General features: G+C 37.1%; 4 protein-coding genes and 1 pseudogene across 8 annotated transcripts; 1 reads left to right on the forward strand and 4 right to left on the reverse strand.

Annotated features, from left to right (window-relative positions):
• Window positions 1-2,446: 2,446 nt before the first annotated feature.
• ATG13 (Autophagy-related protein 13) lies at window positions 2,447-15,067 on the reverse strand. Of its 4 annotated transcripts, XM_088901728.1 has the most exons (5): window positions 14,880-15,031; window positions 14,189-14,351; window positions 12,734-14,103; window positions 12,469-12,650; window positions 2,447-2,978 (listed from the first exon to the last, which is right to left on the reverse strand). In XM_088901728.1, exons 3-5 carry the CDS (start codon window positions 14,099-14,101, stop codon window positions 2,648-2,650), a joined length of 1,881 nt encoding a protein of 626 aa, XP_088757854.1. In that variant the 5' UTR covers window positions 14,102-14,103; window positions 14,189-14,351; window positions 14,880-15,031; the 3' UTR covers window positions 2,447-2,647. The 4 variants fall into 4 exon arrangements, with proteins under 4 accessions (XP_088757854.1, XP_010251025.1, XP_010251034.1 ...); XM_010252723.3 differs by having other exon boundaries at window positions 14,189-15,062; XM_010252732.3 differs by having other exon boundaries at window positions 12,734-14,351.
• A 2,317-nt stretch (window positions 15,068-17,384) lies between these two features.
• LOC104595052 (auxin efflux carrier component 2 pseudogene) lies at window positions 17,385-19,008 on the reverse strand (annotated as a pseudogene).
• Window positions 19,009-30,831: 11,823 nt separating this feature from the next.
• LOC104593066 (actin-3) lies at window positions 30,832-36,468 on the reverse strand. Its single transcript, XM_010252745.3, has 5 exons — window positions 36,218-36,468; window positions 32,944-33,017; window positions 32,444-32,837; window positions 31,687-32,300; window positions 30,832-31,119 (listed from the first exon to the last, which is right to left on the reverse strand). The coding sequence occupies exons 2-5, from the start codon at window positions 33,001-33,003 to the stop codon at window positions 31,054-31,056; spliced, it is 1,134 nt and encodes a 377-aa protein (XP_010251047.1). The 5' UTR covers window positions 33,004-33,017; window positions 36,218-36,468; the 3' UTR covers window positions 30,832-31,053.
• Window positions 36,469-49,612: 13,144 nt separating this feature from the next.
• Window positions 49,613-53,143, reverse strand: LOC104593076 (uncharacterized). 2 transcript variants are annotated; one of them, XR_016084009.1, is made up of 3 exons: window positions 52,985-53,143; window positions 50,293-52,132; window positions 49,613-50,170 (listed from the first exon to the last, which is right to left on the reverse strand). XR_016084009.1 is itself a non-coding variant. In XM_010252757.3 (2 exons), exon 2 carries the CDS (start codon window positions 52,044-52,046, stop codon window positions 51,576-51,578), a length of 471 nt encoding a protein of 156 aa, XP_010251059.1. In that variant the 5' UTR covers window positions 52,047-52,132; window positions 52,985-53,143; the 3' UTR covers window positions 49,613-51,575. The 2 variants fall into 2 exon arrangements, 1 of the variants encoding a protein (XP_010251059.1); XM_010252757.3 differs by having other exon boundaries at window positions 49,613-52,132.
• A 3,442-nt stretch (window positions 53,144-56,585) lies between these two features.
• LOC148801115 (uncharacterized) lies at window positions 56,586-57,056 on the forward strand. The gene has a single exon (XM_088900321.1). The coding sequence runs from the start codon at window positions 56,586-56,588 to the stop codon at window positions 57,054-57,056; it is 471 nt and encodes a 156-aa protein (XP_088756447.1).
• Window positions 57,057-66,470: the final 9,414 nt, after the last annotated feature.

Consider the following 66,470-nt stretch of genomic DNA (forward strand, 5'->3'; position numbering starts at 1 on the left):
TTTTAAATCCAATTCTGTACATCACACGGGAAGTCCACTTGTTAGAATTATAGAAGGTCCATTTTAAAATTGATTTCTATTTCTATTTGCTACGATACAAGGTGGTGTTAGGAATCCAATGGCTCCCTTATTTGGGTCCCATTATGTGGGATTTCTTAAATCTTTGCATGAGGTTTTAGATTAATAGAGGAGATATTACATTACATGGGATTCACTACTCCAATTGGACGCTATCGAAGTTGCACACCCATGGTAGGCTTCTCTTATACCATCGGATTTATAGGAAATCATTACCAACCAATTTTGAGGACGTCTTTGGAGAACCATGTGGTTTGCCTCATAGGCACATACTCAGGCCCACAATTAATCACAAAATCAATGTACTGTCAAACAAAGGTCCTATATGTGTTTGACCCTACCGTTCAATGCCTGATAATAAACAAGGGGCCTTCTCTTGCTACTTTGATTTCTTTTGGTGTAGCTTGAAGAGAAAAAATTTCCATAAGTGTCATTCCCCCCTCTAGCATCTCCCAATTTTCCACCCCATGTACCTCGTTTCCAACATTGTCCCCTCTCCACCAGCTAGAGAAGAAAACTTTGATCTACCACTCTTTTGTCAATCCTTTCCGTTTGTCGAGAATAGGGATGACAATTTTCTCCATCCCTTCCAGGTACCCGACCTTCCCGACAGGGGTTGGAGTCAGGGGTAAGGATTATTTAAAATATTATTTATATTTTAAAAGTTTTTTTTTTTATTTTAAGTAAATTTATTTTTCAAAAATATTATTAATTAAAAAAATCCACAGAAATTCAGGTCTTCGTGGGGAACCCATCTCCGTTGAGGATCAGGGACAGAGGATAACTTTTATCCCTGGTGGGGATTGGTGTCGAGATGGGTAATATGATCCCACCCTGAACTGGCCCTGTTACCATTCCTCACTCAGAGGCACTCGTTTGGGTAGGTCAATAGAATAATTTTTCACATACACAATTGAATGCTTAGCATCTCATTTTTATCAATTAACATATTGCTAAAAACTAGTTTTTGCCACTGAGAAGCAAAAATACTATGTACAACATTACCAAACAGGGCCTTGATACGTATCACATTGCATCGTGTATCATAAAGGTATCCAGATTACTGGATGCCAAAAATAATTAAAATGTTAATGCCCAACTGCCCATCCTCACTTATCCATCTGCAAATTATTTTCAAAAATCCATCCGTGAATTATCATCCTGCAAAAAAAAACAGATTACTGGATGCCAAAAATAATTAAAATGTTAATGCCCAACTGCCCATCCTCACTTATCCATCTGCAAATTATTTTCAAAAATCCATCCGTGAATTATCATCCTGCGAAAAAAAAAGAACATCGCATCTTGGAAAAGCAACTTTTGAGTATGATATCTTAAACCTTTTTCATAAGATGAAAGAGGTGTTTTTTTTGTTTTTTTCATTGTTGAATGTAAAATAACATATACATAACAAAGCATTGGAGCACTGAATAATGGGTACCAGTGCTGAGAACAGATTTGGAGCTAGGAATGGCAACGGGTGGGTTCGGGGCGGGGATTGCATTCCCCATCCCCGACCCCAACCCCCAAATCACCCTCCATCCCCATCCCCAATCCCCGGTGGGAAAAGGAATCCCCCTTTCCATCCCCGACCCCAACGGGGATAAATTCCCCATCGGAGACCCGAATCCCCGATGGACTGAGAGGTTGAGACAGAGAGAATGAGAGAGAGAAAGAGAGAGGACCGTTGGGAGAGTTAAGATCAGCGACGAGAGAGAGTCCGACGAGCAACGGTGATGACGACGACAGGCGAAGGTTAGAAGGACTTACAAATAAAACTCTTCTTTATCTATTCTCTATCACTCGAGAAGGCACAAAGCTAGCGGTCGGCGAATTGGCGACGAAGAGTCGAAGATGAAGGAAGGGCTGGAAGGCGAATCAACGAAGCTGTTCCAAAGACAGACGAATTGAGAGTTGAGAGTTCTCGACTTCTCTCTGTCGAGGGTTTTAGACTTCTTTAGTATTTTACACTTTTAATTATTTTTCAAGTTTTAATAATTAATATTTTAAAAATGAATAATATTATATATATAAATTTATAATATATATAATATATTATATATAATTATATATATATATATATTAATTGGGGATGGGTCAGGGCGGGGATTGCAGTCCCCGCCCCCGATCGGGGGATTCAGGGGTAGCCCCATCCCTGACCCCAACCCCACCAAGGTACCCCCCCATCCCCGACCCCATCAGGTTGGGGAGCCTGGATACCCGTCGGGGACGGGGAAAATTGCCACCCCTATCTATTGCCCCAGGAAATATCCTACCTGGCAGCAACGTTTCCAAAAAAAAAAAACAGAGACATCGCTTTCTGCTTCCAATCCACACATATACATATGCAGCATCGATGCCAAACACATACAAAATTAGCCAAACATTTTCATTTAACTCCCAATTTCACTATAATGTGATACAGTTAACTTTCAGTCATGTATATACAAAGCTTTGTGCTCTAACACTCCTATGACATGGCAAAGTGTTGTGCTAAATAAATGTCAAGAATTAAGCCCTTCAGTCTCTTCCCCAGTTAGGAGCACATCATTTATCATGAATCGGATATTTACCCCACAAAGGCAGTTGGTTTAGCTTCTTCCTTCTTTATAACCCGAGTTCCACTCTGAGAGAGTAACAAGTCTTTCATTTCTCTGTAACTCTTAAGCTCCTCCAGTGCATCTGTTGTCTTTCGAGGCACACAGAATCCAGATCCAGAACCAACCTCTCCCTCGAATTCACTCTTGGAAGTCTGGGATGAGTAACAACTGTAGTCTTGTCGCAGTGGGGGTGCAGTTCTTAACATGTGGACAAGGACCCCAACAGCGGCATCTTGAGATTTTCTAGCCGAGGGAAATGCTTGGGAAGTAGATTCTGAAGCTTCTTTCCCTTCAGGAGTCCTGCTAGACACAAAGAAGGGTCGTTGAATCCATGGTAAAACCCAAACAAATACCAACAAAATACCATTACTGGCCTATAGACAAATACTAACAAAATATCATAACTCTCAAACAGGACTTGCTGCAGGGAAAAAAGAAAAAAAAAACAAATGATAATTTTGTTTTCCAAAGGAAAAGACATTTGGGTTCAATTGGATAATCTGATAATCATTTCAAGCCCCCTATGCTTCAACCTCTAATCATTCCCTGAAACTTATGTGCATGCCTTTCTAACAAGGGACCCAAAAAATAGTCTATGTAACAGGGGAAGGATTAGACATTCAAAGTGCCTACAAAACAAGTTGATGATTACATATTACATACTAATAAAAATGGAAATGAACACATGATGGGATGTATATAAGATGATACAAAGCAGAAGACAAGTAGTGGTGGTGTTGGTGTTTATTGGAAATGTCATGTGCTGGAAATACAAGGGCGACAGCTGAAAAGCTTCCTCCAGCAAAACAATATCTTTTACGGGAAACAAAATTTTTAAGAAAAAAATAGGATCTCTAAATTGAAATAAAACCCTTTTATGAGAGTTCCCTGTTACAATGTGTTTGTCTATTTCGTATACATCTCAAAAACCATGTCAAAAATGTTGCCTATTTCTCAGCAAAAGCAAACTTGTAGACATGGATAAGAAATCATAACAAAAAAAGCCTTGTAAGGCACTGTCTTAGGCAAACAACGTAAATGAAAGATCCAATGTGTTATGATGTCTGACATAAAATATCGTAACCTATGGCGGACCCAAAACTGAAAATGTATGGAGGTGAGGAGACAGATATCCATTTAAGATCAGAGTGGTGGTTTCATGGGTTGGAGTACCTTTCTAAAGCTGCTGGAAGCATGGTTTCAAAGGAATGAAAATCAGGTGATCTTGTAATAGTGAGAAAATTCAAAGGCAGGTCTGTACCTCTTCATGTTCCAGGGTAAAGAAGAGGATGAAGAAGTAATAGAGTTTGAAGAAATCAGTTAAGAGTAATGGTGGATGGGGAAGATCAGACATGTATCAGCATCTGATATTAATTCAAGGGAATTATCTTTGTTTGATAGAGATAGCTTGCTTGATATGCAGGATGACTCAGGCTCAACAATTTCAGGCAAGCAAATGAAGGTGACAGGGTGACAGGTTTAGGAATATGACGAGCAGGCAGATAAAAGGATGTTGATGGGGTTTTGGTTGGGAATGGGTGGAGAAACATGTGGCATAGAACAAGGGAAGACTTGGTATGAGAGTATGAGAGGAAGTAAAGAAGTTTGGCTCCACTCACTTTAGACATTGGAAGCTTTAAGAAATTGGGGTGGGTCAAGGAGAATGGTTATTTCAAACTGTTAAAGAAGGGTGAGAGGGTAATTACATCTAAGAAACCTATGAAGCAACATTGGTCCCTTGGAATAGGTTAGAGGGTAAGAAAAACTGAAATAGGAAGGAGAACAGAGAAGAAAGGCATTTGGATGGAGGCAATTTGATTTGGCTTGTAATTAGATACAATCAGACAGATGGAAAGAAAGAGAGGGTATGTAAGGTGAAAAGGAAGTCCAATGCAAAAAGGTTAAAGCAGTGGAAGCACTTTGCAGGGTTCTAATATCTATGCTCAGTATGAAGAGGTTTTCTTTTTTGATAAATAAAGTATGAAGAGGAATATATACGTATTTGTAAGGGGGTACATGACTAGGCGTATTTGGGTCTTTTAATTGTAAGTGGGAGAGGCGACATCTCTCCCTCACTGTTCTTCCCCAATTGCATTTCACTTTTCTCTATTTTGCTCACTTCTCTCTCTTCTTCTATCACTTCAAATTATTATTCAGCTGAATTAATTAAACATGTCTGTTAAAGGAAAATTGGTTTTGAACTGAAATGGTTCATCTACAGTTGCTCAATTTGGATGCATTTCATGCATTCATGTTTGTCTTTGGTGGTGAAAGTGATTGTAATTCAAATCGGGTTGATCTATCTGTTTCTGGAAGACAATTGTGATTTTTCTGGTTCTTGATTTTGGTGAACTCTAAAGTCTAGCTTGGATGACTACATAGTGCTTTACATGATGGACTGATCTTGTTTTGGTTTTGAGGTTAGAGTTTTAATTAATTATGTAATGGGAGCATGCTGAGGTAAACTATAAATTCCTCTAGAAAGGTTATTCAGCCAATGACAAAGCAAATTAGAGAGCTTTAATGGATATAAGATCAGATCCAAAAATCCATTTAATCCAACCAACTTTGAATTTGATCTGACATGTCCTAGGTCCTATTGGACTTCAAGCCAAATACAATAGATGCATAATTAAACCAAATTAAGATGAAGGCAGATCTAACCTGAATCCAATTCATTTACAGCCCTAACGTCAAACAGGTGTGTCCCACAGACTACGCTGTTCTCATTGCAACTTGATGAGCTGAAGGCTTCAGCCTTTTCTCTTTTTTTCGGAAAAGGTAATTGTATTTCTGTAGGGGGCCAAAACCTCAGAAGAAAGCTTTACAACCCTCCAAGTAGGAGGACATGATCAATAGCCTCCACATCGGTTTGCATTGAAAATGGAACTGTGGCGAAGCTCATGCAGGGTGTTGAGGTGATTTTTTTTTCTTTGAAGAATAGAAACAGGATTTTGAAGATTCTAGAGAGAGGGCGAACAGAGGTATGCTCTAATGAAAATGAAACAGATTGATTCAAAGATTTCATAGGAGGGGCAGTGTACTTTCACAGGTCCAGGGTCTGGACTCTGGAGAGAAGAGTTTGAAGGAGGTAACGAAAGATTTTTAGCAGAGAAGAAGGAGAACAGGAAAGAGAGGTTCCTGAGAGTTACAGAGTTTAGAGAAGTGTGTAAACCTAGGACCATATGTATCCTTGAAGGCTGCAGATCATCTGGGTGGTTATGCTTCTTGGTTTTGATGCAGCAGTTTTCAAATTTGAAATTTTAAGATCTAAGAAAAGGTTCTGGTTGGGCTTGAAGGAGGGATTGGTTAAGAAGGAAGGTGAAGCCTGTGAGACAATGGTAATTTCAAAAGAGAAGATTTCATTAAGTTGGAAGGAAGTAAAGAGAACCTTAGCAAAAGAGTTGAACAGAGAAGTCAACTTGAAACCATTTGAAGCACAGGTAGTTTTCTCATCTCTGCTGGAGGAACAACTTACCACTGTTAACTCAGAAGTAGGTACCTTTCTGTTAACAGGTTGGTGTTCAACAGTGAATATGGTTCAGATTCATCACCCACCGAAAGTCATTGAAGTAGGTTTGCCCTTCAACCTCTGGACGCAAAGTTGCTTCAGGATGATTGGGGAGATATGTTGTGGATTTGTTATGGTGAGCCAGGAAGCCTTGCAGCTAAAAATAAAAATTGAGATATGCAGTGATTGGAGTGGTTGGAGGCATTTTTGAGAGGATTCCATGAGCGATGGACGTTCTTGTAGTAAAACAGTGGACCAGACCTAATATTTTCTTGTGGTCCCCTTCATGATGTTATTCTGTAATTTATTCTGTTATAGGTGGCAGGGTATTTTTGTCTTTTTACATTATGTTATGTTGGCACGTATAAATAACAATGTTAGTGCGGCAGGAACATTATTATTCTGGCCTCTTTCTTTCAATTCTCCTTCCCTCCTCTCCTTCTCCTCTCTTCTCCTTTCTTTTCTGAGTTGTTTTTCATCCTAAACCTGTTTTGTTAACAGCTGTACATTCAAGTGTTCTGCACGATGGGTGTTGCTTCAAAGTCTGGGTTCTGTCGACAGTAGAGCTGCAGCTGTGGAATGAATGTTTCAAGGAGGAAGATGAAGATGTGGCTAGCTCACTGCCACATCAACTGAAATCTTTGGATAATTTCAAATACACTGCTATCTTTATCTCTAAGGAAGCTGACGAAAATTGAAAGGTGGCTTGACAGAGTGTTTTGGTGTGGAAGACAAAAGGCCAAACTGGGACCTGGTTTCCTTGATTAAAAGGGATAAAGTTGTGGACTATTTAGGATCGTCAAATGCAATAAGAAGAGTTTATGTTAACGTTAAAGGGGGGATATATCTCAATTGCTTGCAATGGTGGGTTAGAAGGAGAGAAGTCACATGGTGAGTTAAGTAACCACATGACAGTTGAGGCTTATCGGGCACGAGTAGACAGTAGCCACGATATATCATCTTCTTCATCTTTTATGCGTGAGAGGTCTGGTACATCTCAGAAAAAAAGGGGTTGGGTAAAAGCTGGAGAAAACATAGGAGTTGGTTTAAAGTGAATGTTACAAGGGGGAGAAAGGGAGCAAGCTTTAAAAGGCATTACAAAAGGAAACTTCAAGTGAGTGAAAAGGAGAAACTTGACAAATGGGAATGGGTTGTTACAAGATTCATTCGAGATGAGGCTTCAAAGTTGTCCAGCCTCAAATAAGAAGGCAGGTGTTCCAAGAGGTGAAACGTCCTTAGAGGTTATGGCATCTGATATCTCAGGCAGCAGGGAGGTGTGGGAGAAAGGTTGTAATGAGTTTGATGAGGTTCAGTAGTCTATTCCGAAGATCAGTTGAGGGTGGTGGTTCATGAGGCAAAGGGAGATTAAATGGTTGTTGAAAGAGAATAGTTTTCAGCAGAAAGGGTTAGCGGTCAATCAAGATGGAGATTGAAAGACAAATCAATGAACAGGTTGCAGCTGAGGCCAGTGTTAGACAAACCAATAAGGTGCACACCACAGACCACAGAAACTTGCCTCCCATGCTAAGGCCAGTGTTAGACAATGAAGGCTTCAGCCATCATGGTGCCATTTTATAGAGTTTTTTTTCCCTTTTTCATTGTGCTGGAATGCTTGGAAAGAAAACAATAGATGCATTTTACAAAAGGAAAAGCTCCTCAGTTGAAGCAATATTGGAGATTTTCAGAGACAGATGGTTTGCTGGTCTTCAATTCTAAATGATCTTGGCTGCTGACGTTTGATTATTTTAGAAACAAGTGGGAGTAGATTATTCTTCATTGTTCTTTTATGATCAATCATCACATATAGGAAACATGATGGGAATGTCAGAAGGAAATATTGTAAAAGCTACAGACATGGTGGAAACATTGTGAAACAAGTAAATTATAGAATGATATTTTATGAAACGGCAAAAGAAGCACAAGTACACCCTTTTAAATTATTTTCTTGTTCCAAACCATCAAAAAGTTAAGAAACTAAGGTTGAAAGACAAAATAACTTGCTGGGAAGTTGTCCCGTAAATTTTTAAGAGTCAATACTACATAATAGAGTGAGTACAAGCAAAATTTAAACTCATGAAATGTGCAAGTGGCTCCAATAGATAAAAGAAGCATAAATACACCCTTTTAAACTATTTTCTTGTTCCGAACCATCAAAAAAGGTTAAGAAACTAAGGTTGAAAGAAAAAATAGTTGGCTGGGAAGTTGTCCTGTAAATTTTTAAGAGCCAAAACTAAATAATAGAATGAGTACAAGCAAAACTTAAACTCATGGGAAGTGCAAATGACTCTAATAGATCAACTAAATAATCAATTACACAAGTAAAAACTAAGATTTCACTTCAGTTTTGAAAAGAATTTCAAGCTGGCTCAAAGTGGTAATCATGTCCATCAGACAGGCAATAAGACTGCTATTCCACATATCTACAATATTGTTGCCAACTAATGTTATAATATGATTTCATGTACTCTGCACAGCACAAGTAGCTTTTATTTTTCGATCAGCAGAAAAAAATATTTTATTGTAATTGATTATAGATGAGATTAGTACAATTTGATGACAAGAAAGTCATCCCCATCAATTAAAATTACAAGGAAGCCCAAAACAGTTGCTGCCACATTACCTCTTGTTTGGCAAGGGAGTCAGCTAACCCATTTTCACTCCTTACCCACTTGAATTCAACATTTGTGTCCCTTGCAATCCTTTCCACTTCCCTTAAAACATGTTTGAGAGTCCATGGGGTATGTCTATTGCAATTTTCCGATGAAATTACTACTTTTGAATCCCCTTCTACCTCTACCTGTCTATAACCCAGTTGCTTTGCTAATCGAAAACCTTGCAGCAGTGCCAATGGTTCAGCCTTCAGGGAGTTTCCCATACCAATTGTCCCTGAAAATAGATCCAATATCCTACTCTCAGAGTTTCTGATTACCCCTCCTATTCTTGCCATATCTGGGTTACCAAAGGAGCTCCCATGACCCATCAAAGTTCACTTTTACTTTGTTACCTTCTAGGGGTTTCAACTCCATTCTAATTTTATCTTTCTCTCTCGACGACTATGCTACCTCAGTCCAAGCTCTTAAGATGTTAATGACTAAGAAATTTTGGAAGCTATCCAAGGTCTTTACCCAAATTGCTACCTTCAATTTTATGCTGTCTATTACCTCCAAAGTTATTCCTTTCTGCTTTTTTGAATAAAAATTTTGTAATTCCTTTCTTCCCAAACTACCCAACTAATTGCCACCTTAGTTTTCACCGAGGATATGTCAGTTCCAGTATATTTTGTGTCAATACCCATGGAAAATGGAAATGCTAGGAAAATATGTGGACATTTTAAACCACGGTTTTTTTTTGATAAATATATTTTAAACCATGGTTATTGTAACATCTGTAAAAAAAGGACAACCAATGGTCTTCAATCGTCGTCATTTTAGAGTGGATGCCTCCCTGATTATATTGGAGAAAATTTTGACTCAAGATCAAGGATATAAATTTTATGCCCAAATCAAGTATACTCTATGAAGCAGTTGTGACCTGCAATGACCTTCTGATCCCAAACAGATGTAGGATTTGTGGCTTTCATACCAATTTTATGTAGGATTGGAATGACACAAGGATTCTATAAAACATTTGTAAGGCCAACCATGTTGTATGGTGCACAGTGTTGGGAGTATAAAAACAGCATATCCAAAAAATGACTTTGGCAGAAACATGAATGTTTAGATGGATGAATGATAAAATAAAAGGCCAGGGTTAAAAATGAAGTCATACAAAGGAACCTGGGAGTAGCTCAAATAGGTGATAAATGAGAGAAAGTAGATTTAGATGCTTTGGTCAAATGCATAGAAGACCATCTATAACATCTATTAGGAAAAGTGGTTTGTTACAAGTTGAAGGGGCTAGAAAAGCTAGGGGCAGACCAGAAAGGAATTGGATGGAAGCAATAAGAAATGATTTTATAGCCCATAATTTCATGATAGATATAGAACTGAACAGAACGGAATGGAAAAGCAGGATTCGTGTAGCCGATCCCATATAGTTGGGACAAGGCTTAGATGATGATAATTGGAATGACAAAAGGGTGACATAGAAAGGAATTAATTAGCTAGAATATGACCTATGGGTGATTTTAGGACTAAAGGTAGAGATTGGTTAGGTTATGAAAGGCCTCAAGGCTTAACTACAATAATGGAAAATTTGTCCCAAAATTGTTAAAAGTTTCAAATTGTGGAAATTAAATCTAGAGTTGATTTTGCATGTAGATTTGTCCAAGATAGATGTAATGGGTGAGAAAGTTTGGCATAGTATATAGTACTGCATAGTTGTCAAGGTGATGCCTAGGCGACAAGGCACCCTTTGAGGCTCGATTACTACTTTTTCTTTTCTTCTTTTCCTATGCAAAAATAAGGGTTCAGCTCCTATATTTTTTGAATTTTGTTTTCCTTCTTCTTTTTCTTCTCATGAATATGTTGATTTTCTATACTTTAACATGAACTCTATACTTTTCTTATGAAAATTATGAATAATTATTAAGGAAATATGGTTATGGTACCAAGGGAACTACCCTAGGATCTATGTTTTCTACATAAAAAAATCCATCACCTAGCGACACCTAGGCGACTACTGCCTTGTCACCTAGCCTCGTCTTGGCACCTTGAAAACTATGATAATACATCTTGTAGAAAGGATGAAAATTCAAGGATGTGAAGAAAACTTGAAAAATTATATAATTTAGGGGTTTAGGTGGAAATCTGGGACAAGATTTGGTGGAATTGAAGGATAAAAATTGCTGAAATGATTTTTTATTTTTTTTTATTTCAACACATAAACTTGAAGGAAACATACATAAATCAATGACAATCCTTTAGAGATGTTGATTAACTTCTTCAATGAAGATCTATGAGCATTTGATGTCTGCAAATGCTTTTTGTAGAATTAGTGGGGAGACAAAGAGTCTAGAATGAATCACTTTAAGGCATGGGAATCACACTTATATAGACACTATACGGTGGGGTGGCTGATAAACTAGGAAAAAACGGAAAATAATAAATTGCCACTATCATAAGATGTTATGTTTGTGCCTTGAATTCTTTGTGGTGACCCACTTCATGAATCCACTCTGAATTAATTTGAGAAAACCCGATCCATATTCAGCTTATAGGTCTGAACCGAATACGAAGAGTTATGTATTTTGGTGGTTTTCTCTCTTGTATACTTAGTCTTTGTCTTGTGAGAGAAGAGCGAGACATTGGGTGTATTTGGGGTTTAGGGTTTTTTGTGAGTGAGGTTGTGAGTGCACAACTCTATATTTCTTCTCCATTGCTGACTACATAGTGGATTTCTGCTCCTCCTTCACCCATGGATGTAGGCTATAAGCCGAACCACGTAAATCTGTGTGTTCTGTTTGCTTGCTTCTCTTTATCTCTGTTTTTCTTTCATTTTGGGTGCCATTTGAATCTGTTTTTCTTGGGTTTTCCACAACATAAGAAAACATAACTCCTAAATGACTTAACGAATGACTGAAATTACACAAATTAATTATGACCAAAGCAACCCCACTGTCTAAAATTATAATAATATAAAAAAATCAGAAATTTCCTACTATGGTTTTAGCTCCTGCATCAGAAAGGCTTTGAGAACTCTTGTTTTATCTTTGATGTGGAATGGAATATAGGTGTCATTCATGAGCTTTTCTAAAATTGGTCAACAATCCTGTTTAAACCTGAGAGCGCCACTTCGTGCAAAAGATGTTAAAGGTTAGGCCCAAATTTGCTCCACACCTCCCAATATCGAGGAGCAACATTGGGTAATGGCTCTTAATCCCATTTGAATCTAAGGCCAAGTACCATGGAGAATTACCCATTTGCAATCTATGGAAAGAAAAAGTCAATGTTGTAATTTGATAGTCAACGGGAGAATATTATAAGACGTGTGTTTTTCAAAGGTATTTTGGCATCATCTACGTATAGAGTCATACGTTTAGTTGGGGCAAGGCTTAGACAAGGGTGGTGATGTATAGAGCCCTACTTTGTAAAGATGCTAGATTGACCTCTCAATTTTTGTAAAGGATACATATTTATTGTATGAAATCTTTCCCCACTATCCAAAAAATCCTTTTCTTAATATATTAATGAAATTTACTTTTACATCAAAAAACAAATCCAAATGAAAAGCACACTAAGGCATGGGGTTGCACCTACAACAGTCAAAAGGTAACATCTACTTAAATAAGTAAGGTTATCCTTTTAATTAGAAATATACCAACCAAGATGACATATTTACCTTGTTTGAGAATCTGATGTGTCAACATCATCTACAACAAAGGGATATGAGAAGTCACAATCATCTAAATCATCCTGGAAGGATAGCCTGCTTGAACTCCTTGAAAATCCAACCCGTGGTGAACCACTGGAAGAAACAATTCCTGAGAACCGCCCCGAATCATCTTTGCTGTCCTTGAAGATCTATAATGCAAATAAGATGTTAGATCTCATTAGCAATAGAAAAAATATCCAACCTAGAATAATAGATCTCAGGCCAGGAATACCTTCTGCCCCGAATAAAGTTGCGCAAACCCAGAAAGCTCTCCAGATCTTAATGCATCTGTCTTTCGAAAAGACCTGCTCCCTGATGATGGAGACTCCTGAGATGAAAGATCAAGCCTTGTGCTTCTAGGGGACATGGGTGGAAGAGAATGTCTATTTGGATCAGAGGAATTAGGAATAGTATATCGACTATTCCTGCCCATATTGGGCAGTGGAATACTAACAGGAGCAGTTTCTGTGCCTTGAGCAGTCCGGAAAGGGTTACCACTAGAGAAGTATGTTGGGGGTGATGGGGATGGTGATGGTAGGAAAGGAGGAGAAAGCTGGTGTTCATCAAAACTAATACCCTTCTTATGAGAAGGCGGCCTATAACCTTGAATTCTATAACCATATATATCAGGGGGAGAAGATGAATGACAAGGGACAGGAGGAGTATGATGAGCAGGGGGTGAACCACAAAGGGGATGATTTTGTTTAAAAGGAGCTACTCTGTGGATACCACTGCTCCAGCTATGTGGACGTTGAAATGGCACAGATGTTGGTGAATGTATCCTTCTGAATGAAAATGATGTTGCCGGTATACCCTTGTCTGTACAAGGGAAGACCTTCAGAGGGTCAGCAGCAGGGCTTCCAACATAGTCAGTAATTATATTTGGTGGCACTGGAGTTGAAGGTGCAAGGTTAAAACCAGATAAAGTTGGTTGATATGTCAAAGATATAGAAAGGCGACCTGAAGGGGCCTCTACAGGGGCAAAACTGTATTGTTTCATGACTTTCTCTTCTGCCCTTGAAAGCAGCTCACCAAATGACGAAACCTTGTAAATGAGATCAAAGTTGTACGTCTGATTCAATGAACTTAGCTGCTTAAATATCCGATAAGCAGGCAGAAGCCTCATTATTGAATAAAGGGAACGCAGAAGGACAATCGCTTTCTGATACATCTTCTTGTAAGAGGCAGGAGCCTCTACCTGTTGAGGAGGCACTGTCCCTGAAGGCTCATATTGCACAACCCACCTCTCTATAACTGTCTCAACAGGCACTCCCACTCCTGAAGTCGTATATAAATCATCAGTTGCAGATGAACTAGGTCCTTCATGGACAAGTATCACATCAATTATCATTGGATCCATAACATTTCTGTGCCAAAAGTTCAAATCCTCCAAAGATGCAGGGCGCTCTCCTAGGACTAAGTTGAACCATTTGTCGCTCTTTCTCACCCGAGAAACTGGTGTCAGCTCACCGCTAAGATCATGTCGACTCAGAGATGGAATTCTTGAATCCAAAATAATGTGTAAGCTCTTTAATAGAAATTGGGAAATAATCTGTTCGTGTCGCCCAGATTCAGACTGTGAGCTACCCTGAAGAGCCATATCTGTGTAATCAAATTCAACCAGATCTCAATTCAACAGATCCTTAATCCCAACTAGGCACAGGAAATAAAACACCAAAAAACTCACTATATCAAATTCGGATCCATCTTTTCAAAGCACTCAGCAATCAAATCCAGCAACCCAGACATTGACTAAATCAAGTCTTGATTCTTCTTTTTCAGTCCGCTCTAATCATTGCTCAATGCCACTATAAATCCCATGTCTCCGGTGTGCTGTGTTAAACCACTTACTAAGAGGCATAGCAACATATTTGACGTGAATTCAGTTGGTATCATATCAAAGCTTAATGAAAATGAAGATTCAGTCATGGCTTGCTAGCCAGGTTAAATAGAGAGAGAGCTTAAAGGGCCGAATGGGTCAAAACATTTTCTTTAGCAGAACTGACAAACAAACTAAACTGGGAAAAGCGGGGATGATTCAATGTTTAAATTCGAGCACCGCGACTAACAACGACAAATAGAATTTACAGAACTCATCCAGTTCTTCGGATTGAAAGGACCAAACAAGTAAAAGATTGTGGGTCATACTCATAACAAAACATCAACAAGCCTCCATGGTATTGCCACATAAATACATAAATGATAAATCTGGGTACGAACCCTAGAATTCAAAACTAAAACAGATGCTCCAGAAAAACAGAATAGAAGAGAGAGCAACAAGTACATATCTGATCTTTTTCCTTTTTTTGGTAACCAAGTACCAAAAATGATATTCCATACGATCAAGAAAAGAAATTCCATACGAACACCCAACTCACCTCGAAGAGGCGTGATATTTTCTCAGACACAACGTAACATTGCGTGAATGAATGCGTATCGAAGAGAACATTGAGGATATATAATATATTATTAGTTGATTAACATCTCCTAGATGGAGAAACAACGGATCATCTCAAACCTCCAATCAGAGAAAGCGCGCTCAGACAATGATGATGATGTATGATCTGATCTAATCTCAATTAACAAAAAATAATATATAGTATACATAACCTACAAAATTTTTATTCAAGCAATTTACTATTAATAATTAGGGTAAATTACACAAAGACCCCTGTATTTTGTTTTGCGACAAAGACCCCCTGTATTATGACTATGAGATAAAACTCCCTTTCGTTAGATTTCCGTTGAAATCTACCGTATATTTTTAATCCTCATATTTACCCTTATAGACAATTAAAAGAAAAACACTACTCATCTTCCTCAACCTCACGATAGCCCGTTTCTCCAATTGTGAATAAACAGCCACCCCCTATTCCAGATCAATCTATAATTTCCCCAAGTCCCATAAAACCCCAAAAGGTTGTGAATGAAGAGAAGAAGATTGCACAGGTCAATGAAACAGCGAAACCCATCTCCCTAGTTCTGAATAAAAAGCCATCACCTGTTGCAGACCACTCCCTAATTACTCATAAATTTGCAAAACTGAAAAGAGCCATGGATGACGAAAGCAAGCTTCAACAGGGCCATGATATGTGTCACTACTCATAAATTCAGTCGATTTAATCATGTGGAGAGACGTATCGAGATCAGCATTTGTGTTTGGAATCGGGACATTTTTCTTGCTTTCATCCTCCACTAAAGACCTTAATTTCAGGTAATGGGTGCCAGTCTAATAAAATGAGAAGTGACATTTCTCCCCCATTAATCCCCATCAAAACTGAATTTTCTTGTTTTTTCACTTTCGACAGCTTAATTTCTACAACGTCTTATATGGGTCTCATCTATCTTGCTTTAATTTTTGTCTACAAATCAATTCTCTGCAGGTAAATCTCCCAAACCCACTAAATTTACTTAAATAAAGAAGTTAGATATGTTTCTTAATTCTCACTTAATTCCTTTCTCAAAAATTACAAGGGAGCTAAGATATATAGATATAGATGATTCAAACCAGACACATGTAGTGGGGGAAGAAGAGGTAATTTGGTTAATAAAACTAATTCTTCCTTACTTAAACGAGTTTCTGTTAAAGCTTAGAAGCTTGTTCTCTGGAGATCCTTCTATCACCATGAAGGTAATTCTCTCTCTCTCCATTAAATTACTAAGAAACAGGAATTGTGAGAATGGCAGTTGGCAATTTTGCTGCTTGTTTTATCCCTGTGTGGAAGCTCCATATAGCCGGAAGAGCAACCGGATCACTGGTCACATGTCAGGAGCAACCAGTGATTCTCTTCCGGAGACTCGACAACGAAGCGTACACCAATGCCAAGAGGAAAACCTTCTTAGGTTAGAGTAGAAAGGGTACCTACAAAGGTTAGCTCCGTTATTGTCCGAGAAATTTCAGCTGGAGATGGCTTTTTCTGCAAATCCTTCTGGATGGGCTCTGAAACTACAGAAATCGAGCATTTCAGAGGCTGATACGAGGATTTGAGAAATGGATTTTTCTCTGTAAGACTCAAAGTGGACCTCCTAATGGGTTCAATTGAAGAGAAAGTAGAAAAGAAAGAGATACTTCTGCAGAGGGAGAAGTAGGGAAGATGGAGGGAAGTGAATTTAGTGTGAAAGGTTGCGTGTGAAGCACCATCTGGCGACACTGAAACGAAATGAGTTTCACTAGACTTTTTTTAATTGCTTACAAATATTTGAAGAACTGAATGTGATTAGATCAGACTGGAAGGAGAGCGGAGAAGAACCAGAGCTTAGCCTTCTGACAGAAAATAAATTTAGAATCAGATAATAATTAGAAGCTGGATCTCGAATATGTTCATCATCATGAAGCAATTCCCACCGGTGGTTCTCAAGGAGATCATGAAGCAGAACTTCTTCCAGGATGTGTTGAAGAGAAGAAAATGAAAGCGGCTCAAAGACTTGCAGAGGATTGTCCTGTACGTCAACCCGGTGGAATCCCATTTCCAGAGGTAGAGAACAGTAGCGGCGGTAATCCCCGATCCCCTTTCTCTTCCCTTATTGCTGCTGTTGTTCGAGGTCGAGGAGATGAACAGTGTTTTTCATAATATGGGGATTTAAAAATATTATAACAGCGGATTTCAACAAAAAGTTAACGAAAGAGGGTTTTTGTCTCATGGTCATAGTACAGGGGGTCTTTGTCACAAAACAAAGTACAGGAGGTCTTTGTCCCAGACCCCATAGTACAAGGGTCTTTATAATTTATCCTAATTATTATTAAGATAAATTTTTTAAACTATCCTTATAGTTTAATTAATTGATTAAGTATACTCTTACTGTTTGAAATTTCACTAACACTACCCTTACTGTTTTTACTGTTTTTGACAATTGACTAATATTTGCCTTATGCTGAACTCAGTGGCTCTTATGTGATCTCAAGGAGACTTGCTCTTGTACAATGGAAGGTGAGACTGCCGGCACTTACTCAGATCCATCCAGCAAGCGGAGGTGCAAGAGTAGGCTGAAAAGCAGCAAGCGAAGCGTATGATTCATAGTGGTAAGTAAACCTAAGCTATCACATCTTGGAACGGCAACGGGAAGGCCTTCTTTGTCACTTTCTTTGTTAAGTTCTCTAAAATCTACGCAGATCAAACTCTTTTCGTTTTTATTAAGAGCAGCTATTGGGGATACCAAATAGCTCGTGCTAACTCTGAATATGATAGATAGATAGCGGCGTCAAGCATTCGTTGAATCTCCTTTTCCCCTTCAGCATCTTTGGTCTGTAAATGGAAAAGGAATAGGCTCTGACTTCGGTCACGGACCTGGATTAGGAATAGGCTTTGGATCATAGGCCCATGCTTCCTGTCATCTCCAATCTCAGCGGCCTGCAATGGCTCCCGACCATTCATTGAAACGACATCAGAGTCAACCCTGAATGAAGTGATGGAGCCAGCAGTCTCTGGGAACTGCTGTCCGATGAGGAGCTTTGCACCTCTGTATTCAAACATGAAGAGCATAAGAGTGTACCAGATCACACTGCAACACCACAATTTGCACAATGAGACTCCCAGAGAACTCTCCATACATGGCGGCCTTAAGGAGGGAAATGCCCATGACAAGAGTGTTGGGGAGAGTGGAAAGGGAGAAGAAGGTGATCATCCATTCCAGACTTCCATTCTTGCTCAAGGCCTGCCAGAGGAGTAGAGCAGAGAGGATGACAATCTTTTGCAGAGAGTCGACAGCGGTGAAGCGGTAGTTCATGGCATAAGGATTGTTACTGGAGATGAAATGGAAGGAAAGGAGGGGGACGGCAAAGATTGCCACAAAGCGATTGATGTCGGAGCATTGATCAGGGGTGAAAATCTTCCACCACCAAACTGAACCATAGGCAAGGATCATAGCAACATAGAGTGGTACAATTGCTGCTAGCACATCGTAGATGTCCTTGCCGGTGATCATGGTTGCTACCGGAGGGACATGCACAGTTGTGCAGTATTACTCTTGCAGCTTATAAAGTTATAATGTCAAAACAGAGTAGCTAGTCCACGTGATAAACCGTTCCAAAATGAAGGAAAGAAGAAAGCTTAATGGAGAGGAACCCAGATACAAGAACGGGAGAGAGAGAGAGAGAGAGAGAGAGGTAGGTTACAGTCAAATTTTTCCGGTATGGAGGTGGAGAAAACACCACTGTCAGGTACTCGTTCGTCTCGCACGCGAATTTTGAGTTCTTGAAGTGGTAGTTCATGGCATAAGGAGTGGGGGTTCAAGCCTAATGGGACGATGGTAATATTGGGTTTTCAAAAAATTTTATAGGTCAGGTGGGGTTACATGTGCACAAATTGTAACAAGCATTAATGGACGTTAACGATAAGGGTAGAGTTAGTCAATTGTTAGAAACAGTAGGGGTAGTGTTAGTCAATTTTCAAACAGTAAGGATACACTTAGTCAATTAGCTAAACCATAAGGGTAATTTAAGAAATTTACCCTTATTATTATCAGCGTTGGCTGTTCCATGGACTATTACAGCGGAAAGAAAAGGATAAATTGCAGATTAATACCTTCTATTTTGGGTTAATATTATTTTGATATCCGAATTTCAAAATGTGTTAATTCTGTATTTGAATTTTCATATCTCTTAAGAGGAATATTTTAACTTTAATAGAAAAATGGTTGTTCGTTTCCTATTATCTCTTAAAATATAATCATACAATTTTTTGTTTTCCAATGATATTCCTAAAAGACAAAAAAAAAAACCTATCATATATGAGGTCAAAATGGATATTTGATCATTTTTAGAATTTAGAATAACATTCTCACTGCATTCAGAGTTCAGGAAAGAAAAGTTCACCAATACAAATGTACATCTTAATGTAATTATTGCACTTTTAGATTTCAAACTTCAGAGCAAATGAACAGGCCCTTAGTCTCGTTAGGGGTCCATCAATTATTATCACATGATGACATTTGGGATTTAAAACTTTTAAAAATACCAAAATTATCCTTAAAAATAAGACCTTGTTAATCATCTCCTTCCTCAAGAGTTAATATTGAACCAAAGCAATGATGAACAAGATAAAAGGCATTTGGAGTTGGGCATTTTGATGGTTGATAAAAAAAATTAGATGACACCTTAAGGGCATCGTTACATCTTTTCACATGCCACTTAACGGTGATTAACAATTTTGGACTAAACTGAAACATTTTGGGAGTTTAGGTACTGGATTGGCACGTTTTGAAACTCGGGTACCAAAGTTAGACTAGGCCCAAAGTATATGGTACTAATATGTAATTTACCAAAAAAAATCGAAAAGCTTCGAGCCGTGAATAAATGGGCTCCCCATAGAGTGCATTCCATCCCACAACACATCTATCCCGTACATTGGGAACTTCTCACTAAGGTGCCGTTTGATTACACTTTTTAGAGATCTGAATCTAAAAATGCTACTTTTCAGACCTCACCCTTTGTCAGATCTGAAAATCATAGACCTTGGGCCGGCTCTTAGCGTGCTCAGACACGTTTCAGAGCCATCCCAATGTCCAAAATATCCTAACAATTTTTTGTAAATGACCCGAGTTACCCCTGATACCCCCAAACCCAGAAAACCTAAACATTCGACCTCTCTCTCTCTCTCACTCACACTCGCTCTCTCTCTCTCTCTTCACCTTGTATTCCCGCCACCGCCGCAAGTTGCAGCGGTGGCTCTATCTCCCCACTGTCTTTTCTCTCTCTCTCTCTCCCTGTCTTCCAACCACTGCCGCTACCGCTATCTTTTCTCTCCCCCCAGTAGTGGCTCTCTCTCTCTCTCCCTCCCTTGTCTTCCCACCACCGCCACCACTGCTACAACAAGCAACAATGGTGGTTCAGTGAATAATAATAATTCTTTTATTAATTATTAATTATTAATTATTTTAATTTTTTATTAAATTTACTTGTGTTATTTATTAATTATTAATTATTTTTATTAACTAGTAATTTTTAATTATTTCATTAATTTTTAAAAATTATTTTAATTTTTATTTGTGTAAATTATTAATTAGTAATTATTTTAATATTTTTATAATCATTAATTATTTTTTTATTTTAATCATTTTATTTATTAATTATTGATTATTAATTTATTATTTTTATTTGTATTATTTTAATATTATTTTGAGGTTGAGAATTATTTTTTATGAGATCATGTAAATTGAATTCAACATTTCCAAATTGTATGTTTTAGGGGTAAAATAGTAAAATCAGTAAAATTTAGATGCTAAAGAGTTGATCCAACACAAACAAACTTATGGATTCAGATCCTCTAAAAAGTAGAAAAGCAACTATGACTCTTTTCAGATTTCAGACACATTTAATATCTTTTTAACTTTTCAGATCCGAATTCAGATTTATCAAACGCCACCTAAGACACATGGGGAGAAATTTCCAACGCTCCAGGTGGATGTATTATGGGGTGCCCTTTGTGTAACTAATCCGAATTCATTTTTAAAGTGCAAATGAGGTACAATTTTTTGAAATTTTTATTGGACAAAATTTGCCATTTTAACTCAAGTGTGGAGATAAGCTTGTATTTTAATAAAACCATAATTAAGATGGCTGAAATTACATTAATGATCATAATAAAAGTAACATAAATATGCCACCTCATCCTCCCATCAAAGCCCATCTATACTACTTTAAAAAGTATGAATAGCCTCAAGAATATTTTGAGGTCAAAACTTACCCTTCTATATTTAAATTTATTGATAAAAAATGAGGGCAAATAGGGTAGTTGGTTATTGATATTAAATGAGTTGAAAAGAAGTAATTTTAAGATATTCAATGCATTCAATTCTCTCTCATTAAATCCAACATTTAAGGTATTAATTTGCATTCACCTTCATTGAATCATATATTTAAAATTTTTTTGTTTTTTCTCATCATTAAAATCTATAATTAAATCCATACATAATAAATTAATAATTTCAATAACATAAAAACTTGTACTTTTAATATCTACCTAGAAAAAAATAGTGTTTTCATCTAGGTGGTTGTAAGAAATTAAACCATTTGGGTCAAATTGGCCAATCCATGTTGCCACAATTAAATAATAAAATTCAAAAATATATATAATGCAAAAAATATAGAAATTAAAAAATGGAAACATTTTTAACATCATATATTTGACATATTAAACAATAATTAGTATGATAAATAATGTTTTAAAAACCAACCGGGAGGCCGAGCCACTTTTGCCTTCGGGTCCGATACACGCCGATACGGAGGTGTATGCGTGTTTAGTTTGACAAAATTATACATTGAGTACTTTTGGATTATTTTTCATCTTTAATACAAGTAAAAAAATAGTATTATGAAAACTGAAATAAATAATTTCAGATTTAATTTTTCCAAAAAAATAATAAAAACTAAAATTTGTAAAAGTAATATATTTTATCTACCTTAGATGATTTATATATTTTATTTTACACATAATTATATGTTAAAAATGAAAACATAGTTATTATTTGAAAAAATAGTTATTATATAAAAATACTAAATAAATAAAGTTTTCCAACAGAATTAATGGAAAACAGAAAATTATAATTATAAAAATTGAAACGAATAATTTAAGATTGAATTTCCCAAAAGATTTAATAAAAACTGAAAATTAAATATAATTTATTTTATCTACCTTTAATGATTTATTTATTTTATTTTACAATTATGTGTAAAATAAAAACATTATATGTTAAAAATGAAAACGTATTTATTATTTAAAAAATAGTTGTTATTTAAATAAAATACGAAATTAATAAAATTTCCCAAAAATTAATAAAATTGAAAATTATAATTATTAAATTGAATGAATGATAATTATTGTTCAATGTTTGAATGCTCTAGAGTCCCGGTATTGTTTATTGTAATATTTATCTTCATATAACCTATTGAAGTATGCATTTCTCATGTCTTTATATCTTATTCATAGATAAGATCAGCTTTTGGTTTTGTATTATTAATGTATTTATGTGATTTGCATGCATTTCACTAGCGTATCCAAGCATTTCTATATCTTTCGTTTGTATCCATGTGTTTCCAAAATGTATCAGTATCCGTATCTGGCTTATTTGATACAATACTCGATACCGATACTTTGATCTTTGCATGTAACCTGGTTATTGGGTCGAATGGGACAATGATTGAACCACTTGGGTTAGATGGTTTTTTAACTAAAAGGAGGAGTTTCAACAGAACCAAACCCAGAATCAAGGCTGAGTGACGGTTCAAATGGTTCAATCGGCCAGGTCAACAACAAGTTGAAAACATTGATGATAAAAAAGAAATGTTTTTTATTAATGAGGGAAATGGAATATAAAATTTAAAACCAAATGGAAGTAAAACTATTTTTCTATTATCTATCATTAAATCTCATATCTAAGGTATATTCTCTTATTAAATCCTATATTTAAGATATATTTTTCTTATTATTAAATTCTAATAATTAAATCCACAATATTAATTTTTATAATATAAAAATAAATATTTTGAAAAACAATTTGAAAACAAAACTATTTTCTTCCCTCTCGGTGGTGGATAAGCAATTCAACCATTTAAGGTCAAATGCGTTAATAAATAATACCATAATTTAAAAAATAAAAAGTAAATAAAACATATAATACAAAAAATAAAAAGAATTGGGCACATCAATAATATTGTATATCAATTATACTGAACAAAAATAAGCATGAAATGTAAGAAGTATTTTTATAAATGATGAAAATGGAATTTCAAAATTAAAATCAACATAGAAATGAAATGATGTCATAGTTAAATAATAAAATTCTTAAAAATAGAAAATACATAGAATCACAAAATTAAATATTATACATAAGATATAATAGTATATGTTTATAAAAAAATAAAATAGTGGGTACATCTATAATGTTATACATTCATTATATTGAACATAAATAAATATTATAGATCAGATATAATTTTATCAATAATGGAAATGCAATACAAAATTTAGTGTCAACCTAGAAATCGAACTTTTTTTTAGACGTAGGTTAGTGGTTTAGATCAAATGGATTAATCAATGATATGATAATTGAATACTAAATATTTTAACAGTAATAAAAAATACAAGTAATCAAAAGAATATATAAAAAATTATATATTATTTATGTCAAACAAAAATTAAATGTGATAAGTAAAAATTATTTATATAATGTAGATGGAATATATCATTTAAAATTGATTTGGAAGCTAAGCTATTTCCTTATCTAAATGATGGGTCAATGATCCAACTTTTCAAAGAAATTCATGATGTCATAATTGAATAATAAATATTTAAAAGAAGATCGAGCACAAAAAATAAAAAAGTACAGAGTTTTGTCAATGACATTTCGAAGCATTTCTAATGTTATATAATCATCATATTAAATAAAAATAATTTTTAAAATAAAAATTATTTTTATTTAAGACAGAAATGGAACACAAAATTTAGTAGTGTATAATAATAATAATAATAATAATAATAATTGTAATTTAAATTTTTTGCATGTATATATTTAGTACAAGTATTTAAGTTTATTTTTAATCATATTGTTATTAATTTTTAATTTATATCATAACTATGATATATCTAAAATTTAAATAATTAATATGAAAAAAAATTTATACGTGCAACATAGTACTTAATAATAGTGCAACAAAATAGGAAAAAAAGTGTAGTTTTACCTTTGCATGCACCATAATATTAAAAAGCAAATCAAGTAACGTATGCGGTTTTCCCCTACATGCCTACATCTTGATGTCTCAAAAAGGCATTTGGTGGATTTCTCACTAATTATTAATTAACACTGATGGAAGAATGAATATAGATGGATTTCGGTTTCAACAGTGACTCTTTGGTTTGGCAAAGAAAATGAGAGGGCAAAGATGTAACTTCTCGCTACTGCTCTGTTTCATCATCGAGCAAGGAGAAAATAAAGATTGGCAGGAAAAAGAAGAAGGAGAAATTAAAGATTATAAAAGAAAGGCAGTGAGAAAAGCATCCAGTTGCCCATCACTTGCATATTTATCTTAAAATAAAAGATTTCTTCATTTTATTTTATTACTTTAATTGCTTTTTTGTTTGATACTTTTAGGATTCGTATTTGTCTCCTTTGATACTACAGTCCGATTTTTTTACATTGTTCCTTCTTCTTGTTGCCTTCCACTATTTTCCATTACCATTGCTGTCAAGCTTACTACCATTATTGTCTTCCACTATGGTAGTGTCTGTATGATTTATAGTAGTGTCAAGCTCAGTACTGGCTTCTGGAGTTATTTTGGGATTTGTGCTTTTAAGCAAAAAGTTTTAATTTACTTAGTGTTTGGAAGTGTGGGTGTTTTTTGGGACCGATTTTTAAGAAAAAATATTCATACTTCCAAAACTCGTTTTTCATAAAAAACCGCTTCTGTCACATAGGCAGTGAGCAACACTATACTGTTTGGTAAGGTGATTTTCATCACCGTTTTTCATGTATGTGCTGACAGATAAGCACTATATAGGATACACATCAGTCAACCGTTGGGGGAAACGGTTCACCAATAATTTGGCATTTCATGCATTGGTGGGGTCCCGATTTTTTAGACATACCCGATTTTTAGTAATCGGATGAACCAAACAATGAGATACACGGATGTTTGTTGAAATGCCTATGTGGATCCGATGTGGCACCGTTTTTTTGAAAAGCGGCCACGGTTCCAAACATCCCCTTGGTATTTGTCTTTTAGGTTAAGAAGTGTTGTTTTGGCATTAGAATATGGTGTTTTCAAATGTAACTCTTGTCAAATACTCACAATAATTTTTTGTTCCAATTTGATACTACTAATGTGAGAGAGGTGTCGCCTCATATGCCTAGGGACATTAGATGTAGGGATGCAAACGGATCAGATAGGATTTGAATCATGGTATACCTGAATTCAACCTGACGAGAACAATTCGATCAGATCTCACAAATGTGGATTTAAATTCGAATTCGATGAAGAAATCAGGTATTCAGATCTAATCTGATCCAATTTAATTAAAAAATAATAAATTATTAAAAAAATAAAATATAACAATTTAAATAAAAAAAAAAACAAGAAATACAAGTTAATCCAAATCAGGTCCATTGACACCTTACCCTGAAAGGCGTTATCGGCATGGGTTGGTTCATAATGATCAGGCATTTGCTTTGCAATTGGACTTGTGCTATTGAAGTTGCTCCATATATAATATATAATTAGGACATACAAAGATTTTTTTGCTGATTCTCCAAATACTTGGAGTGACTTTACAATTTTTACACTGCCATATATTCAGTTTGATCATCCTGCTCCATATCAAAGATTGTAACATGCTTTGAATTGACAGTATTAGGTTGATTATATATGTTGTAGTAGAATGGTGACAGGTGACTGGTGTGGCATCCTCCTTCATCTTCGTGTACTCTATCGATGGAGGAGACATACACCTTAATGTGGCTGTCATATCATGAAGTGAGAGATCAATGTTAGTTGAATGCAGCTGAGTGATCTGAGGTCTGAGGTTGATTGTGAATGGAAGACACCTATACATATTTCATGTGCATCAAATCATCAGACGATTTGCCTTTGATGACTTTGTTGTGTTAAAAGAACAAGTTAATTTTGAATAAGTTCTTCATGTGCTCAAGGTTTGTTTGGTTTGCAATTGAAATCGAAATCAGAATGGTTTATTTCCTCTACTATTTGGTTAAGACGGGAATCAAAATTAGAATCAGAATCAGTTGGAATAGATTCTCATTCCCAAGAGATGAAATGGGAATGGGCATTTCCTCAAATGGGGGTGTGTGTTAACATAAGACGGGGAGTAGTATGCCCCTAAACATCATAAAAATAAATGAAAGCAAGAGACCATGGGAGATTGAGAGCATCAAGAACAACGTTATCAAAGGCTGCATGAGTCAATCAATCTGCCACCTGGTTAACTTCATGAAAGACATGTCAATATATAGTTCATACCATGATCCAAAAGCACATTCAGCTATAGACATTCTTCAATGGTTGTCTTGATCCTCCATGGAGGATCCATCACCTTCTTAAGGCAATCGATGACTAGCTTGGAATCTCCGCCGATGAAGGCCTTGAACTCCCCAAAATTCAATGTAACATTATAGGCTTCCCAAGCTGCCTAAGCAGCCAAGCTTAAGCATGCAAGATTAATAGAAGTCATGCCAATGTAAATAATATTTCACCTCTAACACCCTTCCAAGATGATCCCTCACAATACATGCAATGGATCAGTGACCAACCGCATTACATGATGTGTTAGAGTTGATTTAAATTTTTCCCTGAAAACATTTCCATCGGCTGGTTTTGAGGTTCATGAAATAATTAGTAGCTCTTTCAATTAATATGGTAGGAGGAATAATGATATTGCTAAACATCTTTCCATTTCTATTTTTCCAAATAAACCATTAAATATTTACACTCTTTTATTTAATCCATTGGTCCCCATTCTCCCCGTTAGAATTAGGATTAGAAATCCCCATCCACTAGTCTTGAATTGAGTATCGTTATCATTTGATCGTCGAGATTTGACCCAATTACAAGCCACACTTGTTTGGCAAACAAGCAATTTATAAATATGTGGTTAAGATCTTTATCTTCTCCACAAACTGCACAAGCACCATCAATGTTACAAGCTATGCTGATAAAGTGATTAGGTAATTTAAAGCTCAATGCCAAAAAGAGGAAAACTTTTAATTTGGGAGCATTGGATTTTCCAAATACTTTTTAGACTCCAACTGGGAGAAAAAAGAATTGGGGTTTGCCAAACATTCCCCATCATAGGCTGATTTAACTCAAAATTTACCATTTGATGTAAGTCTTCAAATTTCCCTCTTCTATCCCCCCCCAAAAAAAAGATTAGTCTCCAAACCATCATATCTTTTTGCCAAGAAGAAAGGATAAGGATAGGTTGGATTTCTTTTAGCCAAGAAGAAGAGGCACAAGGAACCTGATGAGGTTCATATTCCATGTTCTCCTCTCATTGTCAATAATCTCACTGACCTTGATATCCTTATTTTCGCCAATTCTTCACCCAACCCCCTACCTAATCACTTCATGAGAAGCAAGGATATACCCCCTCCAAGCCCACGAAATAAAATCTCCTTTTTTGCTTTAGTACCCCAGAAATTTGATTATTTAAACATTTTTTAGGAAACAACTTTAACCCACAAATTTTTAGGGATAATTAAAATTCGACTGCCCAACTTAGCAAGGCAATCAATATTTACCTATCTGTACTCTAAAATGGTGTGAATAGATCCGAACTCCTTTGAGCCAAGGAAGAAAGCCTTGTCTATATGCTAAAATGGAGTCCACATCTGCTCCTCTCACCAACTTCATAGTACATACTAGCCATGTATTGAAAACATTTCCCTGTGAATGATATCATATAGTACCAAGGTTTTTAAAACCAACCTGGATAATGAACCGGTCAGGGTCAAAACCGGTAAAAAAAATTAAAAAGGGTCAAAACCTGACCGGTTCCTAGTTTTTTCAATCCGATCATCCGGTCCAGTCTGATTTTAAAAACCATGTACAGTACAAGAGATGTTCCCAACTCACAGCTGCAATATGTGTGAGGTTGGTGTTAGGAGCAAATCCAGATTTACTAAAATGAGTCTTCTTAGCTATTAAATCTTCGTTCTACCCCTCTCCTAAACCCCTATTGCCTTGGTTAGTTTTTGAAATTACTAAAATGTCCTAGGAATGTGGAATGGCATATTAGTATCTATGCTATGGGTTCATTTGCAGCTAGGATTGGAATTGGAATCAAAATCAAAATCCCCTAAAATTTGGTCCCACCTCTGGTAAAGGTTAGGCCGAATTCACTGCTCAGGGGTAGTGAACCCCTGACTCAATTAGTTTGGGCTCAGTTTGGGCCTAACATTTACACATAAATGGTCCTTAACCACCCTGTGAAGACACAAGGACAATGGATTTATGTAAGATGAAGCCCATTAGGTAATCAACCATGTAATGGTCTCTTACATCTAACATCTTGGCCCATAATCATCAAAATGTTGCCCATAGGGTGGGACTTCTTCTTTGACTGCAAAATATAGTGTCACACTTTCTGCTCAAATGGATCCCAAAATTAAAACCTCTTGTAAATCTTTTTCATAAAATAGTATTATAAATATATAAATATATTTTGCAATTCATATTTCAAATATAGTTGATATCCATTACTGATAGTTTAGGTTTCCATAAAAAAGAGTGTAAACCCTAATATACACTTTGTCCGACAAATGGATTGATTCTATCACTATGATCACCCACCCAAGTAATTTCCCAAACTACCCCAACATGCCTAGGTATTTGACTCTTGATGGATCTCACTGTTTGGCATATCAAAGACAACTCAATGTAAAACCTAGTGCAATATCATAATCAAGTTTGGGGTTAAGTGCAACTTTCTAGTTTTGCCTATCTATTTCCAAGGTCTAGGGCATAACTGGAAATTGGTATGGGTATAGTGTTTTTTTTTCTAAACACCTACTGACTGTGCTTGGGATTTAATCCTAACAGCTGAGACAAGCTGCTCCATCGGTTCTACCTTGTTAGAACAAACTTTCCAAATCTATCCAATGGCTGAGAACATTTTAAACTAACACAAGTCTCATAAGTGTTCAATTTAAGAAAATACTAATAAAAACATGAAATAACAATGCATTTTATTCAATTCCTTCTACCCGTTTGATTCAAATGGGAATTGGAATTGAAATCGGAATTCATTAGAATTCCCAAGAAAGAGGGAGAGAATGATCATTCTTTCAAATTGGGGGGATTGGTGGAATGAGAATGGGATTCCGATTTTATCCAACCAAATGGTTGGAATCGAAATGGATTAATTCTAATTCCAGACCCCTATTCTTACAAATCAAATGGACCCTCTATTTTTACCTTGCTCATCCTCCTAGAATGTAATGTCACCACAACTCATTATTAAAGTTGTATTTGGTGCTATTGCCATTTCATATTCAAACGTTGAGAGAGACAAATGGCATTTCATGACATTTGGCGTTTTGACCCCACACTTGTTTAATTGATAGTTATGCTGTATTGAACCAGTATTTTGACAAAATGTTTATATTCAATGTGACACCACCCCCAACTCTCAAATTTAAAGATGGATATTTTTTAATGATTGACTTATTATTACACATAAATTAACCTAGATGTAGATTTGACGGTTGTAAAAGCATAAAACTAAAAGAAAATAAATTTATTTTGGGAGGTAGGGTTTGCAGTATTTGATAGTGTATACCCTCATAGGATGCCAACTAAAAACAGGGTCGTTGAATTGTTCCCCTTCCCCATACGAATGGTTGATGGAGGAAACGTAAATTTTACTTTTACTCCAACACCCTCTGGTTTATGTTTCTAAGTTTCCACTTGGGAGGACTTTTGGGACACGTCTTCTGACATTTCAAGCTGGGCCACGCAAGAAGCTATTCGGTGAAATCTAAACGCGTGCCATTAAGTTCTGAACGCAAAAAATGCAACCGTAATAAGTTGCTCTGAAACACGTTTGCTCAACCACCGCAGCTCATCATCGCAACTCATCTTTGATACAGAAACCATACCAAACGGGCTTTAAAAGACTAAAATTAACCCGAAAAATCTATGATACGAAAAAGATTTGAAACCGGCTTTAAAAGACTAAAATTAACTCAAAAAATCTATGATATAAAAAGAGTTTGAAACAAACAAAACTCATCCATGAATTTTGATTTACAACACCTGATTCGCTACCACGTTTATGATTCCAGTTTACTGTCTCGACCAACCTGAAATTTGACATTTAACCTCAAAATGCCTAAATGACACTGATGTAGCAGCATTGCAAATATAAAACGGCCACGATACTGAACAATCATCTAAGAGCCCCAAGAACAACATTATACCATAAAGCATCAACCTTGTAAAACAATTGTGGACTGAAGATCAAATATGGACATGTAAACCCCATGTAAGTCGATCCACCGCGTTTCACTAGGATCAGAATTGTTCATTAGAATTTTTAGACGCCATAAGTTCAGTCATCAATCCACACTAGCAGTTCTGGACTAGATTTGCACATGCAGTTTATTTTGTCAGGAATTGGTTGGCTGTAGTTATTCCAGTTCCAATCCTTCAATATCTATCAAAGAAAAATATGCAATCCAATACTTTCTCAATAATTATGAATTAACCATAAGCCACTGCTGATCAGAGTAAAGATTAATCTAATGGAGAATGCGAAAATAGGCATCCATGAATATATTCTAAAGCCCCAATTAACTGAGCGCTCAAACTAGGAAGCAACACGACTATGGCAATTAAAATTCAAACTACATATATAATCACAAACACATACATCTAGTAATTTTGTAGAGGCCAAAACATATAAGTTACTTGTGAAGAAAAAATATCAAACACAATAACAACCAAACCATAAGGATCGATCCGGCGTTCGACAACCAGGTAACTTAAACCAGAAAATACAAAAACACAAGCAAAACGGGGAAAAATAATAAAAAAAGAGCCCTTCTATTCTAGAAGCACTTCCTGTGAACAATAGATGGCCCAGACTCGTCGTATTCTCCCTTTGATATCCACATCTGCACAAAATCCAAAGAGAACCAAAATGTCAACATAACAGAACCCAACCGTTGATTCATCACAAAGAATAAAGCATTCAGCATTTAAGAAATCCACCGAGATATATTGAAGGCGTAAATTAAACTCTATACCTCAAGAATCCACCCAGTTGAAGTGGAATATAACATTGATACAGTATCTTAACATAATTAGAGGTTACCTCGTCTTAGTTGTTTCTTTCATTTTCCCCTCTTTTAAGTTGCATGGTCACAGTTTAGCTCAAACCAGAACGGGTAGTAGACCACCCGCCGGATGGAGTAGGGCATTAAATAGTATCACCCAACTACTAGGAACACAATGTTGAGGACTCAATACCCGCTGACCACTAAAAGATAAGGCACCACACACCAACTTGACTAAGGAGGTGGATTGCTTCCTCTATTACTTGTCTTGTGAGACAATTTTAAGTAATAGCAATTTTAAATGGCTTTCCAAGCTAATCTACCATATCATGCCAGCATCAAATGAATGCAATGTACCAGATACTCAAAAAAATGGCATCCAAGGAGGACCATCTTATCATTTACCTGCTGGAAGGTGCTCAGGGAGGCCAGGATGGATCCTCCAATCCAGACACTGTACTTCCTTTCAGGTGGTGCCACCACCTTGATCTTCATGCTGCTCGGTGCTAGAGCTGTGATTTCCTTGCTCATACGATCAGCAATGCCAGGAAACATGGTCGACCCACCACTAAGGACAATATTTCCATACAAATCTTTCCTGATATCTACATCACACTTCATGATTGAGTTATAGGTGGTCTCATGAATTCCAGCAGCTTCCATCCCTATGAGTGAAGGTTGGAATAGCACCTCTGGGCAGCGGAAACGCTCTGCTCCAATTGTGATGACCTGACCATCAGGCAGCTCATAGCTCTTCTCAATTGACGAGCTGCTCTTTGCAGTCTCAAGCTCCTGTTCATAATCAAGAGCCACATAGGCAAGCTTCTCCTTTATATCACGAACAATTTCCCGTTCAGCAGTTGTGGTAAAGGAGTACCCCCTCTCAGTCAAAATCTTCATCAAACAATCAGTTAAATCACGACCAGCAAGATCAAGTCGGAGGATGGCATGGGGAAGTGCATAACCCTCATAAATAGGGACCGTATGACTAACTCCATCACCGGAATCCAGCACAATACCTATGGGGAAACACCATCAATAAAATGAAAAATTACTTGGTTATAGTTTGTTTTTCTCGATGATCATCATTCATCATCTTGTTTGTATCATAGGTGGGCATTAAAAATATTCATTATTTTCTTTGTCTGTCTATTTTACAAACCTGTGGTACGGCCACTTGCATAAAGGGAAAGCACAGCTTGTATGGCAACATACATGGCTGGAACATTAAAAGTTTCAAACATGATCTGTGTCATCTTCTCCCTGTTAGCCTTGGGGTTGAGAGGGGCTTCAGTTAGGAGAACGGGATGTTCTTCAGGAGCTACACGGAGCTCATTGTAAAAGGTATGATGCCATATCTTTTCCATATCATCCCAGTTACTAACAATACCATGCTCAATAGGGTATTTCAGTGTGAGGATACCCCTCTTGGATTGTGCCTCATCACCAACATATGCATCCTTCTGCCCCATTCCAACCATAACACCAGTGTGCCTTGGTCGACCAACAATACTAGGGAACACAGCCCTTGGAGCATCATCCCCTGCAAAGCCAGCCTGTTGAACATAGAAGATGGAAATAAAATGATCATGATGCATTATATATTTCTGCAGATGGGAATTTTTTATTCAGTGCTTTGTAGCAACTAGCAACTGTTCTCACCTTAACCATACCAGTACCATTGTCACAAACAAGAGGTTGAATATCCTCGGAATCTGCCATGTTTTATATTGAGTCTGTAATGATATAATGCATTTAATACTGTCAGATTTTGTATGAAATAGTTAACAGAGAGAACCACAAAGCTGAGCACAACAACACAGCAAGAAATGAAGGTGCTACATATGAAAGATTCAAGGACCTGATTGCAAATTTTTACAAAATATAGAACACTACTTGAAGTCACTCTTGTTTCAAAATACATGAATGATGCCATCCCCATTTAACCAAATGAAAATAGAACTCTCAAGGACAAAGCATGCCACCTTATTTAAATGGGAAGAGAGGGGTTCTAACTTCAAGCTCAATGCTTTGAAACTACACTGGTCCCTCTGGTTGAATTGGGTTCAGCTAGGGCTGGGCACCTTCCCAATGCCCAAATACAAACAATGTTTTTGAACCCCTGCATGGCATTGTTTGGCTAGCCTCAAGGGGCTCGGTCAGGGGCAAAACCCAGGCCCAGCAACTATGCTTGAAAAAAGTGCACAGCTGTGCAGAGGCTCAGAGCACACCAAGCACCTTTTCAAAGGGGATGTGCGTGTGCCTGGCCATAGGCAAGGCACTTAAAGGCAAAGATAAATGGGAAAAGTAGCATAACTAGCTTTACAATTCCCCGATTATTGTATAGTTTTAACACATCCTAGAAGCATGGAAGGCCAACAAGCATGAGAACATAATTTGTGCCCAGGATTGCAAGTTATATTAGTTTTAATGAATTCACATAGTTTCATTAGTTTTCTTGCACACACCAAGATTACTGATTGAAAAAAGGATTTTATTCAATAAATGGAAGGGAATTCAACTGCATGGATTTCAGAAAGAATGAGATGATGCCTTGGAGGCTATCTCATGTTCTAATGCAGTTAAGAAAAATTAGTTCAAAATTGTAGCTTCACTAGCACCAAGATTACATATAAAACAAAGAAATACCCTTTTCAACTATCAGTGCCACTGATAACATTCAAATGTTAAATCAATAAAAAAAGGTGAGGCACTAAGTGTGGTCTTTAAAAGAAGGCATTTCTGTTCCACAGCATCAGAATCATCTTCTAGGACTAGGAATATGAAGTTACTACAGCTCCTAAGCATGAAATATGAGTACACGTATTAAGTATTATAAGATGCTTATTATCTGAGAAAATCATGAGTAAACAGGACATTATGACGACAGATGTGGCGCATGGTATATTTGTGCATCAGTGCATGTGTCACACATCACAAACCAATGCAGCTTGTTGCATATGAGACTTACCCCTTATAGAAAAAAATGATATGAGACTGTATGGTGCATGATAGCACAAACAAGATGTTCAACCACTACAGACTTGAAAGATTCAGCAAAGAGAACACAACCATGTCTTCTTTGCCCCCTAACATGATCCTTGATAGAATGTCTAAGCCAAAAGCAAACAATTTCCCCAACCAGACAATTGGCATCATCAGTTTCTAATAAATAGTTTCACAAGAAGATGCTGTATGGGTAGAGATCATGCTGTTTTATAGCAATTCCATGATAGGATCAGACCACAACAAATGGTTTTGAAACAATGCACCCCGAATGTGTATATAGCTCATAATGAAATCATAATAACAGATAGAGAATAACCAAAATTATGCAAATGGATTTAAATGTCACAATCCTAAAAAAGAGAAAGCAAACAAGATACACTCAGAATAACCCAAATCCCAATGTTGAAGAATCTTGGCTCAAACTTGAAGATCTAAAAGCAAGAACAATATCATAAAGAAATTGAACAGATAAGAAATATTTATATGAAGGGCTAAAGGCCTAAAGTGGAAGGGTCTGACCACTTAATGTGATCTAGAATCTGAAAGAAAATAACCAAGGAGGATGTTGATGGAAACAGCACCATCACAAAAGAAAGCTAAAAATTCAAAGAGATATCATTTCCAAAAGGAACGAAATTTGAAAGCATACATCAATAGAAATACATTTTGTTGAACCACTAAACATTTATGGGGATCAAGGTTTTACTTTACCACATTTGAACTGATATTTAATGAGAAATAAGAATGTAAATACTAAAATAGATCTCACAAAACTGAATTTCCATCACTAACACTAACTGCAACCATTCACAATAATTTGTCCTGTTGAACAAGTAACTGTGAACAATTCCAACAAATTAAACCAAAGAGACAAGAATTTTACTTTTAGTCCGTAAAACTTGGACAGCAACCTACAGCTTCAGCCAACCTAAATTTGTTATATTGGCATTCTAGCAATACTCTTAATCCATAAACCAATAAGTTGACGGTAACATCTTAGAAAGATAAATATGGATTCAAATGGGTGTACAACCAACTTCAGACCCCAAACACTACCATCACCAAAATATACAAAGATGCAAAAATGTCATGGAGATGAGTTTAGAATATCATGTGGAGGGTAGGGGAACTGGAAGGGAGGGGACTGAAAACCCAGCCTTAGAGCCGTGGACCCTCTACAACCAATTTCAGTGGATACATCTCAACTGTGGGGAGAACCCAAACTAACCGGGCAAATATATAAAAGTGAATTCACAGTTAAAACTCAAATTAGCAGAACTTAATCGAGAGTTCTCAATTTCAAAGTAGAGCTTACTCGATAACTGTCTAAAATGGTCAAATCATATTGTAGAGTATGCACCCATAAACACCTTGGAGCGAAAATGAAGAAGAATTCGAGCCTTTAAATCCACAAATTAAAATGGATCTAATGGAAACCGAATACAATAAGGAGAAGTGATGCCAATAAAACGATCGATCCGCAACTTGTAAAGAATAGCCCTTCCTTGTATGACAAATACCAACTCCAAATTCAGAAAACATCAAATTCAAACTCAAAACAACACAGAAACTAATAGAAAACATCGACGATGAGATATCACAGATCCACAAACACGTTAACCACATAAACCACTCCATGCTGATCGATCAGTATATAGAGAACATCAAGCCAAAGCATCATGCTTCTCAGTTTCACAAATCCCAACCCGATCTTGAATGAAACTAGATCACTGACGAGAGGCAAGACCCTAATATGGGCGATCGAACCTAAAGATATCGCTAGGACAGACTCAATTACAGATCAATCATGATCAAGTTCTATTTAAGCATGAAACCCTAGATCTGAACAGATCAGCTGGATATTGAGCTATGGAAATAAAGAGAGCGAAAAAGGGAACCGTTGAAGGAGATGATGAAGAAAGCTTGCCTTTAGAAGACGGCAGAACGCTTCCTACTTCGCGTTGGCGGAGGAGAGGAAACGCGAACGAGAGAGGCGCAGAGGGTACTCAGTGGCAGCAGCGGTGAGAGAGGAAGGGCTGAGGCTAGGAAAGGAGTGATGGATTCGGCTTAAAAATGAAATGTAGATGTAAATGCAAATGAAATGAAAGAGAAACCCAATCGAAATGCGATTCTGGAAAAAGACGAACTCTAGTCTAGTAAATAAAACTTACTGGAAAAATGTATTACAGAATCCAGACACGAGCGATGAGATGATAGGCGATAGACAAATTGGACTTATCTTTTTGACGAATATAACCTTTGTCCGAAGGGCGAATAACTCTCGGAGTTGCCCAAACTCTAGTCTAGCAAATAAGTGTGAATGTAAATAAGTAGAACATAAAATAATTCATATAAATTATAAAATTGGATTAATTTTGCACTTACAAATTTATCTTTTTATCAAACAAAATTTTAGCTACAAACATGAATTCTAATAAAGTACATGCTTTTTCTTTTATTAAAAGCTTATTTGAATGCAAATTTTTACTTCTTTTTTATTGATCCATTTTTATATCTTATTATTAATTTAAATACGCATTGATCTCTCATAAAGCAAAAGCGAACCAGAGTGTAAATTTACCCTGAACCATGATTTATACTCCATTTACATCGTTTTCAAACACAGTCTAAACTATCGTTATAGTTTAGTTAATTGATTAGTATACCTTACTGTTTTACTATATTCTAATGCTATCTTATTGTTTCAAAAAATTATCATTATCGTTAAATGTTAAATATTGATGGAAAAGCTGAAATGTCAATTTTACTCTTCTATTAAATTCCTTTGATAGAAGTTCTTTCTCCTCGGTCTCTTTGTCTTTCTCTCTTCACCTCCTTCCCACACAGTGGAATGTCAATGAAGCCACCGTCACCACTGTTGCAGCCTTTGAAAGCGATGATTTCCACTCTCTTCTCCATTTTATTCATTTTGATCTGAAACACACTGACAATTTTGGCATCCCTTTTTCCCCTTCTCTCTCTCTTCTTCTTTCTTCCTTCCTTCCCATGTAACAGAGGTCTCAGACATAAACCAACAAGTAAAGAGATCAACCTTTCAGCGTTAACATCTACGGCAACATTTCTTTCCATTGGGTTCAAGTGCAGGATCATGTTTAGTGGTTAACACCGGTACCTGGAGCAGCATGGCTATATCTTCGATTTCAAGGCATTAGGGAGGGAGGTCATTGCTAAAGCTTGATAATATTTGATCCGAAGGCCGATCTCTTAACTGCAATACCTTGAGTGTACAGTGACACCTTTTGCAGACTCAGATTAAAATCATAATATCTCCACAACTCAAACTAAAGAGATGTTGTCTCGAGAGCTTACCTCCATGTAAGTTGCTTCGTCGGGCAATTTCACCCTCTAGCGATTTTTTTTCCATGCCTCCGGTTTGTCGAGAAAGTGAAAATTTTGAAATTTTGAGTTTCGAGTGTTGAGAGTTGAGAGAGGGAGAAGCCTTTCAGCTTTAGCATCTATGACGACATTTCTATGGAGAACGTGAAGCATTTTCCAAGCGGATCTAAGGGGTTGTTCCAGCATTTATTGGATAATCTAGGGTTTAGTCATCAGGATTCCCTTTTTATGAGGCCCTGAAAGAGAAAGAAAAGGCACTCAAGTTGAACTGAAGTGGAGTTGTAACCGCTTTGGTATTGGTCTTAACTAGTATTCAACGTAGAATATCATAGTAACAACGTTTCAAAAAGCGACCCCGAAATGGAATCATTCTAGCCACCAGTTTCTGGGCTGATGGTTCGATTATCCAGTTCAAATGGACAGCCCATTCTGACAGCAAAATTAAAAAATAAAAAAAAAAAACGATCAAAAAAATGTTGAATAGGTTGACCGGTCAACGGTTTGTTGATTTTTTCAACGGTTTTTGACCAGATGTCAGGTTTGGGGTAAAACAGAACCGGTTGCCTGGATGGTTCCCAGGCCGAACAATCCGACCGTCCGGGTCAACAATGGTTCGAAAACATTGCATAGTTATTCCTTCGTTTTTTATCCCAATAAAAATAGGGTAGACGTGTGGTTTTCAGCAGTGACACTAAGGTCGCCTTTGATAAATCTGAAAGTTCAGATCTAAAATATTAAAAAGACATTAAAAGTGTCTGAAAATCTAAAAATAGGCATAGATGCTTTTCTACTTTTTAGAGGATTCGAATCCATAAGTTTGTGTTGGGTCAACCCTTTACCATCTGAAATTAACTAATTTTACTATTTTACCCCTAGAACAAATTATTTGGAAATGTTGAGTTCAATTTGCATTATCTCATAAAAAATAATTTTCAACCTCAAAATAACAAAATAATAATTTACACAAATAAAAAATAAAATATTTTTTAAAAATTAATGAATTAATTAAAAATTACTAGTTAATAAAAATAATTAATAATTAATAAATAACATAAGTAAATTTAATAAAAATAATTAATGTTTAATAAAAAAATAAAATAATAATATATAATTAATAATTAATAAAAATATTATTATTATTCACCGAACCACCGCTGTTGCATGTTGCAATGACGGTGGTGGTGGTGGGAAGACAAGGGAGAGAGAGAGAGAGAGAAAGAGAGAGAGCCATCGCTGCAACTTGCAGCGGCGATGGCGAGAAGGCAAGGTGGAGAGAGAGAGAGAGATGTATGAAGATGAGAAAGAGAGGTCGAATGGGGAGGGGTAGTTTTGACTTTTGGCCACGTCTGAAACGCGTCCAAATGTGTTAAATGACGAACTTGAATCTAAAAATTTCAGATCTAAAAAAAGTTTTCAGACCCTATTTTAGATGCAACACCAAACAAAGGTGGCATCTGAAAAGCAACATTTTCAAATTCAGACGTTTGAAAAGTGCAATCAAATGCCACCTGCCGATTGTAGGTGTGGAGTCCAAAGGAGGAAGGGGTGCTAGTCAAGAGGAAGGGGACGAGGGCAATATTGAGTTTTAAAAAAATTTAATTGTCACATGTGTATGAATTTTGACGAAATTATAATGGATGTTAAAAGTAAGGGTAGAGTTAGTTAATTGTCAGAAACAGTAGGGGTGGCATTAGAATAGTCAAATAACACGGGAATACCTAGTCAATTAACTAAACCATAGCGGTAGTTTGAGAAATTTACCCTTGTAATAACTCGTGTAGTCTTTCCTTGGATCTCCATGAGTATTGTATTGGTAGATTTGGGAATGGATATGTATCTTGATATGCTTTGGAATGTATAAAACAATAAATAGGGCAAAAGATATAAATACACTTGGATTTAATATAGGAGAAATTCTTACAAAAACTATGAATAAGATATAAACATAGAAAAATACATATTTTGATAGATTATATAAAGAAATACATTTCAATCGATAATTTTACTAAAAGACCCATTAAATTAAATTGGATTTGAAATTTCTATCCAACAGAACTTCCAACACCCTTCCAACATGAAATGACACCACACATCTCACCATGAGATTGGGACCCACAATGCATGAGATGTGTGGTGTAAGATCATGTTTGGAATGTGTTTTGTTGAGAGGAGCTCCGAACTCATTAAATTGTTTTTGGATCAACAATTTGATAAATCATTGATCAATCAAATTGTTTCATCTTATTGTTCTTAAAACATATAAAAATACATCATACATTTGTTTGTAGGTTTCTTAGATTGTCTATAGAAATTATTGAAAAGGTTACAACTGGCAACAATTTCTGGGAAAAAAAAAATCCCCTGTCCCCTTCGTTCTGTACCAGACCAATAGCAATATTCTACACTAGCCTATTTCCCATTTCAAAATTAAAGTGATTTTTTTAAATGATGTGGCAGATTGCTATTGATCTAGTATAGAAAATTTTTTATACTAAGGGGACATAAGATGTGAACTCCAAATTTTGAACAAATTTGATAGTGACAACGCTGCCACAACATTTACCACTGTCATATATTGTATCATTTCCCACCCATACCACTAATCCACACATTTAGGACATGTTCGTTTTCTCTTAACTCTTATCTCTTAAGAGGAATCTTATAACTTTCCTCTGATTTCTTATCTCTTAGGCCTTTTTCGCTTTTCGGTAAGTTATTTACTCGGATAAATGCAGTTGCCTAGGTAAGCGCATTTACCCATGTTCTTTTATTTCTCATGTAAATAAGGCAGTGACCATTTTAGCCATAAAAATCCATTATTCAAAAGGGCATTTTTGTCTCATTCAAGTGTTGGCAACTTTCCCCCTAGGTGGGCATTTTTGGTTCAATACGTTCTAGGAAAGCAGATTTTGCCCCTCGGTTGAAGTACCATCAATCTAGACAATGTCGTTGTTGTTGTTGTTGTTTGTTGAGGCCATTGCTTGTTGAGCAGAAAGGTGGTGAGAACATAGATTTTCGTAGCGTGGGAGCTAGCTCCATCGGTCAGGTGACATGATCCCAAAGGACTCCGAAGATGATAAGTTGCACGTAGCGTAGGCTGGTCGATTTCAATTAGGTCGATGGGACCTTAGTGGGAGGTTGCTCCACATGTTGAGGTCCCTAGCCCGGTCCCAACGATATTGTCGCTCCTGCCGAGGTGCATATAGCTTGGCCCTAATTGAGGTTGTAAGAGGCGCTCTCTCACGATGCGCAAGGTGCATCTGAGGTGCGTTCGAGGTGTGTCCAAGGTGAATCCGAGGTGGACCCGAGGTACATCCGATGCACATCCGAGGTGGATTCGAGGTGCATCCGAGGCAGTTCCTACTGACTTGGTAAGGACAAATCGTTGTCAATGTGGTGTCGAGGTGTTATGCAATGGTTTGGAAGTGCCACATGGCACAACATCATTGGAGGGCCCAATTACCCCTCATCAATTGCCCCTACTTCTGAGTCGAGGTCAGTTCGACGAAGGGAGTAGCTTGCTATAGGAGGTCTCTGGCTCAAAGTGACTTAGTTCAGTGGGTTCGTCGACACTGGCCAAGTTCGCTCACCCAAACCAATTTGATAGGTTGCGCTAAGGGAGCGTGTGGGATCTGCACAGAAAATTTGAATTTCAAATACGGTGCAAAGTTTTAATTCAAAATCATTCTTGAAACTTAAAGTGGCACGCCCCTGTGAACTGTTGGATTGGGCGCATTGCAGCCGTTGGTTGCTCAGGTATATATACAAGGGGTCCCATTCGCACAATTTCCCAAGGCTTCTTGGAGCAATAGAGTGAGAGGCCAGAGAGCTCAACAAACATAGGTGAGGTTGGTGAGGTCGGTCCGACTTTTCTCTTAGTCCCGTAGGTGAGTCCTTTTCCTCTTTTCTATTTAGTAATTATGTCTTCTAGTCAATCGGAGGGGGAGTACTACCAAGCCACTTGAGCTGAGGAAGGGACCTTGTCTCAAGAGCGACACGGGTCCCAAAAAGGTGTCTCGACCTCTCATCGTTAGTAGAGGACTACGTCAAAGTTTGGACCCACCGAGTTGAGTGGTGAGGAGATAGTAAACTTAATCATTGCCTACCACATACCGAACACTTACAACTATATCCAACCTAGCGAGGAACAATTCCCTTGAAGTCACAAACGAACTAAGGTTTGTGTCATCGATGAGCCCTTGGTGGCCGATCTCCAATTTCCTCTCCACCCTTTTATTTGTGAGGTGCTTACAAGCTGAGGTGCTTAGAGTAGGTCGATGTGTTGTGGATTTGACTAAGTCAAAATGTTGCCAAGGTGTTTAGTCATACCGAGTTGCACACAATGCATATTGATAACATGTTTGTTGATGTGTTTTGAATAAGTCGGCTTAAAGGGAACCTTGGTTCTAAAAGCAGTTAGGCTTTCCTTCACAGACTTTAGCCGAAGTGTAGATAGTGTTGGCGGCTAAACCAATTCGCAAAAGTGGGTGGTCACAAGGTGGGAGCTCAGTTGGTCAAGCTCTTGTCCCCACACTTGGAATTTTTCAACACTTTCTCGAACTTAGGGTGTACAGGTTCTTGCCAGGTTGGCACTCCCAGGCACTTGCGTGTTGTTCATCAGGGGGACGTTTTGCTAATGAATCGGTTCTTAGGTTTGGTTTTGGTCCCTGGGCTGCTGGTTCAGCACCACCATTTAAGCAGAATTTTGGCCGGCGCGTACTGCTAAGGCACCTGTGGATATAGGCCAGGCACGAACTAGAGTTGCATCTAGGTCATCGCAGTGAGACAACCTTTCCAACTATGCATTTGCAAGTCAAATGTCGTGGATATACTACACCCGCTCCTAGAACTACTGGTCGTTGACCCCATCGGGAACCACTGAGGGCTTGACCTGCGGGGGAGGCACTATCGAGCGGGTAATGCTAGGAGGCTCGGTCTTAGCAACACCGGGATGCTTGGCAACGCCAGGGGGATGGAGATATGCTTGATCTGGACGTTTTGGTTCAATACGTTCTAGGTAGGCAGATTCTGCCCCTCGGTTGAAGTACCATCAATCTAGACAATGTCGTTGTTGTTGTTGTTTGTTGAGGCCATTGCTTGTTGAACAGAAAGGTGGTGAGAACTTAGATTTTCGTAGTCGTTCCCACAGACGGTGCCAATTGATAGTGTACGATCTGGTGCTCCCTACTGGAAGACAGCTTGGATGCTAGGCTAATGAGATCGGCTAGCCAAACTACAAGAAGACAGTAATTAGAGTACCCAGGGTGGGCAATCCAATGCTTAAGTAGCAAAGAGTTTTTGTTAGAGATAGTAAGCAAGAAAGCAAGATAGCTATGAAAGATAAATCGTGTATACCTTCTGTTGTTTTTGGAGGTGCCTTTATATAGGCATAGGTAGTCGCGAACCTCACATAAAACGTCTGAGATCTCCAGGAGGATGTGGCTTATCGTTTCGTCACGCTCAAAAGTGGTTTCCATGTAAAGAGATAAAGTTTATCTGGTTATCTCCAAAGCGGGTGGTGCGGGAGCTAGCTCTGTTGGTCAGATGATGTGATCCCGGAGGACTTGGAGACGATAAGTCATACGTAGCGGAGGTCGGTCACCATGTCATGCAAGTTGCCACCCGGACCTCAATCAAGTCAATGGGACCTTGGCGGGAGGTCCTTCATGCCTAGGTCCTTGGCCCAGTCTTGATGATATTGCCGCTTTTGCGGAGGTGCGTACAAGTCGGCCCTGACTGATGTGGTGCCAGGTGCTCTCTCACGATGTGTGAGGTGCATCCGTGGTACATTCGAGGTGCATCCAAGGTGCATCTGAGATGCATCTGAGGTGAATCCGAAGTGAATCTGAGGTGGATCCGAGGTACATCCAAGGTGGATCCAAGGTACATCCGAGGTAGATCTAAGGTACATCCGAGGTGCATATATCCAAGGTGCATTCGAGGTGGATTTGAAGTGCATCCAAGGTGTATTTGAGGTGAATCTGAGGTACATCCAAGTGCATCCGAGATACATTCAAGGTGCATCTAAGGTGGTTCCGACTGACTTGGTAAAGCACCAAGATGTTATACAACCATTCAAAGTACCATGTGATGCAACATCACTTGAGGGCCAAATTACCCCTCATCAGATATTATGTCATTTGATCCAATAAATATCCAAACCGCAAATGTATGAGATCACCTAAATATCCTTTATTTCTCCAAACCGCATATGTATGAGATCACCTAAATATCCTTTATTTCTCTATAATAAAATTGTATAACATGTTATTTCTGTTCTTTATTTGATAAAGGGTATGATGGTAAAACATTTTCATTAAGATTTTGCTATTTAAATTAATTAATTAAATTTGAATATTTAAAATTCAGTCAAGATCGAATTCAATTGGTCAAGATCCATTGAATATTGAATCGAATCCATCATCTTCCTAACCGGATTCAAATGCAGATATTACCTAATAGGCTAATACATTAGGTATAAGGAAATAAAGTTCAACAACTTAACCCACAACACAAATATGACCTGATTAGCTTTGAATTCACTCCATTTTTCTTTCACGAAATATGTTAGCCTAATTATCAAATGATGAAATTAATACATCCCAACCTCGTCTGATGACTTCTCTCACGCATGCAATCAATCTATACTATATATATTAAGATGCTTGTATTCAATTGGGTGTCCGTGTTTTCACTTCAGTTGTCGCACCTATTGGCAAACTTAATTTAAAATTATAATAAATAATTTAAAATTAAATTACAATCATAATTTAAAATTATGGGCTAAAATAATACACTTTTCTAATGTCATAATTTGTGATGGGATTCATTCAAGTAAAAACTCTATACATACTCGGTATCAAAATCCAATCACATTGGGGTTATATAAATAAGTTGGATACAATTGATGAGACTTAAAACATCATGATATCAAACACTTATTAGAAATCTAGATCTTCATCTACTTTTTGTGGTCATCAACCAATGTTGTGACATATTGCTAATTCAACATAGGTTGACAATATTGCTAGGAGTGTAAATGGACTGGACTTTATAGTCCAATTTGAATTCGAATAGATTCATTTATTTAAGATTTAGGTATCTATTTAGTCATAATATTATCAAATCAGATATGAAAACATGATTCATTTTTTAATTGGATAGAAATTTGGTAATTGCTTGGTTTGAAACAATATGATTGTGTATCTATATGTTAGGGTTCTAAAATGTTAAAGTGCTTGACTAAATTGATTTGACGTGTTCCATTGGTCTTAAGGTTTTTGGCGTATTGGTTAAGTATACAACCAAGGTTCAAAGTATCGGAAACGTAAGGTGTATCGGAAAGGTAATTTTAAGAGACGTATCGAGATACGCTTTGGAAACCTATAGATATAGACGAAAAATCAAGATACACATATATACACTAGAAAATCCAAAAAATCCTTAAAAATATGAACAATAATAAAAATGAATTTTATGTGAGTATAACTAATTTATTTAAACATAAAAACCATTCTTTAATGATTTATATAAAGTATCGGGATATGATTAATAACCATTGAAAAATAATAGAAGAACTAAAATGTTTATATATATACTAATATTTATTAGTTAATATTTTTTTTGAAATCATTTATTAGTTAATATTTATTATATATAGAATTAGATAATATTTATGATGTATATAAGTTAATATACACCTTAATTTTTAATAAATCAATATAACTTATATTCTTCTTATTATTATATAAATATTAATAATCAAATTTATAGCATTTGTTATAAGCAAATGACTTTAAGTATAAAAAAACATGTCTTTCTAATAAGTAATTAATGTTGGCGTAATGGGTAATATATATAGATTGCTTGGTTAGATGCGTTCTATTAGGATTTTAGTGTATTGGTCAAGCACAACAATTTATATACATTCACACATATATAAATTATTATTTTAGTATAAAATTAAAATTAATTTGGATTTAAGGTCTATGTAAATTTAATATTTTCATCTATATTATATGGTTTTATATTTAATTGTATAAATTTATGCTAATTTATAAAGGTTCTATGATATTTCAATCATAACCAGATATCTATATATGTAAACAAGTTAAATTCAAGGGATTTTTAGATTGCACTCCACCTCATAATTCAAATTTATAAATAGTTCCACCTATAACACCCATACCCGTCCGTGAATTGGCATCAATTCCAAGGTGCATTGAGGTGCATCCAAGGTGCAATTCGTAGTTGATAGTTCTCTAGTGTGCTGGATGGCAGTTACAATTTATGGTCATGCCGTCTTTTACTGATTGGTTGGAAGTTACAGATCATAGCTTTTGGCTTTGTAACCTCCACTGTCAATTATTGTATTTGTTGGAAACCTCTCATGTAAGTTACGCTCGCCGATTATAGTGGTTTGGAGATGTACTTATCCACTTCTATTGGTAAGTTTAATTTACATTGCTTTGATTGTATAAGTTCTTCCGATTCTCCTTCATCTATCTCTTTATTTTGTTCTTCTTGAGAAATTATCTCTGAACTTTAATTGATCGTATTGGCATCTCTTTGTATGAATCTCTTAAATAAACGAAATATGATTTAAACCTTCAAAAAAAATTGCAACTTTTTTAAAGCACAACACCCCAACGGTTGGTTGGCCGTTAGGTTTATAGGTATTATGCCTTCTGGATATCACAATGACTCCCTTGAGTAATTGACGCAAATCTTGAGCATGAGATTCCTATGACAAGAAAGGATGGAAATATTGATGTGATAAATCCGATATAAGGCTACCGTATCCGGCATCATTGCTTGAAGATACGTGATATGCTACGAACAAGGATGTATTCCTTGATCATGCGTAGCGTATCAAGCCGATGTGGGCATGTATCACATTATAATGGTCTGATACGTGATACAGGCCGATACACATTGATATCATGTGTCTCATGCCACGTCTCTTTATTAAAAAAAAAAATCCTATTATGATTCAAACCCAAGTCAATTTCATGCCCAAGTTTAAATACGACATTCAACCAAACCATTAGACCACTTTAATTCTTATAAATAATAAATGAAATATAATGATTTTTATTAATTTTGTGTTCACATGCAATCTAAAGTCAGGTTTTGAAAGGATTGCTAGTGTCAAAGGTAGCATTGTGAAAGATAACTTCCTTTGCATTAGCAGTGGATAAGAAAGCAAAAGTGGTTGAATATATGCAGATAAGCAGATCTTCAATGGAAATTGTATTTGGAATCCCCTCCTTGGAAGAGCTTTAAATGATTGGGAGATTAATTGTTATACTCGGCTGTTGCAAAAGCTCTATAATACCCATATTGACTATACTAGTGTGGATGGGTGGGACGAATAAGCAGTTCTTCGGTGAGTTATTTTGAAAATTGCTTTCTTCATTTAATTTGGTCGGTCTACCTTAAGAAGATTCAGACTAAAGAAAAGGTTCATAGCTTGTTTGCCCTTAAGGGCTACTGTCCGGAGTGGGTGGAGAGTTTCTATAAGGGGTGGTACATTCAAGGTTTGAGCAAAAACAAAAGCAGAGCTAGATGGAGGATGTGTGGCAAAAGGTTATGGGCAAATTATTTTCTTGGCCTTTAGCTCAACTCAACTTAAATAATTCAAATTGTAGTTCTTATTTTTTATTATGTAAATCTTTTTGTTAATGCTGAAGGGATAATGGCTTAGTTTCTTATATGTTTTCCCAGTTATGACCTCTAGTTGTACGTGAGTGAAATTCATACTTTACCTTTACTAAAAAAAGAAAAATACATAATTTTATATTAAACAACTCTAATTAAAAATCATAAAGGAATAACATTCAAATATGATATTTTGTAAATTAATGGAATAAATAGTCTATCAAATTCACATTTATATAAAAATCTATTTTTAATCTCAATAAATTTATACAAAAGATATTAATAATAAAATAATTATTTTAATACTTAAAATTTATAAATTTGCACACGATAACTAACTTAAAATTTTTATAAATTATTAATTATTTTTTAATTTACATTAAATAACAACATATATATATATATATATATATATATATATATATATATTGTTCACCAAACATTTAAGAATTTAATATTTGGTCATTTTTTGTTAATGTTAAAAGTAAAAACAGTAAATCAAAAAATAATTGATACAATAATTAAAATATAATAATTGTATATATTTGGACTTAAATAGAAAATAGCAAAATAATAGTTTTGTGGATGTATTAATTTTTAAGAATTTATATAATATGTATTGCACTCTTGAACCATACATTTATCAATAGAGCCGTATGTCATCTATGTATCCCACTATTTTAATTATAATTTATTTCTTCATATAAATATATCATTAAAATATATATTTCCTATGTATTTATACATTATTTGTAACTATTTTGACATTAAATTTAGTATTATTAATATAGTTTATGATATTTGTATGTATTTCTTTAGTATATCGAAGTAGGGGTGCAATTTGAGTGGGCCCAACCTGAAATTTTACATGGGTTGGACTTGGATTTTTGATCATTGGGTTAGGCTCAGAACCAAGAAGTTGGGCTTTTTTTTTTTTTTTTTCCAGGCCAAGCCCGAGCTTAGTCCTTAAGTAGCCCGAACCTGGCCCAACTATATATATATATGTTTGTGTGTGTGTGTTACAACTATACATAAATTGCATAAATACATATATATGTATGATTTTAGAGTAGATTCATTGACCAACCCGAGCCTGAGCCCAACCTGAGTGAATTAAATTACAATGCAAGCTGTGCTCAGATTGGGAAGGTCAGACTTTACCTCAGACTAGGTCTAGACTCAAGCCTTAAACCCAAATTTTAGGGTTGGGCTTAGGTTGACCATAAAGCCGGTCCAACCCACCGACTTACACCCCTATATCCAAGCATTTTCATACTTTTTTATCTATATCCATACGTTTTCAAAGCACATGTATATCCCTATGACCCTATCTATGTCCAAATTGTCCGGGACTCGCACATACATTTTATGTCCCCCAAAACCAAGAGGATACTTTAAACGTTTTATACTCCCAAGGATGCAGGAAACTATAATTAATTGTGAGCATGACCGTAGGAAAAAGTTTGCTTCATGGTAAACATTATGGTCAAGTCCAGAGAGTCTGGCCCTCAGGTATGGAAATGGATTAATATTCCATTGCACTTAATGGTAAACATATGATCATAGTTTTATTAGCATAAGATCAGAAGAGAAAAGAGCGCAACACAAGACAATATATGAAGAACAAAATGTATTAACTAACTCTTCACAAAAATTAGAATAAGCAGCTGAACCTGTAGGCGAAAGAACTCATTTTACACACTTTGTTGTTAAACCTGTTTTTATGTACGAGGACAAAATAAACACTGCATAAATTAGAAAAGAAAAAAGTTACAGGGAATAGTTGTCATTTGATATCTACCATCAAAAGGAAACTATCCCAATTGGAACGGGGTACTTGACTGAAATTTTCCGATGGTGGATCATGGATGACTTTTGTCCAAACCACAGGAGCTCAAGAATAAAAGTCATACAAGACCAATCACTAGGCAGACACTCATTAAATACATCTCACTTCCCAAGTAAGAGACAAGGATGACTCACAGTCAATATTTTTATCAGCTCCTTCATAGCACTCCTCACTTTATTCTCTCTCTCGTTTACATTCAACCTGTGGGCGAATGGCAATGCAATTTATGACAAACAGAATAAAATACAGGTTAAGTAGGACAAGAAATATAAAAGCATGGCCATCTAAGCACATGCCTTCCGAGTTTCAGCTATCATCAACTGCACATGTTCTACTTCTACGGTTCTACCCTGTACATGCATGGAGTAGCTACATGGAAATCCATAAAAACCAAAGAACATACACAATACGAAGTCCATACAGAAAGGCCATTTATACAACACTAACAAAACTCCATTGAACAGATGGTGTATTTGTAGTTTTATTATTATTATTTTTTTTTTGAAAACAAAGCATCCATTAAATCAAAGACTTGTTGTTTACAATAAGATTACGAACAAAATCTGGTTCAGTACAAAGCAAACCTTGCAATGATATGTGCCACCTTTCTTGGCACTTCTCTTGGTATGATGGATGGTGCAGCAAATAGCAAAGGAACTGAACTCCTGCAATTAGCAACTATTGAAGCAATACTCCATGGAGGTGTGGAATTCGCCAACAGAAATTTAATAAGAGAGGCAGTCGCTTTCAATTTCAATCCTGGAAAGTCCAAGGTCACGAGCAAATAATAGGGCATACAAGAGTGCAAAGGCTTCAGTCTCTTCAGCAAAAGTGGCCAGTAATCTGATTGCTCTACTGTAGATGAAGTCCCTCCTTGTGATTTCAATTAACTAAACCAACCCCAGCCCTGTTTGGAGAGAAAGCCCCATCAATGTTGATTTTTAGTAGCTGAATTCATAGGGGTCCTGCGAGGCTCTGGAAGCTCAAAGGCATTTGGAGGCTGTGTTTGATGAACTGGAAGAATATCACAAAACCACATATTAATATTTAGGATACCCAGCTTCATACATGAAAAAATATAGGTTCACATAGAAATCAGGAAAATATGATAGGACAAATTTAGGATTTCTTCATACTTCATATTTCCATAACACAAACATGAGCAACAATCTCATGGGATGGAGCCTTTTGTCATCAAGACAACTTTAAACAGCACTTATTATGCACTTGTCCGATGAAATGGTTCTCCATTTTTGACACACTAAAAATTTAAAAATTGTAGGTGTAGCAACTAGCTAAGGCATTTTGCATTTTCCATCAGCATTGTAGAGGAAAGAGTTCCTGCAACTCCAATTGCTTTATCACACTTCAGGGATCTCCACTGCATACAGTTAGAGCCACCTTGTCCCTGCAGGGAAGATAAATTTGGAACTATGAGAACCATTTCCTTATTAAAGAAAGCACAAACAATAAAACAAGTCCTTCATAATTTCAATAAGAAATTTTCAGCTCTCCTGGACAGCACACGCCTCAAATCCTGCAAAATTAACATGAATTTCAGGAACACATGCTTCAGTAGAACCTGAGGAAAGTAGGCTAAGGAAAAGGATTGAAGGAAAGTGTAAGAGGTGAAGAAACTAGAACAAAGATGGGATAAAAAAAAAAAGATTAAAAAAACAATCTCTAGTGAACCTGCAGCTAACTAAGGTAAGTAAAATGAGGTAAGAAATTCAAGAAAAGCTTTAACTGGTCATGACCCATGATAGACCTTTCATTTGTACTGGAAAAGACCTGCACTTCATCAATGAACAAAGAACATTGATCCATCTGGTTATTGCTTTCACAAAACCATGTGAGGCATAGAAAATACACAGTATAGGACAAATGGGCATACCACACACACAACACACGCACACACAGACACATACAGAGAGAGAAAGAGAGGTTGATGAATTAGATCCTGTGAAGGCCATTGAAAGCTATAAACATAAGAATCATGTATAACCACAGAAGATACTAAGTTAACCAAGATAAGAATTAGATGCTCTGAAGGCCATTAGAAGTAATAAAGATAAGAATCCATGCATCACTAAGAAGACAATACTCTAACCAAAAGCAGAATTAGATCCTGCAAAGGCCCTTAAAAGACTACAGAAATAACAGCTAAAAAGAAGATAATCAAAAGTACAATAAATGGAGTTAAAATCTAATTAATAAGGGCATTCGCATTCCCATTTGAGCTGGTTATTAGAGGAGGTTCAAATCTCTAAGCAGAAGTCAAGTTACAGGATTAGCTACATTCCACATAAAACATGCTAAACATATAAGCCGTTCTTTAAGACTCCATATTAATAACCATTGTTCCCCATAGTATCCTGAGAACAAAAGAAAAGCAAAACAGGAGGAATTCTACAACTATCTAACTCATATCCATGCCCTCCCCAATTTGACTGCAGATTGGAGCAGCTGCATAGAATGACCTCTCAAAAGGAGAGGGGTGAAGCTGAGCATCACGCCTGCGCTTAAAAGCACAGATGTTATTGTTACTATTATTATTATCAGCTGAGGAGTTCATCATCTCCTCCGCATCAAGCTTCCTCCGGACTCCTCTCACTGCCTGTGCCTCCGCTGGTGTAAGAGGGAAAATCTGGCCACTAACTCTGCAAAGGGAGCTATGGTTATCGTACAAGATTCTCTGGTTACAGTTTTTGTCACAAATGTGAGTAATTCCTGTTAGTTTGCAGCGGTACATGTTTCCGCACACATGTTCATTTTGACATCTCCAATCACATTTGTGACCAGGGATTGCCCCTTCTCTGCCGAGTATACTCGACAAAAAAATAACATTTGTAGTAGGCCCTGCAACCATAGATTTGCCATGTACCTCCATCACTACTTGATAGTGCTAATCCACCACCAGACTTCAATCTCTCTGGTTTTTTCAGTTCCACACACCAAGGTCTTGACCCCTTTGTTCTGCAAGTCTCAACACAAGGGCAATAAATGAGTCAAATTTCATGGAAATAAACCTTTCCCTAGATCGAAAAATGAATTTCATATTTTCCCAAAGAAATTACTACAAGGCTGCCTTTAGATGGCTGCCTGGCTGGAGTGGAATTGGAATTGAATCCTACGCCTTCCACTCCTCTGGGTAAAGACTAGCCCCCATAAGAATTTTAATTCTTCCAAAATCACATAATTGAAGGCCTAAAGTCCGCTAATTTCCAATTTTACTCCACCAAGTAAGTGATCAAATAGCGGTATCCAGAAACTTGCGGACTTGGCCCCCTTAATTCCTTCCCCAATCCGAACAGGAACCAAATGTTTTACAAAAACGCTACAAAAGAATCTCTTCTATCCTTCATTTTTTTGAAGCAGGTAAAATATGGTATTCATTAGTATATGGAAAAAATGATTACAAAAGGTCAGAACCCATGTACACCAAGGCACTGTACACTGGGAATGTAATAAAAAAATTTCTGGTATATGTTAAGAAATAAAATCCCTAGCTAAACCCGTATCTTAGTTTTTCCTAGTGAACAACCCCACATGCCAAAGGTAATAAACTATCATAAGATCTGAAGAAATTCCCGATTCAACAACAAGATGAGGTTTTATCTAAAGCAAATATCCAAAATAAAATGGTTTTACCAGATGAAATGAGGCGTTCAAAACCACCATATCAGCTAGAAAACATACAGCTTGGAAAATAAAACTCACAAAACAGATTTACAACTCTACGCCGATTAAAAGGATTAAATTAATAATTCATATTATGAACTATGAAAGAAAAAAAAAAAAAAAAAAGACAAAAGAAACAGAACTTACATGTCCAGATGTCCTCACTATCAGCTCTCACAGACCTCGTGAAGCCGGAATGCTGAAAAATAAAAAAGAAAACAAAAGATCTCTCCCCGCAAGCAGACGCTCTCCGACGACTCCGAGCAAAATGATTTCGGAAGCAAAGAGGGGACTCGGCATTTATAATATCTCGGAGGAGAGAAGACCGCTATCTCTAGCGACGAAGTAGATGAAATGCAAGTGAAATTACGTCGAAATGAAAGCGAATTTGTCTTTGCAACTACGAATAGGAAGCCACGTGGACAACGTGATTTACGAGGAACGGGAGCAACGGAGTAGCGACCGTGTGATCGAGGTGGGACCATTTGCCGTTGAGAATAGAGATGGACATAAGACGAGTGGGTTATCCGCCGCGTGGGACTGACTTTGTCTTCGCACAATTACACTATGCATTGCATTTGTTAGAGGCTTAATGTGGGTTTGGAATTTAGATCACGTTGGGTCCCGGGGAGGGCCCGTTGACATCCTTAGTCGCTTTTTTTTTTTTTTAATTTTCAAACGCTGGGTGAACAGTCAATTTCCACTCGCCAGTGCACGTGGTGTTTATTAACAGGCTCTGAATGCGGAAAAATACCCAACTTGAACTACGGATCGTTCTCCTAATCGTCGCTACACCCGCTCAGCAACGTGAACTCTCCGTTATCGACGTAAGAAGTGTACAATGGGTTGAGTAGCCAATAAAAAATGAACACATCAATGGTCGGTATTGGGTAAAAAGGCTTTTTTGTTAAATTACAATCACCTCCCCTACAGTTGGAAGTTGCAGGTTGTGGAACCAATTATAAGGTTCCACCTAATAAAATACATGAGACCTGCATCTTTCAAAGTGGGGTTCATCAAAATCTACAAAATACTCATGTAGATACTTTTGATCAAAATGTTTGTTTTTTAAAATACTGATGTTTGATTCTTTTTCAAATTTGTCTTTGTATCAATCTCTCCTCAAAAGGTAAAATTGCAATTTAAAATTTTTTTAGGTAAAATTGTAAAAACTGGCTTTACTAGAAATTGCATGGATATTTTAAACATTTTCATATCTATTATCAGAAGATTTTAACAAAAAGGAACTACTTGAAATTACAACTATATTAAAATGTTCAGGAAAGGCATTAAGATTACCAAAACTTAGAGGATGTTTCAGCAATATACCTTTTTTTTCTCATTTGAGATATCGAATTCACATAGAAATGGCTATTTCTCCCATCCTCAATAGTACCCAACTTCCCTAATACCATCGGGTCAAGGATGGAGATTGCTTTGGCGGGATGAGATTAATAGAGATCCTTGACCAGGGTCAAGGTTAAGGATGAGGAATGAATTCCCCGCCCCGCTTTGATCCTAATTATATATATTAAATATTATCCATATTATATTATACATATATATCAAAATACATTTAAAATAATATTTTATATTTTAAAATTTTTATTTATTTTAAATAAAATTACTTTTTCTAAAAATACTATTAACTAAAAAATTTCAGAGATTCAAATCCCCGCAAAGAACTTGTTCCTGTTGGAATTTGGGATGAATGACAACTTTTATCCCCGATGAGAATTTATTCCAAAATTGAGGTACCCGCCCTATATTGCATACTACATAGTCTTAGACTTCGGGGTTAACTAATAGAACTTATTGATAAATAGGAATGGCAATGGAGCGGGGGTCATATTCTCCATCCTCGACCCCAATCTTGAAATTAATTCTTCCCTATTCTTGACCCCGTTGGGGATAAAATTTATCCTCCATCCCTGTTCCTCAACGGGGATGGGTTTCTCATAAAAACTTGAATTTCTGATTTTTTTTAAATAAATAATATTTAAAAAAATAAATTTACTTAAAATAAATAAAAATTTTAAATATAAATAATATTTTAAATATATAAATAATATTTAATATATATATATATAATTGGAGTCGAGGCGAAGCGGAACGGAAAAGGAGATTGGCTGTCGTCACAAAAAAAGAGTTTGAATGAATCAAAAGGGCCAATTACACTGAGCAGGCGAGATCGATTATCGAGGCGGTGGTATTGGTAAAAGTTTAAAACTACGCTTTCGCAATTGATTTTCAACTGTCAGGAAGTGAAGAACCACTTCTGTTGTGCGTTTCCGAAAGGTTTCACAAAGGTTGTTAAATGATCCAGGAGTCAAAGATTGAGTAGTTATCAAGTGGGTTTTTAACAGTAATGTTTGTACCGGCTTACTTTTCAGTCTTCACCTGCCGCTGTTTGGGAACTGGGAAGAAGTATATATTGTATCGATCGTTTCACCTCTCTACTCCACTAACAAAGTATTGAACGATGGAATCCCTTTGTTTCCGTTTATCTGATTCTCTCCCTTGCACACACGATGAATACCCCCTTCGTTGGTTCTCTGATTGCTAATTTCTCAATTTCTTGATAGCTGATGCTAAGTTGTTAACCACAAAGATTGATAGTCTTCCACATGAAAGGTGCAACTGGCTGCGATCCATTAAAGTTAAACTGGCTGCGATCCATTTAGAGGGAAAAGCTCTCCAGTGGCATCACACTTTGATAAAATCAAGGCTGACAACAGAGCCAATGAATTGGGAAGACTATGCTAAGGCTATTGCAGATCGTTTTGGACCTGCGTTCGACGATCCTATGTCGGAGTTGATGTTTCTCAAGCAGACAGGTTCTGTCATATGGATCAGTTCGAAAACATCTTGACCAAAGTAAATTTAATTGAGGAGTATAAGGTGAGTTGTTTTGTTATGGGATTGGAGTATGAGACTCAAATGCATGTAAGGATGTTCCACCCCACAACAGTGCAACACGCAGCGAATCTTGCGAAGCTTTTCGAATCTACGCAGAATTATAAACATTCAAAATACTCCCACAACAAAAATGGCTTTTCAAAGCCCTCTACTTATGGGAAGTCACAGATGCGCCCAGATACTCTTTCAATGGCTTTGCCATCCAAACAGAATCTTGTGAACTCATCAGTGCCATTACCTAGCAAGAGTCAGAACATGCCTGTTCTTGATAAACCACCCAAGGTCTATATAGCAACTGAGATGGCAGAGAGAAGGGCTAGAGGATTGTGTATGTTCTGTGATGAGCCATTTACTCCCAACCATCAATTAAAACACAAGAAAGCACATCTTTATGTGGTTGAGTTGAATGAAAAAGAGGAAGAAGACAATAATGTTGAGGAATGCAGTGGAGATGAGACAATTGGCCCTTGTATTTCTATCAACGCCATAACTGGGAATTCTCACTTTCAAACTATGAGGATTACTGGTTATTATAATAAAAGACCCTTGCAGATTTTGATTGACAGTGGGAGTACTCAACTTTGTAGATGAACAAGTTGTGAAGCAACTAGGATGTAAGGTGGAAGCAATCATACCTATGGCAGTATCTGTAGCTGATGGAAATAAGGTCTTTGTTACAATCATTTGCAAGAAATTCTCATGGCAGATTCAGAGTACTACCTTCACCACAGATTGTATGGTATTGCTTCTAGGATCTTGTGATGTGGTATTGGGAATTCAATGGCTATCCACATTGGGGCCTATAGTCTAGGATTTTCAACAACTGAATATGGAATTTAAAGTAGAGGGCAAGAAACATGTGCTTAGAGGTGCAACTGCCAACAAACTGAAGCATGCTGATGGTAAACAATTGTCTAAGTCATTGTTACAAGGAGGCCAATTAGCATTGCTCCAATTATGTCCAGCAGGAGACAATTCTGATATGGTAACCTCTTCTTTGTTTTCTATTTCTACTAAACATTCTGCATTACCTGAGGCAGTCGAGCAACTGTTGAACAAGTATGCTTCTTTGTTTGATGAACTTGTGGAATTATCTCCTTATAGGGAAGGGTTTGATCATCGAATACCTATGAAACCTAGGGCTTTACCTGTCAATAAAAGGCCATATAGATACCCTTCATTGCAGAAAACTATTATAGAAAAACTAGTGAATGAAATGCTTGATAAGGGAATTATACAGGCAAGTGTCAGTCCATATGCATCGCCGGTTGTATTGGTAGGGAAGAAAGATGGTACGTAGAGGCTTTGTATAGATTACAAGGAGCTTAATAGAAAAACTGTTAAAGATAAATTTCCAATTCCTCTTTTGGATGATTTGTTGGATGAGTTGGGAGGTGCAAGTATCTTTACGAAGTTGGACCTCATATCTGGTTACCACCAATTGCGTATGCACAAGAACGATGTATATAAGATGGCTTTTAAGACTCATGATGGCCATTATGAATTCTTAGTGATGCCATTTGGGCTCACTAATGCTCCCTCTTCATTTCAAAATTTGATGAATCACATTTTCAAGCCTTATCTCAAGAAGTTTGTATTAGTTTTCTTTGATGATATCATTGTCTATAGCCAAAGTTTGCAAGCTCACCTTCAGCACTTGGAGTTAGTCTTCCAGAGATTTCACACTAATTCTCTTTATATCAAGAAAAGCAAGTGTTCCTTTGCTGCTTCACAAGTGGAGTATCTCGGTCACTTCATTTCTGCCAAAGGTGTTTCTACAGATCCTAGCAAAGTAGCTGTTGTGCGTAATTGGCCATCTTCCACAACACTTAAACAGTTAAGAGGGTTCTTGGCTTTATCAGGATACTACGGGCGTTTTGTGCAGCATTATGGTCTTATAGCTAAGCCCCTCACTGATTTATTAAAAAGAGATCAGTTTGTATGGACTGCTGAAGCACAACAGGCCTTTGATAAACTGAAAGAGGCCTTATGTTCTGCTCCTGTATTAGCCCTCCCAGACTTCAATAAACCTTTTGTCATTGAGACGGATGCATCAGGGGTGGGAATTGGTGTTGTTCTGATGCAAGATCACCACCCTATTGCTTACATTAGTCGCACACTAAGTCCTCTGCATCAAAGGAAATCTGTGTATGAAAGAGAGCTTATGGCTGTCTTGTTTGCAATTCAGAAATGGAGCACTTATTTGCTCAATCGACATTTCATTATTAAAATAGATCAAAAGAGTATTAAATATCTTTTGGAGCATAAAATTTCTACTCCTGCCCAGCAGGATATTATGGCTAAACTAATGGGATATGACCTTGAGATACAATATAAAAAGGGCCAAGAAAACAAAGCTGCAAATGCTCTTTCTCGACTGCCCAATTCTGAACTTCTTCTGATGGCTTTGGATACCATTGATACTGATTTGTATTCCAAATTACAGTAGGCTTGGGCTAATGATCCAGTACTCCAAAAATTGATTGATGATATGCAGTAGCAGCCCAATAGGCACCCTGGTTATACTTGGTGTAATGGGCAATTTCATGCACTTAAACAACTTCTTTTGTAGTGGATGCATGACTCACCACTTGGGGGACATTCAGGGAGAGATGCTATATTGAAAAGGCTTAAATCACTTTTCTATTGGAAAGGAATGAATAGAGATGTGCAGCAATACATAAGAGCTTGCCAAACTTGTCAAACCTGCAAATATGATGCTTCAGCTTATCCTGGTTTTTTGCAGCCACTTCCCATACTTGCGACTGCCTGGTCCTCCATTTCAATGGATTTCATTGAAGGATTGCCTTCTTCTTTTGGGAAGGATGTTATATTTGTTGTAGTAGATCGCCTTAGTAAAGCAACACATTTTATGGCCCTTCGGCATCCTTATACTGCCTTGCAGGTAGCTCAAGTCTACCTCAAAGAAGTATTCAAGCTTCATGGTCTTCCTGACTCTATTGTATCTGACCGTGATCCAGTTTTCCTCTCTGATTTCTGGAATGAGCTTTTCAAGTTACAAGGTATTGATTTGTTGCGTTCTTCTGCTTATCATCTACAAACGGATGGGCAAACTGAAGTTGTTAACCGTTGTCTGGAAACATACTTAAGGTGCACGTGTCATGATTATCCGACTACATGGAGCAACTGGTTACCGCTTGCGGAATGGTGGTATAATACCACATTTCATTCCTCTGCTCAAGCTACTCCCTATGAAATTGTTTATGGGCAGCCTCCACCACTCCACTTGCCATATTTGCCTGGTGAATCGAAGAACGCTGAGGTTGATCGTAGTTTGCGACAATGAGAGGCTACGCTAAAGACTCTTAAATTTCATTTGCAGAGGGCCCAAAATCGAACGCTTCAGTTGGCAAATAAAAATCGTAGTGAAAGGGAGTTTCAGATTGGAGAATTTGTGTTTTTAAAGTTGCAGCCATATAGGCAAACGACAGTTGCAGGGGAGCCTTGTCACAAGCTTCGGCTTAAGTACTATGGTCCCTACAAAATTCTTGACAGAATTGGGGCTGTTGCTTATAAACTTGAACTTCCTATGGGCGCTCAGATACACATCTTCCATGTTTCTCAGTTGAAGCATTGTTGTGTTTCTTCTCCTGTTGCTTCTGATGTACCTCCTTTTATGGTGGATCCTACTGTTCCAAACATACCTGAAGCTATTTTGGATAGACAACTTGTTAAACGTGGGAATGTTGCTGCTACAAAGGTGCTCTTTAAATGGCGCAATTTGCCACCCGAGGAGGCTACTTGGGAATTTTATTATGACCTTTGTCAGAAGTATCTCAATTTTGACCTTTGAGGACAAAGGTTCTTGAGGAGGGGGGATTTGATGCAGTGCAGTTACCGAACTTGCTGAGTTGTCAGTGTTAGGGAGTTAGTTGGAGTTCGTTAATTCTGTTACATTGTTATTTTTGTTATTTTGTCAATACTTGTTCTTGGTAGTTACAAGCGGTTAGTCTGTTAATGATGTATAAGAGTGTATATAAAAGGACTGTGCACAGAAGGAAGGGGATATGCACGACCACAATTCTTTCATTACTGTCTCTCTCTATATTTCTCTATTATCTTCCTTGATCTCTGCAGGTTACTCGTGTGGCTTTTTTCCATAGCCATACCTGTGAAGCAGACTACGGCTCTCGATAGTTTCTATCGTGAGCTACATTCAGGAGATCGCTGGGACCCAATGTCAAATCAGGACTAGCTTAAGACTTGAGGATGGAAACGGTCGATCACGGTCGGTAAAGAAGAAAATAGAGTGGAGCTCCACTACAACGACGATCTAGAGTGGAAAAGATTGCCAAATTTTGGTGCGTAATAGGTTTTCTGCGTTGCTTATCGCATTGCGTATAACTAGTTTATGATCATTGTTGGCTGAGTTATAGGAAATTTTGTCTTATCCATTGGCATATCTGGTTTCCTTATGGTGGGTTTGTTATTCGTATATATAACAAGCTACTAAGTTTCTTAAAGGGGTCTTGCACACCATCTGTTTGTTAAAGAAAAAATTGTGGTAGCAAGTAGCCACCATTAATTGATCATGTTTTAACGGCTATATGTTCATATTCATAACATGATTGTCAAAACAAACTGAAAAGGTCATCAAGGAGGCATTTCACATCAACTGCTTTTATACATGTGATAACATGATTTCCAGACCAAACTATAAAGGTCATTAAAAGGCTTTAAACTACCTGTTTGTTATAGCATCTTAATTAGGTGAAGATACACCTCCTTGGTTAAATTATTTAGGAAGCTAATAAACAAAGAATACATTGTTTAGGAAGGGCGAGCTTGTTTTCATGTTTGTTTATCAATTCCATCTGATTTATTGGAGATACAACAATTAGACATGCACTGGTATGTTTTATTATCAGTTTCATCTGATTTATTGGAGATTCAACAATTAGACATGCATTGTTCTTAATCTGATTGAGCAACTATTAGATTTCAGCTGCCATTTATATTGATTTAGAGTTTCTAGTGATTGTAGATGTGATAAAAGACATGATTCTTGATTAGAATGCAATGGCAAAACAGGATTCATAGAGTTGATCCCAAGTAGTAGTTGGGATTAAGACTTTTGAGAACCTTTCTTGCTTCATAGCTTGATTTCTCAGGTTGCATGAAAAAACTATCTGGTCAGAGATACCATTAATATGTTAGATTAATACTTGAACCAACAATTAAACTATGCATAAATTGTCTAGATCAATTTCTTCAAAAGCCATTAACATGTTAGACCAACCCTTCACCTTTTTTTGTTTATCTAAAAAAATTCTTCCTTTTTTGACCATTGTCCAAATTAATGAAAAAATTCCCTTGTAACCTTAAACCTTTGCAACAAACATCCTAAATTATGATGGACGTGCTATAAAGCTGCCGAGCTAGGCTGCCATAGATTTTGGATGGATTAAATTGAATGAGCGCAGAAAACAGGGTGAATGGTTGGTGCCAAAAGAACAACAAAAAAAAGAAAAAGACTTCACAGAAAATTGTAGAGGAGATGGGCCGAATGGCCCATAGACTGACATTTCATGTTATGTTATGTTTTTCTCTGTAATGGGCCTTATTCTAAGCCCAAACTTTGTAATGTTCTGTTTTTGTAATTTCTTGCCCACTCAAGGGCCTCTTTGTCATATTTCAAAGATTATCTTAGTAAAATGTTTAGAGTGTTAGAGGGAGGTTGAGTTCAAACCTCTCACTCTCTAACTCTTATTGTCGCCAGCTCTCTCTCTCTTCTTCCTCTTAATAATCTCTTGTTTGTTTATTTTCTGGTTTGCATCTAATCTCGAGCAGTTCCATACATCAAGAGGACTATTTTTCAACTTGGTATCAGAGTGGGCCATTGCTTGGCGTGACCCTAATGTGGTTCTAGTTCAGCCAACTGCATGAGGAGGTTCTAGGGCTGACAGTTTACAGTCATTCGCCTGGTTCTTGGAGGTCATTGGAGGGTGCCTAAGTCTCAACACACTTGGAGAAGGGTTCGGTGACTAGGAAGAATCAGAGAGTAAGGTGTTCGGCCTGATTTGAAATTAGAGAAAAGGATTTCAAAGTTGTCTCAGAGAGCAAGCTGTTCGACCTGGTTTGGAGTTCAAATCAGAGATTCTCTTACTGTAAGTTTTCTCAGTTTGTTGCTTGGGAGGACTGTTAAAGCATTCAACCCCTCTTCCATTATGCCCTACTGTTGCTGGACTGATTCAACTTAGAAATTTTTGGAAGAGTAGTTTGGCTGTTATTGGGCTGCCAAGCTGCTGAAACTGATTTGGACTAAGTGGTACTAGTCTCATTTTCAGACCAGCCTCTTCTTGGACCTATACAGAACACTATTGAAGTGGTTTCTTCTAGTTAACAGTAGGTTGCCAACTACTGCATATTGAGTGTTTGACAAAAGGTCTCTTAAGGACTGTGGACATTTTTTTTCCTTCTCTTTGGGACAACGGTTGTTGGGGACCTGAAATACTTTGTGATTGGGGGTTTGCTGGTTGTCCCTTGAAGGCTGAAACAGTATAGAAAGAGCTACCACCGAGCTGAACTGTCATAGTTATCAAGATTGAACTGATTCTGTGAGCTGGTTGTTGTTGCCTATTCAGCTCAAACTAAGCTCATCAAGAACCCTAGTACCTTGGAAAACTTATTAAAATCCTAATTGGAGCCTTTGCATGATAGATTTCTCAAACATTGAAAACAAGAATGCTGTTGAATATGGACAGACTTTGGGAACCCCAGCCGATTCTATGGTGGTTGTAACTACAGTTAAACTTGATGGGACCAACTACTTGGCTTGGTCACAATCAGTGAAAATCCATATTTGTAGCTGAGGAAAATGGTGTTTTATTTCTAGGAGCAAGAAAGCTTCTCCAGAGGATGATCCATCTTATGAGAGATGGATGTAAGAAAACTACACAGTGATTGGGTGGTTTGTGAATTCAATGCAGCCACAGATTAGTCAACATTATATTTGGATGAACTCGGTTAAGGACATCTGGGATAGTGTTGCAGAAACTTACTCCCAGAAGTTGAATGTTGCTAGAGCGTATAAACTGAGAAGTGATGTGAAGAATCTAAGGCAAGGGGAGAAGTCACTTGCAGTATACTTCTCAACTCTAAAATCTCTATGGCAAGAGATTGATTTGATAGAGGTTGTGACATGGGATACCCCTAATGATGCTGAAACATACAAGAAATTAGTTGAAAGGAACAAGGTCTTTGTGTTCTTGACAGGGTTGAATTCTGAATATGACATCACAAAGCAAAAAACATTTTGTCCGAGGAAGATGTTTCATTGTCTCAAGCATATGCTTTGGTCAACAGTGAAGAGAGTAGGAGGCAAGTGCAGGTTCAAGGAGTCAGTATCAATGATCATTTTGCAAATATGGGAATTAAACCCAAAGGGGTTACAGAAGCTCCCAGTGGCACAGGAAAGAAGGAGGTGGTGTGTGAATATTGCAAGAAGCCGAAACACACCAAGGGCAAGTGCTGGAAATTGCATCCCAGTCTTGTCCCTATCCGATTCCGGAAGAGGAATGATAATAGAAAGACAGGAAGTGCACATGCAGCCACAAGTAGAGATACAGAGGTTGAGTCTTTCAGTGCACAGCTGACAGCCATGAAAGCTGAATATGAGAAGTTTGGAAAGATGATCAGCCAGTTTGAAGGTGTAACTTCATCATCCAACCCTTCTGGAAGTCCAGCCACCATCGCATTTGCTCACTCAGGTATAAGGGCTTCTGCTAACCATGCATCCACCTCAGGTAATCCCAAGACCCCTTGGATCATAGACTCAGGTGCTTCTGATCACATGACCAACCTTTCCACTTTGTTTGTTTCATATGATTTGCTTCCTGGTTGTGACAAAATCACCTTATCTGATGGTTCTCTTGCCCCTATTTCTAGCAAGGGAACTGTCAAGCTTACAGACTCCTTACTCTTATCTTCCGCTCTTTATGTACCTAAATTAAATACCAACTTATTATCTGTAAGTAGTTTGACCAAGTCATTGAATTGTTGTGTAACCTTTTTCCCTTCTCACTATGTGTTTCAGGACCTGAAGTCTCGGAAGGTGATTGGGAGTGGCCATGAAGCGAATGGAATATACTTGCTCGACACCCTTGGCCAATGCTTGATCATCCCAAGAATGTTGCTTTTGGTTCTACTTCTTCAGAGTCTGTCAGTCAAATTATATTGAGTCATTGTCGGTTGGGTCATTTACCTTTTTCTGCTTTAAGTCATTTACTTCCCAAACTGTTTAAGGGAGTCAGTGTGTCCAGTCTCAATTGTGAGTCATGTTAGTTGTCAAAGCATTGTAGAAACAATTACCTTGTGAGCAATAAAAGATCTTCTTTTTCTTTTCATATTGTGCACTCTGATGTGTGGGGGGCCTTACCACTTATCCTCTGTGGGGGGCTACAGATATTTTATTCTGTTTATTGATGACTTTTCTAGATTCACTTAGATATACTTAATGAAATCCCGGGATGAAGTCCTAAGACTTGTGAGGCAATTTCATGAGCTTGTTTTAACTCAATTTGATACCAGAATTAAGGTTTTCAGATCTGACAATGCAAAAGAGTATTTTGAGAAGAGTTTATCCTTGTATCTCTCTGACATGGGGGTTATTCACCAAAGCTCCTGTGTTAGAACCCCTGAGCAAAATGGAGTTGCTGAGAGGAAAAATAGACATATTGTTGAAGTTGCAAGGAGCCTTTTGTTTGCCTCACATGTTCCCACAAGATTTTGGGGTGATGCTGTATTTACTGCTACCTATCTCATAAACCGTATGCCATCTAGGGTTTTAGGGTTTAAATCCCCCATCAGTTTTCTTCATCCAGACAAGGATCTCTTCCCAATTCCTCTTCGTGTGTTTGGTTGTATTTGTTATGTTCACATTCCAAGAGTGCAGAGACATAAATTTGAACCAAAAGCCCACAAATGCATATTCCTTGGTTACTCCCCCACACAAAAGGGTTATTGTTGTTTTGATCCAAAGATTGGCACCCGACATGTCTCTATGGATGTTACATTTGATGAACTTTCTCTTTTTTATGGTTCATCTCAGGAAGGACATTGTCAACAGGGGGAGAGTTTATCACAAATTTTTGCTCTTCCTCTTCCTGTCCCAGTTGAGTCTCTTGACAAGCCTGTATCCTCACCAAATGAATCAAAGGAGGATTAACCACTTCATTCCTCTTGTCCTAGTGCCCCTATTTCTTTACCTCATCGTCCTACCCATAATTCCAGAGTGTATCAAAGGCAGCGATCCAGGAATGAGCAAGTAGTTTCCCTTACAACAGATGAGGCTCATACATTCCCAATCACAAATGAGATAATAGGTACTGCTTTAACCCCTTTGGAATCATCCTTCCCAGATCTTGATGTCCCCATTGCTGTTAGGAAAGGAAAGCGGAAGTGCACTGCACACTGCATTTCCAAACACCTTTCTTATGACCTATTTTCTCCTTCATACTTTACCTACCTCTCTTCAGTTGCTTGTAACCCCATTCCTAGGTCTGTATTAGAAGCTCTTAGGATTTCAGAATGGAGAGATGCCATGAAGTTTGAAATAGATGCTCTACACAAAAATGGTACTTGGGAGGTGGTGGATTTGCCTGAAGGGAATGATCCAGTCAGGTGCAAGTGGGTTTTTACCATTAAATACAGGGCTGATGGGACTATTGAAAGGTACAATGCCAGACTTGTTGTAAAAGGCTACACACAAACATATGGGATTGACTAGTTGGAGACTTTTGCCCCTGCTACCAAGATGACATATGTGAGGGTTCTTTTATCTCTGGCAGCTCACTTTGATTGGCCTTTTTATCAGTTAGATGTAAAGAATGCATTTTTGAATGGTGACTTACATGAGGAGGTCTTCATGTGTTTCCCTCCAGGAATGTATGGGAAAGATATGCAAGGAAAGGTATGTAAATTGAAGAAATCACTTTATGATCTCAAACAATCTCCTAGAGCCTAGTTTGAGAGATTTAGAGTTGCACTTGTTAAATTCGGCTATGTTCAAACACAGTCAGATCATACTCTTTTTGTGAAGAAAAGTGGATCTCTAGCAGTGTATCTCATTGTGTATGTTGATGACATTATAGTGACTGGTGATGATGCCTCAGGCATTCTGGCCCTTAAGTTTTTCCTCTGTATAGAATTTGAGATTAAGGATCTGGGGGAGTTGAGATACTTTCTTGGCATAGAAGTTGCTAGATCCAAGGATGAGATTCTTATTTCCCAGAGGAAATATGTCCTTGATTTGTTGTTTGAAACTGGGAAAATGGGTGCAAGACTAGCTGCAACTCCCATTGATATGAGTCACAAACTTTCAGCTTCGGATGGAACTTTGTTGGAAGACAAAGGGGTTTTTCAAAGACTTCTTGGGAAGCTTCTGTACCTGTGCATGACTAGGCCAGATATTGTCTATGCTGTCAGTTGTATTAGCCAGTTCATGCGTGTTCCTACAGATACTCATATGGCAGCAACAGAATGAATTTTGTGCTATTTGAAAGGCTCTCCAGGAAAAGGAATTCTATTTACCAAGCATGGTCATCTGAAACTTGAAGCCTATACTGATGTTGATTGGGCTGGAAATATTAATGATAGAAGATCTATTTCAGTGTATTGCAGTATGGTGGCTGGTAATGTTGTCTCTTGGAGGAGTAAGAAACCTGTCAGTTGTGGTCCGATCCTCTACAGAAGC

This window comes from Nelumbo nucifera, chromosome 3, assembly GCF_055504915.1.
Source record: "Nelumbo nucifera cultivar China Antique chromosome 3, China Antique-T2T, whole genome shotgun sequence".
Lineage (NCBI taxonomy): Eukaryota > Viridiplantae > Streptophyta > Magnoliopsida > Proteales > Nelumbonaceae > Nelumbo > Nelumbo nucifera.

What these genes read in the sequence shown, in the direction of transcription:
- LOC148801115 (XM_088900321.1), top strand. Translation starts at nt 56,586, where the DNA reads ATGGAATTTAAAGTAGAGGGCAAGAAACATGTGCTTAGAGGTGCAACT.
- LOC104593066 (XM_010252745.3), bottom strand. Translation starts at nt 33,003, where the DNA reads ATGGCAGATTCCGAGGATATTCAACCTCTTGTTTGTGACAATGGTACT. An exon ending in ATGGTACTGGTATGGTTAAG is followed by an intron (nt 32,838 to 32,943) that starts GTGAGAACAGTT and finishes TATGTTCAACAG; the next exon opens with GCTGGCTTTGCAGGGGATGA. An exon ending in CCCTGAGCACCTTCCAGCAG is followed by an intron (nt 31,120 to 31,686) that starts GTAAATGATAAG and finishes GATTTTGTGCAG; the next exon opens with ATGTGGATATCAAAGGGAGA.
- ATG13 (XM_010252714.3), bottom strand. Translation starts at nt 14,101, where the DNA reads ATGGCTCTTCAGGGTAGCTCACAGTCTGAATCTGGGCGACACGAACAG. An exon ending in AACTTTATTCGGGGCAGAAG is followed by an intron (nt 12,651 to 12,733) that starts GTATTCCTGGCC and finishes TTTGCATTATAG; the next exon opens with ATCTTCAAGGACAGCAAAGA. An exon ending in ACATCAGATTCTCAAACAAG is followed by an intron (nt 2,979 to 12,468) that starts GTAAATATGTCA and finishes TGTGTCTAGCAG; the next exon opens with GACTCCTGAAGGGAAAGAAG.
- LOC104593076 (XM_010252757.3), bottom strand. Translation starts at nt 52,046, where the DNA reads ATGGAGGTACATGGCAAATCTATGGTTGCAGGGCCTACTACAAATGTT.